The following is a 72,089-nucleotide window of genomic DNA, read 5'->3' as shown; positions in this document are numbered from 1 at the left end:
TGGTTAAGGTACAAAAAAGGGAGTCGGCTGAGGAGGACGACGCAGATGACATGTTTTTGGTTTTGGGGAGTGGGTGGGGGGTCAGGGGGTTTTAGGTTTTAGGGTGGGGTTGGGGGGGTGGGGCGTTTTTGGTGAATGGTGCCTATTGCTAATGATTTTATCAGGAATGCCTTTACAACGAAAAATCATTAGTAGTAAAGACGAGGTCGGTGTTCCTACCTCGTTGTTAAGGTTAGTAGTAGTTTAAAATTCGGTGTTCCATCATATAACCCATTGAACCTTATCCTTATCTCTGTAGTTGTTGGATCACAAGACATCTTGGAAATACAAAATACAAAATACAAATACACAGGTCCAATAGCTGACTTCAGGGGGATGTTCAGAAAGTAATTATCAAAGGCATGAACTCATACATTTACTTTGCCCAGGCAACATTTTTGTTACAGTAATGTAATTTGCTAAATTTCAGTAATTTTGTGTTACTTTTTTTGTCTGCACCTTTTGATAGAAAACAGCTAGACTATTCATCCAAATGCTAATATTTTCCAAAAATCCAATCAGTTAACGAAGTTAGATTTTGAATAAATATTAAAAAAACAACTTTTAGAAAGTTACTAATTTCCCTGCCGGACGCTCATGTAGTCTAATTTGCATTAGCAAGCCAGTTGCTGCCCAGCCACTGCTTGACCTTATTGATGTGTGAAAACTGCTGCCAGAGAAGGACAAGGGCTTAGATCTAGTGATAGGAATGGGTGTGTGTTGGACATATGATCCCTATTAGCTCAGGAAGGACAGATGAAGAGGTCCTGGGAACTTCTTTAACTTCAAAGGGAGAGAGGTAAAATCTGCCTGTTTACATCGTTCTTCTAAAGAGAGACCTGGAAGAAGGAAGCCTTTGTTACTGAGGCCAACAGTAGCTAGACTGGCTTCAAACCCAGTTGGAGGGACACTACCCCCCAGAACCAGTGTGAAGTTGGAACAGGGGAGGCAACTGCTCATTTTCTTGGCCAAACCTCTGAGTGGACAGAAGTGCTCTACACAAGTGAGGAAGCTTTCCCCATTTTGAATTTTAGGAATAAAGTGCACTGTGCACTGTGGGATCGTTTGTGGTTTGGCAAACAGGATCTGTTGAAAAAGTGGATACAGTTACACCTGGGAGCTTTTTCCCCATTGGTTGGGAGGCAGGAGTCTCCCCCACACACTGGCAAGTACAGACCATATATATGACTCTCCAAGGAACTCCCCCTCAGAACACTTACTCGATCTGAGGAAGATCAGAAGAAGACTAAACCTTGCATGCTGCAACCTGAGAGGGGCCCGGAAGGACTGGACTGACTCCCTCTTGTATCTAGGACAAAGAAGTGTGCTTCACATTTCAGCTGGCTTACCTCCTGTGTGACTACAGGGACACAAGAAGCTGCAATAGGCATTTTTCTGTAGTGATCAGCTGACCTGGACTGGACCTTGACTGTGCCCTACAGTTGGCCTCCTTTCTATTATGCCCTGGCCTCTAAGTGCTGTCACTGATGTCCTAGGTTCTCTAAAAGTGACCCTGAGGAGCTGGTTCAAAAATCCTGAAAAGTTGGAAATTAGCAAAATATTGAACTTCCAAGTCTTCCAGAGTGTCAGCCTGACCTCATGATAAATGTGTATAATTCTGATGCAACTTCATCAGATAGCTTCACGCTTTCCCCACTGGAGGATTTTGAGGTCCATGAAAAAGACTAAAGGACTGATTAAGAGTTTGGCAGACAAGTTACTCTGTCACAAATATCATATCCGCTGTATTATGATTTCCCTAGGATAACATGGAATTGTAATATGGCAGATGGGATATCCGTCACATTTGGGAATGAGTAATCCCATCCCCCAAACTCAAAATCAGGCCCTAAATCAGAATAGAACAGTTTTGACTAAGATTAACCCATTTAGCTTAGCTGACCCGCAGTCCATCACGGTCGACTAGAGAACGTGCCTAAGTCCTAGTCTACTGCTTCTATAGATTATCAGATGGCACTGTTGTGGGTCCATTTTAGTTAGTCGCTTGTACACAGTGATAGCTTACCTTAGGCTTTTGGCTTGTGCCCTTTTACCCATTATTCAAGCTCTGTATTTTATGTTTCATTTTATTCCTTGTTATTACTGTTTTTTTAGTGGCAATATTTTAATTCCATTATTGAATGGTATTCTGCGAAAGTGTCATTATTGCTGCTATGGATGCCATGCTTTGCATCATGTTCTTTCCTCAGAATTGCAAGAACAGAATGCAAGGCACACAGAATAATATTTTGTATTGCCGGCCTCAAGACTGCATGAACAGTCCAGCGCTTAGGTACATTCCTGTGTCAGGCTTCTGTACATGAACATAAACTTGTCCCCTATAAGAGCATCTTGTAGGACAAAGGGCATTAGAGGGGCTCCCAGACAGATTTTCCATCCATGCTGCATGCTGATTTTTTGGTAGACCTCAGCCTTTGTGTCTCCAAGCATCCTGATCTAGAGACTGGCAGCCTGACCTTGTACCAAGGTAACTGGGCTGGGGTGTGCTTCTCATAGACACTGTATGGATATGGACAGAATTGGCTTACATTACCATGCTATTGCTTAGGGGCTGGAGATTAGGCTTTTTAGGTAGGAATTGTGTATTCGTATTATTATAAATGTGTTGGGAGTGTTTATATTCACAGCTCTGATTTTCACAATCCTAATTTTGTTACTCCTCATTCTCCTAATCACCGCAGCTCATGTATTTTATCATAGATTGCAGTCCTTTCAATTAATGTATTGAAAACTGCTCTGCATCTGTTTTTAACTATGTGTGTGAAACAGACTTGTATTTTGAGAGAAAGGAGTAAGACTTGTTTCCAACTCGATTTCTCTGAGGGGTTTTCACGGTCCACGAAAGTCTGCCACAAATACCTGTTGGGTTTTGGTGAGGTACTGCTAGTAAGCTGGGAGGATTGGGCTGAGAGTTGCCATCTGGTGTAGGAGTGACTCAGTTGCTCAAAACACAGGGTACTGCGCTTGATGTTTTTTGGTGCTATTTTTACTTAGCAATTTAAAAATGCATATTTCCAGTTCCTCTCATTGGATTTTTCTCATTTTCAACACTATGGCCCTCATTACAACCCTGGTGGTAAATGCTGCTTACCGCCGTGCAGAAGACTGCCAACATACTGCTGTGCCCGCGGAATTCCGCTGCAGCTATTACGACCAACAGCTCGGAATCCGCCATAATACAGACACCCACACAAGTCTGCCGACACCGTCACGCCAACAGGAATACGCCCACACTATCACGACCCACGAATCCACGTGGCGGTCTTTCAACCACGGTATTCCATTGGAGGTACACACCGCCGCACTCAAAATACACACACATTTACAAAACACAACCATATTGGACAATTCGAAATACACACACCTGACACACATACACACACCACACCCACATACCCAATCCAATATAAAACACACACCCACATCACCCACAAACCCTTACTACCAGAGTTCTGAAACCACGCAAGAGAGAAACACCACCATAAACAACACCAGCATCCACAGACACCCAACACCATCACTTACCTCAAACAACACACAACAACACATCCCCTCACACATCACAACACACACCACCTCACTCATCACCCACAACACATCATGGCACCTCAACTACACCCCAGGTTCTCTGAGGAGGAGCTCAGGGTCATGGTGGAGGAAATCGTCCGGGTAGAACCACAGCTATTCGGATCACAGGTGCAGCACACCTCCATTGCAAGGAAGATGGAGCTATGGTGCAGAATCGTCGACAGGGTCAATGCAGTGGGACAGCACCGCAGAACACAGGATGACACCAGGAAGAGGTGGAATGACCTACGGGGGAAGGTGCGTTCCGTGGTCTCCAGACACCAGATTGCTGTACAGAGGACTGGCGGTGGGCCCCCACCTCCTCCCCCACAACTAACAACATGGGAGGAGCAGGTCTTGGCAATACTGCATCCTGAGGGCCTTGCAGGAGTAGCAGGAGGACTGGACTCTGGTAAGGCAAAGCTTTACTATTGTATCCCCCACCCCACCTGCATGCCATCACATACTCCCACCCTCACCCTCACCCCATCACTCCAAAACCTCACATATGCCCCACTATCACAAACCACCAATCCCAACACCAAGCCCTGCATGCAACACCAAAGCATGGACACCCATCACCAAAGCATGTCCACTACAGATACCCACACAGACCCCAAACCAAATATCACACAAGGACCAAGACAAGAATGCAAGCACTGGAGTACAGGGTCACTGACCCATTGCACATGATGGCACACACATGCAATAATAATGCCTTTACACCCCTGCAGGACCCCAACCCAACGTCACCAGACAGGAGGTACCAGACATATCCACCCCCCCACAGAAGAGACCCACAGTGATGACAGCAGCTCTGCACAACTGGATCAAGATGACCAGCCCTGCCCATCAGGGACCTCGGGACAGTCGGTTCCCCTGACACTGGCACAAGCCACCACAGACCCTCCCCCCTCAGGAAACACCAGCACAGCATCCACCCAGCAGGCCCATCCTTCTGTCCCCAGGACACGTCAAGCAGCAGTGTGTCCACCACTACAGGGATCCCAGGCAAACCCACCAACCCAAGAAAATCAGGGCCCTGGGGGCAGTGGCAGTGGGCACACGATTCAGGGGACAGAGGCTCAGGAAAACAGGAAAATTGGGAGGACTGCTGTGTGACAGGGGGAGGACAGACCCAGGGAACCCACTCTCCATGAGGCCCTCTCCAACATCATGGGAGCTTACCATCATTCCCAGGAGATGATGGTAACGGTACTGGCCAAGTTTCAGGAGACCCAGCGGCTGCAGGAGGAACACTATCTGGGGATCAGGGAGGACCTGAAGTCCATACACAACACCCTGGTCACCATTGCAGGGGTGCTGCAAGACCTTGTCAACACCAGGAGGGTCACTGTGGCACAACAAGGGGCCCCTGACACTAACTTGGACGATGAACAGCCCTCCACCTCCGCCAGCGCTAGTGGACAGGAGGCACCGCCACAGGAACACAACACCAGCACCCCTGCAGATGGAGAACCACCCCGCAAACGGTCCCTGAGATCCAGGAACAAGACAGAGAACATTGCCAAGACCCCCGCCAGGAAATGAGACCCCCCTGAATGTCAGCCTTCTGTCCCACTTTGTCATCCTGTCCATCCTTAAACTGCAATTGCTCCACTTCCTATGCCCCTTTGGACAATGCACCTGTGAAACAAATAGACTGGACTCTGCCATGGACATTCCTCCACCATCACCCCTGCCTATTTTAAACCCCCTCCACTTATTTGCACAGAAATAAACACACTTCAATCACAAAACAATCTGGAGTCAGTCTGTGCTTTCAAAAACGTGTAATTGCAATAACCATGGAATATAGCAATGTCAATTTAATTGTTCACATACCGATGTAACCCAGATGTAGGGCTGGAGGAAATATAGCAGAGGGCACAAAGTGGGACTCACATCTGTGAAATGGAAAGGCAAAGTGACAAGTCAGGGTCCATACACAGAGTGAAAATAACAGACTTATGCTAGCTCCAACAATAGTATGAGATGTGGGAGGCTGTGACATCTACTTACCTGTGTCTCACTGGAAGTATTGCATGATTATGTTGTTTCTGTTGTCGACATCCTCTTCTTCTGCCTCCTCTTCTTCACTGTCCACAGGCTCAACAGCTGCCACAAGATCACCAGCTGGACCATCCTCCAGCAGAAAAGGCAACTGCAGTCACAAAGCCCGGTTGTGCAGCATACAGCAGGCCACAAATGATCTGGCACACCTTCTTTGGTGAGTAGTAGAGAGAACCACCTGTCATATAGAGGCACCGGATCCTGGCCTTCAGGAGGCCGATGGTGCGTTCAATCACTCTCCTAGTTCCCCCATGTGCCTCATTGTAGCATTCCTCTGCCCTTGTCCTGGGATTTCTCACTGGGGTCAGTAGCCATGACAGGTTGGGGTAACCAGAGTCACCTGCAAATGTCGAGGGACAACTGTTAGACATACACTAACCCGTAGGGACAACCCCATACCCAGACAACTATTCACACTGTATAGGGTCCTTGTCCTCACCTATTAGCCACACACGGTGCCTCTGGAGTTGCCCCAGCACATAAGGGATGCTGCTATTTCTCAGAATGTATTCGTCATGCACAGAGCCAGGAAATTTGGCATTCACATGGGAGATGTACTGATCGGCCAAACACACCATCTGCACATTCATAGAATGGTAGCTTTTCAGGTTTCTGTACACCTGTTCACTCCTGTGGGGAGGTAATAAGGCCACATGTGTCCCATTAACGGCACCTATGATGTTGGGGATATGTCCCAGGGCATAGAAGTCACCTTTCACTGTCGGCAAATCCTCCACCTGAGGGAACACGATGTAGCTGCGCTTGTGTTTCAGCAGGGCAGACAACACTCTGGACAACACGTTAGAGAACATTGGCTGGGACATCCCTGATGCAATGGCCACTGATGTTTGAAAGGAACCACTTGCCAGGAAATGGAGTACTGACAGGACCTGCACTAGAGGGGGGATTCCTGTGGGATGGCGGATAGCTGACATCAAGTCTGGCTCCAACTGGGTACACAGTTCATGGATTGTTGCACGATCAAGTCTGTAGGTGACTCTTACGTGTCTCTCTTCCATTGTCGACAGTTCCACCACCAGTCTATACACCGGGGGAGGCCGCCATCTCATCACCTGCCCCAGCAGACATGCCCTATAGACGAGAACAGCGAGCAGAGAGTCAGCCAACACTGAGGTATTACAAAATGTCATTTGCACACATTTATTTATCCGCAATGTGCCTCTTACTGTTTGTATTCAAGGCCTACACTGGTGTGACACAGTTAATATTAATGCCATGTGGCCCCCTGAAATGGCGGCTGCCTGACCTGTAAGGTGGGACAAGGGGATATGAGGTAACTGTGCTGGCGTTGTACACCGTCGCAGTAGGTGGTCAAAGACCGCGGCGCAATCCTGCATTGGTTAACATTGGACCTATGGGTCCGAGGAGCCAATGACGATGTACGCCGGCGGTGACGGTACGCACCGCCAGGGACGTGACCGCCATTTTCTGTCTGTTCACTCACTTGATTCCTGAACTTCAACAGGAGAGGACCTACACTGCAAGTGCTCCTCTGACCTCAGTCTGGAAGCGACGATGGCTCATGTGTCTGAGGAAAGGGCCCCTGCCTTCACTTCGGAGGAGTTGGAGAAACTAGTGTATGGGGTCCTCCCCCAGTACACACAACTGTACGGTCCTCCAGACAAACAGATGAGTACACTGTGAGCATGCTGCATGGGCAATGCCTGTTTGGAGTGGTATGGATGGAAGATAAATGGGAGGGGGACTGAGGCCTACATGTGCGGACAGTGAGTGTATGTGCGTCAGGGCAAGGGTGGGAACGTGGGCCAATGAGTATGACGGTCCGGACGGGTAAAGATTTTTATTTTCCCCTGTACTATTCCTCTAGGTCAGCGCCCACCAGAAGAAGACTATTTGGCGTGCTATTGCCAAGGACGCCTGGACCCTGGGGGTCCACCACAGACGGAGCACCCACTGCGTAAAAGATGGGAGGACCTTCGCCGCTACAGCAAGAAGGTGGCGCATTACGAGGTGTCTGGGTGGGGGAGGTGGGCATTGGGTTCCCCTAGGCCAGGGCGATCTTGGTAGACAACGTCCCTTTTGAGGCAGGCTCTGTGGCACCCCAACCCCACTAGTGGTTAGTGCTATCTACACCTAGTCAGGCTCCTGTGACATCCATGTGTGCATTAATCGGGCTTAGGCCTTGTACCCCATGAGCATGTGATTAATCTAGGAACTATAAGTGCATGGTGTAGTGCAGAGGGCAGCTGTGTCTGTAGTGTCCGCCAACGGTAGTGGTGTTGCATGCACTGAACATGTCTTTCTTCTGTCTTTCCCCCCTCTTTTTGTGGTCTCCCTGCTCTTGTGTGCAATAGCATCATCAGGCAGAGGAGCACTGGCACCGGAGCAGGAAGGAGCTGCATCCCACTTGGCCCTGGAGGGCGAAACAATGGAGACTGAAGCCACCAGTGGGACTGAGGGCAAGGGGAGCTCCACGGCGGCGACAGGAGCTGACAGCAGTGGCAGTGGCTCCTCCTCTGATGGGAGCTCCCTTGCAGTGGCAGGCCCCTCTGTGCCCCCCGCATCAACAGGTACAACCACCACCCCCCCTACCAGCACCGCCCTTCCAGCAGCCCCTCAGGATGTGTCCTGTGCCCACTCACCCAGGAGGGTGGGCATCTCCTTCGCCCCAGGCACCTCAGGCCCTGCCCCAGTCAGCCCTGCTGCCCTCTGTGAGGAGGCCATTGACCTCCTGAGACCCCCCCCACTGTTGGGCAGTCTACCATTCTGAATGCCATCCAGGGTGTTGAGAGGCATTTGCAACAAACAAATGCTTACCTGAAGGGCATTCATTCTGGCCAGGCAGCCCAACAGAGAGCATTTCAGGCTCTGGCCTCAGCACTGATGGCAGCCATTGTCCCTGTATCCAGCCTCCCCCCTCCAACTTCCTCCACCCAGACACAATCCCCTGTACCTCAGCCTATCCCAAGCACACCATCAGACCAGCATGCACACACATCAACACACAAGGGTGGCTCAGGCAAACATAGGCACCACACACCCCACAGGCACTCACACAAGCATCACACCCATGCACACATACCAGCATCCACTGCCTCCACTCTGTCCCCTCCTCCCTCCCTGTCTCGTCTCCACTCACACCTGCATGCACTACATCCTCAGTCACTACCTCCATCACCAGCACGCCCATCACCACACACCGTTCACGTGCACTCACCACCCCCACTACCATTCACACATCCCCTGTGTCCTCTCCCAGTGTGTCTGTGAGCCCTCCTCCCAAAGTACACAAACGCAGGCCCACACCCACCCAACAGCCATCTACCTCACAACACCCTCCAACCCATGCACCTTCACCCACACCTCCTACAACCACTACCTCTACCTCCACTCCCAAACCCCTTCCATCTACCTGTCCCAGTGTGTCTAAAAAACTTTTCCTGGCTCATATTGTCCTCTTCCCTACACCCCCCCACCATCCTTCCCCTAGGGCCAGGCTTTCCAGGTCCCAGCCCAGCACCTCAGCCACCACATCCCCAGGCACAGTGGTGCCAGCAACTGCGGTGTCATGGAGTGTGCCTGCCATCAGGGCTTCCAGTGTGCCACGGAGCGAGGGCCAAGGACATTCCACCACCTGCAAAGGTGAAAAAGGTGCCCACATCCAAGGGATCAGGGAAAACGAAAAGGGATAGTGGCAAGACAGCTGCGCCACCATCAAAGGTGATGGGGAAGGGCCAAAAACTGAAGGGCAGGTCAGGAGAGGGCATGGTGGCACCGACTGAGGGACCAATGTCACACCTTCTGTCCACGTCGACGCCAACCTGTATGGTGGAGAACACCGCCACAGACCCCGCCACCAGGACCGCCGCCACAGACCCCGCAGCCAGCACCGCCGCCTCAGACCCCGCAGCCAGCACCGCCACCACAGACCCCGCCGCCAGGACCGCCGCCACAGACCCCGCAGCCAGCACCGCCGCCTCAGACCCCGCAGCCAGCACCGCCGCCACAGACCCTGCTGCCAGCACCGCTGCCACAGACCCCACCGCCAGCACCGCTGACTCAGACCCCGCAGCCAGCACCACCACCACAGGCCCCGCAGCCAGCACCGCCGCGACTGACACCGCGCAAGCACCTCCACGACTGACACTGCTGCAAGCACCGCCAGCGGCCCGCGACATTCTCAGACAGTGGCACCATCGCTGACATGGCTACCATCCCCAGTGGTCAGTCGTCCGAGGCTGGTGGTGAGTTCCAGGACCCTGGGCAGCTTCCATGAAGCATCACTGTCATCACAGTTGTCACCTGCATTTGGAATGCGAAGCCACAGCAGAGTGGGGTATGTCTCCACCTCCATGGCGTATCATTCTACCTGTACCTCGGCAATCTCGTTGCACACACACCCAGGTGAGTGTATTGTTCCGGCCACAATGCACATGGAGCACTCTGGGCACCAAGCCCCCTCCAGAACCAGTGGAGAAAGGCATCCACTAACACAGTCCTTGGCAGGATGAAGCACTCTGGGCACAAAGCCCCCTCCAGTACCAGTGGGGAAAGGCATCCCCTACCTCAGTCCTTGGCAGGATGAAGCACTCTGGGCACAAAGCCCCCTCCAGAACCAGTGGAGACTGTTATCCACTTGAGAGACTGTGGCTTTGCACTCCCCAGGATAAAGCAGTGGGCAAACAACCCACTGAAAAGACTTTAGAGACTGTGGCTTTGCACTCCCCAGGATAAAGTAGTGGGCAAACCACCCATTGAAAGGACTTGAGGGACTGTGGCTTTGCACTCCCCAGGATAAAGCAGTGGGCAAACCACGACTGAAAGGACTTGAGAGACTGTGGCTTTGCACTCCCCAAGATAAAGCAGTGAGCAAACCACCCACTGAAAGTACTTGAGAGACTGTAGCTTTGTACTCCCCAGGATACATCAATGGGCATGGAGCCCCCTCGTGGAGCAGTGGCGTCATGCATTTACCAGGCTGAGGTGCCCCCCTCCTTCTCCCCTTGAGCTGCCATTATATTTTCTATGTGATGCCCCTCCAGTGCTCTCTCCGTTTGGAGTCAGGTGTCATGTGTGGGCCTCGCCCATGCATTTTGGGCCCAGTGGTCCACGGACAATGATTGTTGCACTATCTGGACTTGTGTAGTTGGTGTACACAATTGTATATACTGGATTTTGACTTTTGACTAATGGATTTTTATTGATTACAATCGTGACAATCATTTCCTTTTGTCCTTGCGTTATTCAAGGGGGGGCGGGGTGTATATGTAATGTTGCCGCATGTATTTGTGTGTATGGTGTTGTGGGTGAGGTTGGGGATGGGGGTGTTGCGTGTGTGTGTCACTCTCTTTTCCCTCCCCCCTCCCCTGTGTTGTAGGTGCAGTACTTACCGTGGTCGTCGCCGCCGTGGTTGGAGCTCCTGATAGAGGAGCAGGAAGACCATCGCTGGCAGTATCTGCGATTCGGGCTCCATGGCGTCCTGGTTCCTCGTGTTGTGTGGAGAGGTGAGTGTTTTCTCTTATCTGTACTGTTTCCGCCGTGTTTTTATTTGTGTTGGTTCCGCCCCGGAAAAGGTGGCGGATAGCCGTGTTGTGATAGGGTGGGTGGTACATTGTCTCTCGCCTGTCTGTTGGCGGTGTCTGCCGTGCTGTTTGTTTGTACCGCCGTGGCGGTAGGAGTGTTAAAGTGGCTGTCTATGTTGGCGGTTTCCGCCACAGTCGTAATCCCATTTTTTTTCCGCCGGCTTGTTGGCGGTATTACCACCACTTTAACACCAACCACCAGGGTTGTAAGGAGGGCCTATGTGTCTATTTCAGTTTGAGGGTATTGTTGTTTGCTAGTTTGACTTTATTACTGTTTTGGTTTTGGTACTATTCAATTGCTTTACACATTACTTTAAGTTAAGCCTGTCTGCTCTATGGCAGAGCTACCGATTGGTTGAGTTCAGTAAAATTTTGTGATGTTTGGGGTCAGCTTGATAATTTAGTGTTATTATTCCTTGAGGATGGGTGGCTGCCCACCGTCACACTGTTTACCCCTCTTCACATTCTCCTACATACTGCTGCCACAAAGGTGCATCTCCAGTCTTCTCTCATTCATCTTAGGGAGAGAACATCCCTTCTGAGGAACAGGTATCCCCCCTTCATCATTCTCCTCTGCACAACAACCCATATGGCACCCTTCTCAGTACTGGATAACCTGTTGGCCATGCCAGACAGCCACAGCTGAGGGGTTTGGCATAGTCTAATGCTGCTCTCTAGGAGAATCATATTTTTCCATGAAAATCTAATGTGCGTGAGGATATCAATGCAATGTGAGCTACTATCCATGAGATAGCTGTCTTCTTTCAAGTACTCCCTTAGATTATTGATAAACTTACCTGTGCCTTGGATAGCGTTACAAAATATTGCTAAGTCATGACAAAGGTGCACTGAGAACATCTTCAACATTTTAACGAAGAGAGTGGAAGTCAACTTGCCTAGGAAGGACGCACGACTCACCTACATCACACCTCTGGTGCAACTACCTTTAACAACTTCAGATTCACCAGCTCAACCTCTACCTGTATCACCTCACCTTCCGTCACCACCAACTCAATTTCCACCACCTCAGTCACCCACACGACAAGCAAGTTCTCAAACAATTTCACCATCAGTATTGCATAGGCAGAGTGGTAGGATAAACTTCCAAAAATAACTTATGTTTGTTACAGTTTGTCAATCTATCTGTTGCTCGAAATGTGAAATGACTTTGAAGAAAACAAAAGACAAGATGCATTTGGCACAGCAGGATCAGTTTACTTAATTAAACATTATGGCGGGAGAAGAGTTACAGAACCGGGGTCTGAGGACTGTCTCAAAGTACAGTTGGTTTAAGTGGTGTTTTGTGCATTTCTCTGAGTACCATAAAACAATGACAGCTTTCCTTTTAGGGTAAAGAATGTGAGCAGTTGTCTTGAGGTAATAAATAAGGTCCTGATAGCAAATGCAGGTGGGCCTCGACGTTGCGTGGAAGCAATGACAGCCAGGGGATAACGTGTCCAGATGTCCAGCCTGAGTGGTGCATGATCATGATGTTTTACTGTGTGTGCTGTGCTCTGATTCGCTGAGTGTTCCTAACTACATGTGGCATCTGACTTTATGTTGTTTGGGAATGTGCACACTCCTCTGGCCATGTGTGCTTTTTTGAGGCCAATCTTTTGGGACTATTGTGGTGTTGCTGGGCCTATTTGTGGAACCGATCTTGAGTTTCCTGTTTACATGTTTGCTTTCTGACTACTTGCTGCCCACCTATGACCTGTCAGTCAGAAACCATGGGCGTAGGTCTGCCTGACTACATACTTTGGAGTAGTGGTTGATGGAGAGTTCATGACTGGTGAATTCACTAATAGAGATGCAATTATGTGAACATATCATTACACACATCAACCTCGACTTTTTTAATCTAACACACACACTGAAAATAATTTTGGCAAAATAATTATTCTATAGGTTTATATAAAACGTTTACCTATTTTCTATCTATATTTAATGTTTTATGTGGTATTCACAACATAGGATAGTGTTATTTATGTTCTGATCTTTGTTCAGCTTCCAAATGTATTGGATATATGAATTTGGATGCATCTTCTACATAACTAGAGCTTTCTTTGGCCTAACATACAATGAATGAATCTGCAAATATTGTAAAAATCAAGAAAGACATACATAACTCAAAATACATAACACAAAATAGATATTTTTTCAGAAAATCCGAATTTGGGGAAAAATATAAACTGTCCTTGGAAATGTGCATACTAAATAAAGTGGAGTCTTAATGCAGAGGAGAAATGTGAACTTGGAAGGGGGGTACGCTAAAAAAAACATGTCAGGAAATGGCAAGGAAAACAGTCTATATACAAAGGGGATGAATTAAAAAAACAAGTCCATAAAGAGTCCAAAAATCACAGTCCTGTATATGCAAAATACCCTAGCCATCCTCACTCTATGTTGTCACCACTGCAACACGGACATTAGATGGCAAGCCATAGCAGGACAAGACACCCCATGAAAAGAAGGTAACAGGGAAAAAGGGATGACAGAGACACCGGCAGACTGGACAGCAGGAGAAGTGGACATTTGGGGATGCAGACTCAACGTGAGACCTGCTATCAAAAAGGTAATGAGGTCACATTAAGTTTAGAGCTGTTCAGTAACCGTCACTCAGAGTATACAGACCTTTCCAGTAAGTCCCAAATATTATGAGAGATCACTCATTGAACATCTCCTATTGGCTTCAGGACCTTCTTGAGAACAGCCATGTCACATATTCTGGGGCAGTGAGTGGACTGCACAAGAGGGCTCCTAGGTGTCAGGGAATACAGTCTTCCATGTCTTCTGATAGTTTTCTCAGTCAGCACTGGAAGAAGGAGCTGATGCCTGTATAGGATATAGTATGAGAGCCACTAGGTTAAAAGGGGATGGGTGCAGGCCCAGGTGAAGAGAAGACATGCACCTTGGACACCACTAGATGGCCTTGGCTCTTCAGCCTCTGTCCAGAGACTTTTGGGGACAATTATGGTTAGTCTTCAGGCAGAATCACTCCTTCTGGAGGCAGCCTCCTTCTCCTCACTGGCGGTGCCAAATGACTTCACCTGCATCGCAGACAAAGATCTTCTTCCTTCCACCAGGTCTAGCCGGCATCATCATAGGCCACCTTATTTCAATGAAAAGGTATGTGAAAAAAGAGAAATTTTGATTTTTTTTCAAATGAATTTATTTAAAATGGGTAGTAAATCTATAAATACAAAAAAATGACATTTTGTATTATATACCAAACGTGTAACAATTCAATATTTATCAACTTATTTTTCCGAACTTCTAAATAGTATGAATTTTTATTTTGAAAAAAAATTGGAATTACGTATTTAACGTAGGGCAAATGGTTGTGCAAAGAGTTTTTTTCTTCGCATAACCCCGTACTTAAATTAGAAAAGTAGGTTTTTGCAATATGCAATGTTTTCCATACATTGTGCTTGATCCACAAAGGTGATTTACACTTCTGAATAATTTACATAGTTAAATGCATCTAGGAAAGTGCCCCTTTTTGCTATGGTCATCCCCCAATGTTTGCCACCGGTATCAAGGTTTTTCAACATAGTTGTGTACGGGTTCCTGCTAAACAGGTCCCCAGTGCCAGTGCTCTTTCCCAAAAAGAGGTAACAAGGTGTACAATTGGCAATTTCCTCCATCCTTGTAAGTCCCCAGTAAGTGGTACCACTGGTACCAAAGGCCTGGGAAGAGGAGAGGGTCCCTAGGGGCTGCAGCACAGATTGAGCCACCCTCAGGGATCCCCCTAAAAATGAGAAGCACACAGCCGGCATTGCAGTATGCATGTCCTGGTGCAAGGCAGGAGAAAAGACAACATGGCACACCCCTGGTGTGCCATGCCCCCGTCACTGCAGCTGAGTAGTTGTAAGTTACCCGTAAGGCAGTCCTAGGAGCCATAAGGCAGGATGCAGTGCACTTACTGGTTGTCATAGCTGCATGAGTGGATATGGCCCTGTGATGCTCATCCCCATTGCTGAGCATTGCAAGTGAACTGGGAAGCCATTTTAAGGTATGGTCTGGACACTTGTGAACACGAGTGACCCAATCACATAATGGCTTCACTGAACCCTATGAAGTTTGGTATGAAACACCTCATCTTGATAAATCTGGCCTGATGCCAGCCTCTGATTTATTCTGACATGCACCCAGTGGGCGCGTCAGAGGTGTTCCCTTAACCCTACTAGTCTCTTGGTGTGCTGACTGACTAGTTTGATCTAGTCTGCCACCACCACACATCTCTGACCACCTGGAGGTAGGTACCCATAGAAAATATATAAATACACTGTTCCAATAGGAAGGAAGAAAACACATGTGGGAGTCCTAAAATTTAGGAGCAAATAACCTCACACATCCAAAAGGATGTCATGCTTCATCATCGGTACAGCTCCTCGTCAGACCGGCGCTGCAATGTCTGACGGGCACCACCCCAAATGGGGGGGATCTTTGCCGGAGATCTTTTACAATGATGGTGCCGTGACCCCAGGATTGAGTAGGGAAAAGAAGGAGATCAAAATAGAAAATGATTAAAATTGGCTCTCAAAACCTCCAACGGGTAAATAATTTATTAAACCAGCTGGAAGGCAGGGACCAAGATTTAAAAAAAAGGGGTGTAGTCAAACGAGTGAAACAGAAATAATGATCAATCACTCTATAGAAAAATGAGTGGAAGGGAGGTCGGACAATTTTCAAACCAACCCTTTTCATGGGTCAACATGTTTCGCATCCTAGTGGCCCAAACGGGTCCGTTGATGCTTCGTCAGGACCTAGTTGACTATCTATAAATCCTAATCAAAAAGGACAAATGTGTCTTCTTAATCAAGGTACAGGGGTTACAGGTAACCAGAAAGTTATGAAACAAGTATCCAATCACTTACATCAGTCAGGGACATATGTTTCCTAACTAAAGCCCACCCCCATTAGGGGAATGCGCTCCATAGGACCACGTCAGGCGCAGTTTTAAGTTTCAAATGCTGCCGGGACCGACGAGGGAACCTACCCGGGTCTGTGCGTCCTGTATTCTTTGGGTAGGTACCCATGCCCTCAGAGGTCAGAAACAATGCCTGCTCTGGAGAGGGGTGTTTCCAACCACTCCAGCAGGCTGGCTAACAGATCTGCATATGAAGAATGTGATCTCCGAAGACACTGGCACCTTCAGTATACACAGTCTCAGCTTCCCCAGTCCTGGGTGTACCAACTCCTGCCCTTAGGCCCATTTGGTACCAGGACAGGTGGAGAAATGAGATAGTCAGTAGGCGTGTACCACCCCTGAGTGAACCAGACCCCTAATGTGGGCTGTCTGAGGTCGACACTCAAAGAAGTGTTCCACCATCTTGGTTTTGGCCGGAACTAGGCCTTCTGGGATGGGGATATTCCTGCTCCCCACAGAAGTGGTCTTAAAGGGGTATAGGCCTCCCAAAGAATCATAGCACATTGACTACTATCCTACAGTCCACTAAAACACCCCTGAAGTAAGTATTTAAGGGGCTCCCAACACCACAAGCCAGATTCATCTGACAACAAACAGAAGAGGATACAGAAGAATTACCCTGGCCTAGGTCCACGACTTCCAATTGTGTCCCTCTGCTCTCTAGATGCCCACCGACTGATCCCCCCTGTTGGGAGCTCCCAGACTTGCCCCCCTTGCATTCTTTTTCCATGTGGACTCTCTCGCCGCCAAGTGTTTGGTGAATAGGGACCCAATATGACAACACAACTGCACCCAGATGCTCCTGGGCAGGTAAACCTAAACTGCTGGTCTTGTCAATAATTTTGCACCCCTAGCACCTCACTACTTTCAGGGGACCCCTGAGAACTTCAATGCATTCATAGTACTTAGGTACTCATGCTGCGTAAAACACATTCATCCCCAAATACTGTTACTTACTTGCAAATCATTCTAAGAACTGCTACAGTATTTGTTCTTCCACAAATTTTCTGGTGTTTAGAAATAATATAACAAAGTAACTATTTTTCTAAACAATTGGTCTTGAGTTGCTTCTTGAGTGTGTGTCTCATTTCTTGACTCTGTGTGTTCAATACATGCTAAGCCTCACTGCTTGCCCACACTTCCACAAAATAGAGATTTTAGGATTGTCATTTTTACTTCTGTAAACAAATAAGGTTCACCCTGGACTATCTTCATAGTTCCCTCCTACATTGGCACACTGCATAGATAGCCAGCATCCCACAATACATTTAATACTTTTTGGGCAGTCTCAAAATCAAAGTGCAGATTTACTCCAAAAGTATAACTTACATGTCTCCCCTAAATTAAAGGGCGTGAAGGTTATACACAAATTGTCAGGGCTATTCACAAAGATATCTTACCCATTTGGGTACTTCACACATGTAATTTACTATAACACTTTTGAGTAAGTTGTCTCTCTGATATTGTAAATAGCCAAATGTAGTAGTTACCCAAAAGATTAAGAGTGAATTGCACATGTAAATTACTCAATAGATTAGGTTACAAAGTAGCTTGTAATTATGCGTGTGAATGAAAAGAGTTTGAATGTTGATATGCTATTTTTAAGAAGAACATAACATATTTGTTGGTGACATTATATTTATTGAACAGAGTTATCTCCGGAAGGTATACATGGAAGGTGTGGTAGTAGTCCACCATGCATTATGAACAAGAGACTGTTCAGTCATATAAATGCATCAGCCACACTAGTAGTTCAAGAAAAAAAGAGTTACTAGCTGATCTGATACTTGAATATGCTGTCTTCTATTCTGTACCTGATCCTGGGTACATTGATTTGGAGTCGACAAAACCTATATGTAAGTCTTTTGCCTGGCAATGTTGTGTACCATGCAACAGACTGCAACAGTCTTGCAACAGTCTTACTTCGGGGGACTACACTAGCAACTCCAACCACATGGTCAAGCCAAGACATCTGAATCACAACATAAGGATACAAAAAGTGCATTCAATGATGACTCATGCATGCATGTGTGCCTATTGAATCTTTATTCAGGTTGTATAGTTTGGCATTTCTAGCGTGAAAGAGATAAGGAGAGAGAACACATCTTGCATGAAATGCACCAGATAAGTGATTTCTTTTTATGCAGGCCGCCTATTCTAAATGTGCCACATCATTCCTACATATTTGCAGTAGCTGTGTGGGTAATGCATGTGTATTCTGTTGTAGCAAATAGTAAGTATGCTTGAGACTACCTTCCCGGTGAGATACCAACATTGTCAAAGGTGACCATCTGCAAAGATCCAGTGGCCCTGAAATGGATTGCAGACAGTATCTTGATGTAGGCATAGATAACCTGGGAGTGAGCTGAGGGTGAATCAGTCTCCTTCTCCAGTCTGCAACCACATCAAGAATCACATCAGGTGAGAGGTGCTATCAGGTAGTCGCTGCAATCCTGCAGAAGTTGATCCATTGCCTGCAAACCCTCCCTCTCCTTACTCTAAAATGAGGATCAAAGCAACAAGCACGTTCACTGACAGCAAAGGTAGAATTTATTTTGGTGTGTGAGGTTATTACTTAGTGGCCAAACTAGCTGTGATTGGTTGGTGTAGAAATGTGTTTCATCTTTGGATTTGTGTTGAAGTTCAAAACAATGTATCCTTGCATAACCACGTGTTTTGCAAACGTTTTAAGCCTTGTTATAAAATGCAACTAGATCTTAAAAACAAATAAGCCTTATTATACAAATAAGATTGGGTGATGAAAAATGAAATAATATTTCCCAAATTAGGATCTTCAAAAAGTCAAAAAAGTTATTTTATATTACAATATATTTTTATAGTTATTTGCATTATAATTTTATAGATATTTACCATTATTTTCTACATGGCTGTGTTGTTGTACCAGTGGTTGGCCTTGTGTGGTGTTGAACTTACTCCAGGGCTGAGCTGGAGTACATTTACTACTCTTTTGTGCTGTTTTTGGTGGTAGTAACTTTAGAAGTGCACTTTATAAATAGCAGTGGTGTTAGAAATGGGGTCTTTGGTTGGCAGTCCGATTACCCCCTGTAAAAGCAAGGACCCTCGCTCTAGTCAGGGAAAAGTAGAAACACACCCAGTTAACCCCCCTCACTCCCTTGGTAGCTTGGAATGAGCGAAAGGCTTAACTCAGAGACAATGTGTAAAGTATTTGTACCAACACACACATGTGATACAGTGGAAACACTACAAAGTGACTAAACACCATTTAAGAACAATAGCCAATATTTATCTAAACAAAACAAGACCAAAATGACAAAAATGCAACATACACAAGTCAAGTTATGAACTTGTAAAGATTAAACTTCAATACAGTGCTTAGAAACACAAATGCTTTGAATTGGTGATATCATGGCATTGTGACAGAGTTGTTCCCAACCATCTGACTCTAATGGTCACACGGATTCCCAGGTATATTGTGAAAATGAGGAAACAAGCTGGTGCACGGAGTCGGGGATCGTGGTGTCGCTGAATCTGATGCGGCGTCAATTCCGGTGCTCCAGAGCAGAGGTGTTACAAAGATGGGTGGGGTCCTTGCTGAAGAGCAGTGAAGCTGAAGCGGCGGCAGTGTGAAGCGCTGGATCTGAGCACTTCTGGCAGGGTCAGTATCTGGCGGTCACAGCGTGGTACGGTAAAGTCGGGTGTCACGGACGTCGGTAACATGGCACTTCGAGACTCACAGAGTTGTGGACTTCAGTGGGGCTGCTGTGGCATCAGGCCTGCGTGGTCGTCACACTCCAACAACAGGCGTTGCAGGGTCCGACAGCGGTGTCAGTCCGGGTTTGCCCAAAGTCGGTACACTTTAATTTTCTGATTTTCCACCAGCTTCTCCTTTTAAGGGCCCAAGGACTGGATTAGACACCACTTGGCAGGGGAGGAGTCTCAGCAGAGAGTCCAGGTGCTGGCAGAGAAAGTCTTTGATGGCCCTGAAGCTTCAGAACCGGGGGCAAGCTCAGTCCAAGCCTTTGGAGATTCTTCTCAAGCAGGAATATACCACAAAGTCCAGTCTTTGTCCCCTTTCACAGGCAGAAGCAGCAACTGCAGGATAGCCCACCAAAGCACAGTCACTCACAGGCAGGGGCAGCACTTCTCCTCAGCTCTTCAGCTCTTCTCCTTGCTGAAGGTTCCTCTTGATTCCAGAAGCAAATGTTGAAGAAATCAAAAGTCTGGGATTTTGGCTCCACTTCTTATACCCCTTTCTGCCTTTGAAGTTGCCAAAAGTTTCTGTTGTTTACAGGATCCTGCCTTGTCCAAGCCAGGCCCCAGACACACACCAGGGGGTTGGTGACTTTATTGTGTGAGGGCAGGCACAGCCGATTCAGGTGTAAGTGACCACTCCTCGATCCACTCTTGCGCAGATGACTCTTCAGGATATGCAGGCTACACCCCAGCTCCCTCTGTATCACTGCCTAGAGGAGATTCATAAACAGCCTAACTGTCAGTCTGACCCAGACATGGAATCCACAAACAGACAGAGTCACAGAATGGTTAAAGCGAGAAAATGCCTACTTTTTAAAAGTGGCATTTTCAAACTAACAATCTAAAAAACAACTTCACTAAAAGATGTGTTTTTAAATTGAGAGTTCAGAGACCTCAAACTCCATATTTCTATCTGCTCTCAAAGGGAAACTGCACTTTAAGAATATTTAAAGGCAGCTTCCATGTTATTCTATGAGAGAGACAGGCCTTGCAACAGTGAAAAACAAATTTGTGAGTCTTTCACTGCTAGGACATGTAAAGCACATCAGTACCTGCGCCACCTTTAACGTGCACTGCACCCTGCCCATGAGGCTACCTAGGGCCTGCTGGAGGGATGCCTTACATGTATTAAAATGGAAGGTTTCGGCCTGGCAAGCGGTGACATTTGCCAAATTGAATTGGCAGTTTAAAAACTGCACACACCAACACTTCATTGGCAGGTCTGAGCCATGTTTACAGGACTACTCATGTGAGTGGCACAATCAGTGCTTCAAGCCCACTAGTAGCTTTTGATTTACAGGCCCTAGGCCCCTTAGTGCACTTTACTAGGGACTTACTAGTAAATCAAATAAGACAATTGTGGAAAAGCCAATTACACATACAATTTCACATACGGTCGCACTTGCACTTTAGCACTGGTCAGCACTGGTAAAGTGCCCAGTGTAACAAAAACAGCAAAAAACAGAGTCCAGCACACAGCAACAACCTGGACAGCAAAGGCAAAAAGTTTGGGGAGACCACACCAAGGATGACAGGCCTAACAGTTTCTATGACAATGTAACGCAAAGCAGCATGAAATGGTGCTTTGCATTACTTTGCAACTAGGGGGCATTACATGGGTGGTACATGGGATTACCCATTCTGCCACCCATGCTTTTCGATGCTGAAGCCTATTCTCAAACATCAGTAGAAAGGGCTTTGTCCCAAACATCAACACTGCAGAAAAGCAGGCATTAAACTGAGAACTGTATTCATTTCTCTGTGCTTTTTTGACTTTGCATTGGACCTGGGCATGGAAATCTGCTCTGCCGGTGGAGTTTGCGGAATTGAGGCATTTCGTACTACGCAGAGTAGCGTGGAGTTCCTGAATTCCAAAATCTGGTGCCGAGAAAAGTTTGCTCACACATGCAAGGTTGCTTTTTGGCAAGTGCCACGATACTCCCGGGCCGCTAGTGAGCGCACGCAAGACTTTGCATTCGATTGCGCTGTTTCTGGCCTTGCCTACAAGACTTTGCGTTTACTCATGCTACTTCCAGCCAGGACAGCACCCAAAACTGTCTCGTTTGCGAGCGTGAATGCACCTGGAGTAGTTTTTCTACTCCAGATACATCTAAATCTAGTCAAAAAGTGTTTTTTTAGTGGATTTACTTCTCCAATGGGTACTTCAAGTTGTTTTTTAGATTGAGAAGCCCTTTTTTTGTTTTCAGACAAAAAGGAAGTGCCCCAGAGACTCCAACTTCCTATTCCTGTCCAGCAGGCTCCTCTCAGTGCTATGTCCATCTCCTGGTCACTTTTCACTTGGATTTCAAGGTGGAAGGACCACTCTCTCTTGGATTTGCCTTTGGATTTAAGGACTTTTGTTTTTGTGAAATCACACAAGTAAGTTAAAAAAATATCATATAAGGGGAGTTGTTTGTTTGCTTGGGCAAGCACTAGTATTGTTAGTACTTTCATTTCATTAAAACATTTTATAGTGGTGAGTGGCCTTGAGGTTCAGTATAGGCCTAGTTATTATTTATTTTGCATTTCATTGATTTTTCATGTTTTATAAAGGAAAATTGTTCATCTCCTTTTCTATATGTTTGTAACATTTGCAATATTATTTTGCTATGTGGCCTCGACTTCCAAAGGGCCATCTTGCCAGTAGGCCCATATTTCAGTGGTATATGTTTTTAAAACTTCATTTAGGGCAGGGATTGCATTGGGTTAAATTAAAAATGTTGGCAACTTTTTGAATTTCATTTTTCTGTAAAAAGTGTATATGTTATGTGGTAATATTTGGTGACATGGGAGTATGTGTGTACTGTTGTTGTGAATTTTGTATAGCTCAGTTCATTTTCATGTTTTGTATTGCTGAATTAATGTTAGTGTTTTCTTCAGTGTCACCACCCTGCCTCCTTATGGCTAGTGTGAGTATGTGTGTGTTTTTGTCATCAGCCACAATTTGTCTTGATTCTCCTACCATGTGGTCTAGGGACCATTTTGTGTAGTCTATGTCCGTAGGCTTGCATGTGTTCTTTGTTCTCCATACCTCCTTGTTCCCAGTTGTTGTTTGCCCATGTGGCTGGCGGCCATTTTCTTCATCCAACCAGAGTGTCTTTTTCATAGGTTTGCTTGTGTTCTTCTTTGTTCTCCTTGCTCCTTGTTGTTGTTGCTTGATCATGTGGCTGGTGGCCATTTTGTGCATGCAGCCAATGTTCCTTTGCCATAGGCTTTCATGTGTTCTTTGTTTGTTCACCATGCCTCCTTGTTGCTGTTGTTTGACCATGTGGCTGGTGGCCATGTTGTCTGTTCGGCCAGTGTCCTTTGCCATAGGCTTTCCTGTATTCTTTGTTTGCTGTGCCTCCTTGTTGATTGACCCTGTGGCTGGCAGCCATTTTGTGCATTAAGCCAGTGTTCCTTTGCCAAAGGCTTGCATTTGTACTTGCTTTGTTCTCCATGCCTCCTTGCTTCTTGTTGTTTGACCATGTTGCTGGCAGTCATTATGTGGATGCAGCCAGTGTTCCTTTGCCATAGGCTTTCATGTGTTCTTTCTTTGTTCCCCATGCCTCCTTGTTCCTTGTTGTCGTTTAACCATGGGGCTGATGGCCATGTTGTCCATCCAGCCAGTGTCCTTTTGCCATAGATTTGCATGTGTTCTTTATTTCCCATGCCTCTTTTCTCCTTGTTCTTCTTTGACAAAGTACCTGGTAGCCATTTTATGCATGCAGCCAGTGTTCCTTTGCCATAGGCTTGCATGTGTTCTTCCTTCTTTGTCCTCCATGTCTCCTTGCTCCTTGTAGTTACTGTTTGACCATGTGGCTGGCGGTTATTTTTTCCATCCAGCCAGTGTCCAGTGTCCATTTTCCATTTTCCATAGGCTTGCGTGTGTTATTTGTTTGCCATGCCTCCTTGTTCCTTCTTTTTGTTTGACCATGTAGCTGGCAGCCATTTTGTGCATCCTGCCACTGTGTCTTTGCGGTCATCTTGTATACAAACACCATTAATTATTGATCATTTGTTTATTTTAAGTTTCTCCTATTTTGTTTCATATTTTTATTTTCTCTTTTAATTTAAATTTAATTTTGTATTCTATTATTTTTAAGTCAATTGTTAATTTTATTTTTTAATTATAATTTTGATTTTTAATTTTGATTTTAATTTTTAATTTTTGTTTTTATTTAATTTTTTAATTGTCATTTTTTGATTTCTTGTTTTTTGTTTTAAGTTTTATTTTGTTTTTTTTATTGTTTTTATACTTTTTAATTTTTAATTTAAATTTTATTTAATTCTGCATTTTCTCTTGAACCATCCATCCACATCTATTCCTCCATACATCCACCAAAGACGCACAGCAGTACTACAGCATTCAGTTTCTTTAGGTATATAATAATTCCACTTCCTCCTGAATACCCTAGCTGCGGAGCCTGCACACAGCACCATCATTATTTTTTTAATGATTATTTCATTTCCCATGGCCCAGCTTGCTGACATAGGTTTTTTAAAGGATTATTCTGTTTACCCATGCCCCTCTCTTTGACTACCCCAGGTGTCCCCTTTAAATTAAAACTGATGAAGATAAAGCAAAGAGCTATATCTGCATGTTGTGCAGCCTGATTCGATGTGAGGTTTTATGGTATGGTGGTGTGGTTTGTTTTTACAATGTTTGATTAAATTGGTATTTATTACATAAGTAACCAACCACACTAAAATTGCATTTGTTTTTACTATTTCAACCTGCAACAGTGCCAGGTTTCACTATCTAAATGTTTTTCTTGCTTGGTTGCTTTTAGGTGCACAAGAGAAGAGACCTCACATCACCTGCAGTACTGCCAAAGAAAAGACCTTACAGTTACTTTGGTCCTCTAAACTCTTCCGCTTGTTCATCTTAGTGCCAGTGCCAGCTTAGAACCTAAGATGGCCCCAAAGAAAGTTGCTCCCAAGGAATTGGCCAGTGAGAAGAAGCAGCCTTCCACCAGTGGTATGCTAACCGCAACCTTTTTTGGAGACTTGTGTCTGCCACACCGGCCTCCAGGGAGGTACTGGGAGCAGCACTCCTACATCAACAGCACCACCCCAACCTAAGCCCAAGACAATGTCTGTCAGTGAGGCAACCACTGCAATCATGGTGACACCGATGAGCAGTGACATTGAATTGGATTTGTCCCTTTCGCAAAGTAGTACCCAATTGTTTCAGGAAACAGAGCAAAGTGGACAGCAGCAACAGCCAGCAATAGTAGATCTTAATGAAGTTGGAGCAGAACAGGAGGTCGAGCTTCCTGCTGAGCAACCTCCACTTTCAGAATCAATGGCTCCCAGGTCTTCAGCAAGAATAAGGAAGGGTACTACTCCATGATCTTCTTCAAGCACCACTTCTGAGGAGGATGACAAGGGTATGGAGTGGCCCCAGCAAAGTCCGGGAGATGCCAGGAGAGGAAAGGGAAAATAAAAGTTCCAGAGAGCCTAGGAATCATGGAAGGGGATGATGATGAACCAGTTATTGCGGAAGCTGCACAGAGGAGTACAACATTACTATCCAACCTGCTTTGAGGGATTTTGCACAGGCAGCACTACCAGCTCCCATATTTGTAAGATCCCAGCAAAGACCTGTACCATCCTGTATCTCATCAGAAGTATGCACTGCAGAAAGGCAATTAATACACCCACCTACCTCCAGTTCTTCTTCAGGCATTGGCAGTAGCCCAATAAGAAAGGACTTCCCCCAGTTTGGGACTTTTTTATGATTAGCAAGTGTTTGTCAAGGAAAACTTGGTTCACATTATGGTACTGGAGTCCAGGCGACCCACATGGAAAAACATCACACAATCCGGTGGGAGAAGCACCTTAGAAACAATTCTGAACGTGGTTGTGGTGGTGAAGGTGAGGAGAGCCAGGAAACATCAGCTACACCTGGTCGAATCCTGGTGGAAAGTGAGGAAGAAGAGGGTGAAATCCTCACTCATAGTAGCCCTGCATCCTGCAGTACGCTAGAATCACCCGCCTCAGCAACCTCACAGTGGTGCAGGAAGACTTAGAATCAGACAGAGACTCCAGGGTATATAGCAACTGCACCACGATACACATTCAGCCTACCAACATCTACATCTTAAAAGTCACCTGGGTCAATGGGCCCACAAAAGAAGAAAATCCAAGCTGCAATTGCAGGCATGTTTAGGTAGGAGGGGCCCTACAACTGTAACTACCCAATAGCACATTTGTACAATGGGAAGCTGGCAAAAATGTTAGTGCTGGACCTCCTCCATTTTTCTTTTGTTGAAGGAGGGGGATTCTTAGCATTTGTGGCAGCCATCTGCCCGAAATGGAAGGTTTCAAGTAGGACCTATTTGCCAGAGTAGCTGTTCCAACGCTACATCAGAAAGTGCTGCAATTGAAACTTTGCAGCAAAGTGTTGTCCACACTATCCACCTGACGAAAGACATGTGGACCATCTGTCATGCAATGGATTACATGTGCATCACTGCACACTGACTCCCTTTTGGGGAGTAAAGCAAAAGCTATCTACGGGTCTTGGCTCTGAAGAAAGTTTTAAGAGAGTCCGGCCGCATGCAACAGTAGCCATGCTCTCCAAGGAGAAATCACACACAGGTGCAAACATCTTGGATGAACTTAATAGCAAGGTGTCTGAATGGCTGTGTCAGAGAGGTCTCCAAATTGGATTTGTTGCCACGGACAACAGCAGTGGCATAATCAAGGTCATGGCAGGCAGTGGCTATTTTAGGGTCCTGTGTTTGGACGACAGCATCAACCTGGTTGTGCAAGACTTTCTGAAAAAGAAGACAGTCAGCAACATACTGAGCACCTGCAGGTGAATCTCCAGTCATTTCAGACATTCTTTTAAAGCCTGGAAACATTTGCAGATTATTCAGCATAGTAACAGAGTCCCAGTTAACGCCCTGACAAGGGAGGTGCGAACCTATTATATGTTGCAATGTCTGTTTAAGCAGTACAAGCAAATCAATGACTACGGCATTCTAAGAGGAGGGGATGGAGCTGGGAAATCTATGACCATGCATGTGGACAAATGGGGCCTAGTCAAATGCCTGACACAGATGCTGCTCCCTTTTGAGGTTTGCACTCTGGAACTTAGCAAGGAGGACAGTGTGATGGCCAATCTATCCCATTGTTGCATCTTCTACAGGACCATCTAAAGAAGGAGTCTGAAAGGTTTGCACTCGGAGGTGTGAACGAAAACCCAGAAGAGCATGTCTTGGTTGAGAGCCTAAGCTATTGTTTGACTTGCAATGCTAGGCTGCAAAATGACATTATCTCAACCAAAGGCCAAAGACTACATCTGAGCCACCCTACTTGATCTATACTACAAACAAACTTTTCCTCATGGATTCCTTATTCTGAAGGGGATGTTTCAAAATACAAGAGGTGGATTGTTGAGCAATCCGGAGGACTGGAAGAACAATAGCTGGAACTTAAAGTCCCACTCCGCAGTTCTGGGGTGCCACCTTTACCTTCCAGGGAGGGTTAGTCTTGTCTCACAATAGCCAACACCAGCAACAAGAACACCAGCAACAATAGCATCAGAAGAATCACACCCAACTTCTGCATTGGCTTGGCTTCAAGTGGCAGGTCTTAAGTCCAGTGCAGAGACGAAGGCAAAAGAGGTTGAGCATGTGGCAGCACCAATGACACTTTGGAGGATGTTCAATGAGTATCTGCATGACCCAAAAGAGGTGTATGTAGATCAAAACCCATTGGTGCATTGGTACAGGAAGATCCCCGATGGTCAGAGCTCAGCAGGCTAGCAATAAACTATCTTGCTTGTCTTGTAGCTAGTGTGTCTGCTGAACATGTGCTCAGTGCAGCTGGTGCAGTTGCTACAGTGAGAAGGACCAGTCTCTCGCCTAAAATCATGGAGAGATTAACCATGATCAAAATGAACCGGCATTTTATAAGACCTGATTACACTGTTCCCGAAACACCACAAGAGGAGGAAGAGAATGATTGGTCAGAATCAAATGTTTTTTTTAACCAACGTCTGGGGGAACCATCTTAGTTTGAGGACGAACTTGACTTCCTCAATAGTGCCACTGTAGAACTTTTTAATTATTTCCCATTGAACTAATTTCTTTTGTTCAATCACATGCTTGGATTGGAAAAGGTAACTACTGAATATTGCCCCAATGAGTGGTGATATATTGAGTGATTGTGAGTGTTGATTGATGATGCATGTGGTTGCTGAAAGCGAGGAAGGGAGTTCAACAAATCTGCAAACTTGAATCTGATGATTAGCAATGTTTGGTGGGTGATATTTTTTCCTGAAAGTGATTGCTCTTTCAAACTTAGTAAACTTTGCCTGCAGGGTCTACTTCTTTTTTTCTAGTTCCTTAGACCAGACCAGTCCCTTCAGTTACCAAACACAAATCTGCACAAAATACTTCAGTTCTGTTTCTCTATTTGTTCGTAAACCGTGGTACACTTGACTACACAAGTCTACCTTGCTCGACAGAATTAGGAGGATGAGGATGAAAAGACTCAGGGCGGTACTACCTCAACAGCTAGAAGGAGAAAGTTATTGACTTCAAAGAGAAACCATGATGAGGGGAAAGACTTTTAGGCCTAGTACTCAGTCAGCTCTGTGGACTGGAGAAAGGTGCATTGATTTTGGAAATGCTACTGAGTGTGTGCTTGCTGCATTGCTCGCTCAAATGTGAAACTCCTCTTTACATTCTTGCTCTGCCTCTGAGGAGACTCCTGACTCCTCATGAAGCTTACATTGCTTCCTTTTGTTCTTTTTGTTTACTCTAAAATACAGTTAATATTTGTTTCCATACACAGGCCTTCTACTAGTCCTCTCCTGCATGAAGAAAACTTAGTGAAAGCTCAAGTGTACAGCTTACCTACCGGGCAGGTTCTACCAGGCACAAAAGAGTGACAGACATTCCAAGAAGAATGAGAAGCACCACCCAGTTAGGCAATGCAGTATCATTTTCCTTTCAACAATCAGATTTTTTAGAACTGGGTGGATTAACTTTAATCGTCCATAATTTGTAATTTTCAAAGACATAACATTTAGAGATATATTATCTTGGGTCTCTCTGGGACAAAACAACTGTTTGCAATGCATTTAACTGAACTGTGTCATACTTATCCCTTTATCGTTTCCTTCTTCAACATATTGATGACGGTGTGCTGCTCAGCACCCCGATAAATGTTGTCACAGTTTCTTTTGTGTAGTGCTTGTCTTTGTCACACCTTTCCCAAATCCCCTTTCCCATCTATTCGTTGAGCGCCCTATCTCTCTTCCCCTGGGCTGTGTGATTTATTTAGGTGTGATTTAATTTTATACATAAATGGATCAAACACTTGCTGGAGCAGATGTGGTGAAAGTGACACCAACTCACTGCATGACCTTCTATTACCTGAGCAATATTCCACACCGGCCCCATCAACATCATCATTATGGTCTGTGGAGTTGTGTGTTGTGTAATCGCTTAACCTTGTTCAACCACTCTTGACTCTGAGCAAACGTCTCTTGACTCCATGATTTCATATTCTAAGTTCAGTTTTTAAATACTAGTTCCCCACCATTGCTCAGAAGAAGTTGACATTGTTAGTTTTTATTATCAAAGAAGGTCTTCTTTGTTGTGTGTTAAATATTGTCATTGAGATAGTTTAGTCTTAGGCTTCTTAAAGTTATGAGAGTTAAACTCTCTGTTTTCTTTCAATCTAATTTACAGTAATGGATAACCCTTTGATTAATCCTGCAGTTGGAGTTCACCTAGGTGAGAGTCATGCCTTCTTTCTTTACTGTTAGTGCACTAGCCTGCTACCACTACTACCTACCACCCCCTTAAGATGCCGCCTTGGGAAAAACCCTGCAGTAAGAAGACTCCCTCGCTTAATCCATTCAGGTAAGAGAAGAACTATGGATTTAAGTTAATTACCTTGTTTAGTTAGTAATTAACTCCTACTGAAGATGTCAATCTATGTTTTTATAGGCAAAATACGCAATGAAAATCATCCCCTAGTGGGCAATATAGTTGCAGAGGGCAGTAGTACAAAGGTAAAAGTAAATGACATACTCATTTTTTTAGCAGATTTCGAAAACAGGCTGCACTAAAAGACAAAAGTGCAAACTGAAACACCTAAATAAACTTTTGAGTCATAAATCAAGTAAAATAATGTATCCCCTTTTTATTTTTAACAAATACAAAGACCCACACTTTCTACCCACAAGAGGTCTACCACTCTCCTCAAACAAATAGCCCCATCCCCGAAAAGTCAAACTAAAGTCCAAAGTGAAGCCTGGTCCGAACTCCCTCCCCACCCTCTAAACCCACAACAAGTCCCTCCCACCAAAACAAAAATTTAAAAAAGGGCTTAGAAGAGGGCAATGTCTACACAGGTCTGGACCCGGGCCCAGGCTCTGCTCTATGCTCCCTATCTGGCTTTCAATGCAGTGGAAATGCTGCAGGACATGAACTGTGAATATTTTCTCTTAGCGGGAGGGGTGGCAGCAATGGCAGTCAGGGACCCTCACAGCTGAGAACGTCACCAGAGATGTTGCGGTCAGGAGACTGGAGGCTGGCACTAGCATGCTGCTGAGCTGGGTCATGGGTCCGAGGCAGCTATTTCACCCTCTTCCTCCTCCAGGACCACCGGCTGCCAGTATTCAGCCTGGATGTTCTCCAGCCTCTGCCACTACAGATGAACGGCTATCTCATGCCAGGTTGTAGGTCATCCAGCAGGAGTAGCTATATTGAGAAAAACAAAAATAAAAAAGAGAAATTGTAAACAATGCTCTAAACAAACACTTCTTCAAAAGTAGGTAGTGGGTGGCACAGTAGCACTACATTGCTGGTGCCTTAGGGCCACTTTTCTTTACCCACACATGCTCCACATAAAAAGAACTGGCTGTCTGGCAGAAAGGAATTAGGGCAGAATACCACCAGATTAAAAAAAAACACAGTGATTTCTTTTTTTCTTTTAAAGGCTTTTCTACTAACTAAACAGACACGTATAGTGGAAAAATCAAAATCAATTACCTTTCATTTATGAGTAAGGCATTGTACACTATGGAGTGCAGGTTGTTGTGCCAAATTAATAGAGGCATGCTAGCCAACACCTCGAGAAGAGGCAGATGAATACATCACTTATGTCATGTATGAAATGCGTATATATTATTTATCCTATCTGTCATAGGTAGACAGTGGGGAAAATGATGCACTGCACTACAGAGAAAGGAACAGGTTGTGTGGATTGTATTTGGCACATTCGTCACAGAGTATTTCCTACAACAAACTTCAAATCAAATTGGGCACCTGCTAGTCCCACTCTACTCACTGGCCTTACCCTCCATCACAAAATCTTTCCAACAAGTTAATTCACTGGGCACTAAGGAAAGGAAACTTTACTGCAGTGTAATGCAGGGGGATTAGGTGGGTAGGTAGAGCTTTTGCTATAGAATTGAGGGGTGTTAACGATCACCAGTTCATCATGTGCCTAAGCCTTTGCTTATTCAGGCACTTTGCAGATGAAAGTCTAAAGGGAAAAATCTGAAAATGCGTAAAATAAATCTGTAATGGGAAACCATAAAATATATTTTGGAAACACTTCAAACAGCCATAAAAATGTGGCACTTGCCAAGAACGGATTTTTCAATTTGTTTGGTAGGCTGGACAGAAGAACTTAGGAAAGAATAAAGGAGTGAAGGACTAAGAGGTAACTGACTGAGCAAAGGGAAAACAAGACACCTTGTGTGTTTGGTTTTAAATGCATTGAAAACTTTGTAAATGGCTCATTAACTGAAGCAGACACACACTACACAGCCAACACTTCAGCTCCCTTGTTTATTCATCCAACCACTTATTCAATCATCCTTTCATTCTTCCCACTTCATTATTCACCCAAACCCACCATGATGTAAGCTTTACTGTCTCTCATCCAGTCTTTCACCAAAATTCACGATCCATTATCCATTCATTTAGTAGCCACTATCCACCCATTCTTTTAATCATCCTTTGACCCACCAATCCATTTACCCAAGACTCACCCACGCATCCTTTCACCCACCCATGCATCCTTTTCTGTCGCTCATTTCGCTCATTCTTTCTTTTATCCTTCTGTTCTTTCCTATTTCCATCAAGCCATCATTTTAAGCGTACATTATGGGCCTGATTACAACTTTGGAGGAGGTGTTAATCCGTCCCAAATGTGACGGATATACCACCAGCCGTATTACGAGTTCCACAGGATATAATGGACTCGTAATACGGCTGGTGGTATATCCGTCACTTTACCGTCAGGTTTGGGATGGATTACCACCTCCTCCAAAGTTGTAATCAGGCCCTTTGTGTGCTTTTGCTGATTTGCAGACAGAAGAGGCCATAAGTAGCCCAACCACTGCTGTAGCTATAATGTGGGGGGTTCCCAATCACAAGGGCACCCTTGTAGCTAGTGAGTAACAGTAATTGTTAATAAGCAAGCAATGCAACTTACCACCACACATCCCTGCTGCCGCTTTGCCCCCTGCTGCATTTGGTCCTGCAGAAGAACTTGAGCCAGCTCCACTGGTGGTCGGTGTAGCTAGAAAAAAACATTATACAGTTTTTAAATGCAAGGTACACCTCCTCTTAATTATTTAAATTAAAAAAATGCATCCGCACTACATCATTACAGTTCAGTTGGCACTGCAGTATCTTCTATCAAAAATTTCACCCTGGGCATTTTGTTGGTTCACAATGTCAGGAAATTCAGGTAGTCAAGCCAACCAAAAACATTGCCTGATGGAAGGGCAGAGCTATAGCCTATGATGATGATGACTCGGAATCATTGAAGTGCAATAAAGGGGTTGAAAAAAAAATGGTCAATGAAAGACAGAAAAAAAGAGAATGCTGGGATAACAGGAATTAAGCAAATAGTGGACAGTCGTACAGGTTAGGGAAATAATAATAATATTAAATTATAGGACTTACTGGGATGGGCAGAGCCCACAACATTGGCATTGGTGATCAGCGCCTCCCTAGCTCCTGCTGGACTTGCCTCTGTGGTGCCCCTCTTCTTGCCCTTGGGTGCTAATGTAAGAAATAAAGAAGATAAAAAATAGATAAGTGGCACACAAAATTAATATAACAGGCAAAAACAGAAACATTGAACTTATCTAAATCATATCACGTATTGTACTAGCATGAACGACTATCATTAATTTGGCTATACTCTTAAAATCCCTATTCCAAATTTCCTTAACAAAACTACATTTGGAACTAATGCACTGCAATAAATGATCTTTGATTCTATTCTAATTTCTCAACCCCCTTGATGGACCAACTCAGTCTCCATTTTTTGCAATGCATAGATGTATACTAATACTACACATCACTGTGAAATTGCTTGGGACTGTACGAACTAGCTCAAGAAAGTCACGGAGAATGCTAACTCACTGATATCACTAATTCAGTAGGGTGACCAAAGGACAGATGAGTATGCATTGCAAAGGTAATTGCAAGACACCGATGAGTATGATTAGGTTGCGCTGAGCACTTACCTAGCTTAACCTGGATCACATAATAATATTCATAACATAAACTAAAGGTAATTTACCTCTGAGTGTGAGCAGCATGCTGTTCAGAAAAGAAAGCTAGCATTGTAGAACAGAAACACAACAAATAATATAATTAATAATACTCACTGAGCCCTGTAATCTCAATGCCTAGCAGGTCGAGCAGATCCTATTCACGGTCAACGATATCCGCCTAGCCGTGCATCAGCTGCTGGGTGGTGCGGTGCGCTGGACCTGGGTGGTGTGGCAAACACACCTGCACACCCTAGCTCAATGCAGCTGATGCTCATGCCTGCTGCCCGCATGGAGGGGAGGTGGCACTGCATGTAATAAAACAGTGCTGCCACCTCCTCCTCCCAAAGGTTGGGCCAAGGCCCACAAGTTATGTGGCTGCTGCTGGGTGTCTGAGGGGGCCTGGCGCTGTGGCTCCCCTGATCACCAGTGCCGCCCTGCCCTGCTGCTGGGTGGTGTGGTGAAGAAGAAAAGAAACAGGAGGACAAAGAAGGAAGAAATAAGGATAAAATAAACAAAAATATAAAAAGTCACAAAAAGCATGAAACAAATGTATAAATAGTGGGGCACAAAAAAAAACACACTAATACAATAAATACAGATAATGGATAGATAACTAGGAGGGTGGAGGATTGAAAAGATTAATGAGGAATGAAAAAACAGGCCCAGCACCATAAATAGAGTGAAAATCAAGATTGCCAGGCCCATCTTAACTGCGTGGTGCCATTTGCATGCAATTTTGAACGTGAGAACATACTTCATGTTGCATGTGGCCTAAAATGCAATGTGAACTGGCGCAATGGGGAACAGCCCCCACCCATGGAACTCTGCAAAGTAGCAAAATAACTGCTGCGCTACGTGGAGCTCCGCAGGCAGGCGGAGTTCCCCATTGTGCCTGTTCCGTTGTATTTTATGTTGAATGCAATGCAAACAGATGTAAAAGGAAACTCTGCCCACCCGTGGAACTCCATGTAACGCAGCAGAGTTTTTTCCTACTTCACGGAGTTCCGCTTAGCATGACTCACTGCACTCCGCCCACCTCTACTTTGCATGTGTGCTGCACTGTACAACACACATATAAAGTAGGAAAAGCTTTTTCAATGGTCTAGTCATAGTATTTTTGTACAGGAAGGATACCCTTCCAGTCCAAAACCTATGCTAGACTCACACACACTCCTTAGCACTGTACATGGGATACAGCAGCTGAAATCTGCGACGACGCTAGGCAGAGGGGAGGAGAGTGCCATATCTATGTGAATATGACACCCTTCTGCTCTCTCTACCTGTCATGCAGCACAGCATTTTTGGCTGCTGCGCTGCGTTGGTGACAGGTTTCAGAATCTGGGCCCTAATGTCGGCAATTTTTTTTGTAGTCATCTGCACATTGAATCAAGAAAAACTAGGAGCCAATAATTTTGCACTTGAAGGAGGACAAGATAGCCACATCCGCACTCAGGCCCGTATTTATACATTTTTAGCGCCGCAGCGGCGCTTTTTGATGCAAAAGCAGCGCAAACTGACAAAATACAATTGTATTTTGTCAGTTTGCGACGCTTTTGTGTCGAAAACCAGCGCAAATGCGGCGCTAAAAAAGTATAAATACGGGCCTCAGTTTTAAGGATTATTCCATTGTATGCAGTATGCAATATGAAGTGAGGTTATTAGACAATAAACAATTTGTGTGGTGTTTTAATAAATGTTTTTTTTAAACTGAATTAAACGCTAAAAGCTAAAATAAATACGTTTTATACAATCAATTTCTCCTGCTTCCTATTGCTATTCCTGAGGGGAATGTTAACTCCTCCATAACAATTTGATGGTAAAATAACTGGTTTGAAACTCTGTGTGTACCATCTCATAACTGTGTGCACTTTAGCACTAGAAGATATTATAAATAACAAAACGGCACAGGGTAGCAAATATAAAGTGTACTTTACAACAAACAATTATTTTTGATGCAACAATATAACGCTCACTGCTCAAAAGGAAAAACTCAAAAAACACGCCTGTTCAATTTCCGATATGATGCTGCAAGGTAGCACCATGCAAATTAGCACTACCTCAGTAATGTATATAAACAGGCTCACTAACTGTGATAAGAAACAACAATACATACTTTAACTATGCTGTTCACCTCATTGCAAAAAAAAACAAACATTGGAAGCAACCCGTGACCTTACAGCTCACCAGAATGGAAACAATAAAATAAAATCTTCCGCAAGATATTTCTTTTCAAATCATTAGATAGCCCGTCAAAGTAATTGGTTAGGCTTACGGTTTTTTACCTTTCACATTCCAAACTTACTTTCCCATGTCACTCTTCGCCGTTCCATCTGTGATAATTACTTCCGTAAATTAAACATAGACATTCAAATCTGGCAGGAAAATGTTGTGACGAGATGGCTTTGTATTCCATAAGGCGGTCAGTCTATATAATGCTTAAGTCTATATACAGTGAATTGTTAAAATGCCTCAATTGACCTGCCTGTAAATGTCTCAATTTCCTTTCAAAGCTCACCTTCAGGCAGATTGTGAAGGCTTCCCAAAGGCTAGAATAGTGCATGTTTGTCAAGAATGCTGTGGGACCTCCTGGAGAACAGACTGCGATGGAATGATTTCAGGCCCAGGAGTGCTTGCTCTCATTTGTCTTCCTGGCAGGTCCTCTTTCAGCGAGCAAACATTACAGCCAGCATAATTTCAGCCGCAGGTGGAAGAGCTAAAGGATGATGGCTTCAATACGTCTGGTCCCGATGATAGTGCCTCAACGTGACTTAGTATCAGACACGTTGTCCATTATATTTGCACTCTTTAAACCCTGTCAAGCAGCACACGAAAGAAATCATTTAAAAACAACGAACCGGGAGGAAAACCTCACAAAAAGCATTCGATTTTCATGCGGGCCTTTGAAAATACCTTTGTGCCGCAAGCTTTGCCAATTATCCACTGCAAATTGTAGCAGCTGGAAAACCTAAAACTGTAACTCTGCGGGAGCAGCCTTGTTCACCTGACAGCCAACAAACCCTGTGAAATAAGATTTCATGGTCTGCGTCACACCTGAGGGATGATATGTTATGGGTTGCGGATCTTTGAGAAAGAAAAACTGCCTGACTGCATGGATTCCAGGGTGCCCCTAGTCTACTGGCACTGAAGCCTCTCCCTGCAGATTTATAATAGACCTCGTCTCCACTATCTCACAAAAATACATAGGCTTTGGGTTGAATGGGGTCCTGTGAGGAGTTGGGGATCCCTGAAGGCCTAGAGGCCCCTCTGTGCCACAGGGCTGCATTGGAAAGTGTTACATCCCTGCCTTCGTCCGTTTGCACTCTCTTGGCTCCAAGGACACATCAGGCATGTGTGACTCCCTAGCATATTCACTGTATCATCCCCATACCTTTAAGCACTTGCATCCCTTTATACTCACTACAGCCTGTAAATGAAGCGATTCAACGATGCCTGGTGGTTTTTGTTGGCACAAGAGCACCTTCAATCATTTTCCCTTACCCAATACCCCAACCTGTTCTTTATGTAGCCATTAAAGTAGCCAAACTGTGAATTGTTGGAGATATACAAAACCTCAAAAACAAATCGATTAATAATGGACCCACGGCTTAGGCCCTCATTACGAGGCTGGCGGTCAGCAGACCGCCAGCCTTGATGTGGTTTTACCGCCGCGGACCCTGCGGTAAAGACGGCTGCATTACAAGTTTTGGTGTTTGGCAGAAGCCAAACTGCCACATTGCCACCTGGCTTACCGACTAGGCCGGCGGTGAGCTCCTCCAGCCCGGCAGCAGGCCTCTGCCTGCTGGCTGGATTATGGGGATAAAGATCGCCACGAAAACCCTGGTGGTAATGCACCTGGTGACAGGAATCCCCATTCCTGTCACAGTCACACGCACCCCCACACATCCACACACATGAAGACACCATCCACACACTTACAAACACCCCCCACCCATCCACACACTTACAAACCCAGACCCCACTCTGCACATCCATTCTAACACCCCCACCTGCTCTCACAGTGACACACATACACCCCCACTCACACATATGCACCCCCTCCGCAAACATTCACATCCCCATCCCCCTTCACAATCATCCACACCCCATCCCTTTCACTAAGCATACATTCGCATACACACCCCTTGGCATATGCATGCACACACACAGACCCCTCCCCATATGCATATATTCACACACACACATCCCTCCACATATGCATACATTCACACACACACCCCCACTCTCTTGCAGACTTGCACACATGCACCCCCACTCACTTGCGGACTTGCACACATGCACCCCCACTCATATGCATCCCAATACACACACCTACTCACTCATACCCTGACATCCCCGTCCCCTCCGCATACATACAGGCACCCCCCCAACGCACACATGCATTCAGACACCCCCACTCACTCGCTCACAAACACGCACTCAGACACCTCATTTGGACACAAACATGCATTCGGACACCCCCATTCAGACACATACACACACACTACACACATGCACCCATTGCTCCCCCCCAGATTCGGACGATCAACTTACTTTTTCCTGGCGTGCTGGTCGTTCGGGAGGAGATGGGTCCTGGCGGTTTTGCACAGCCAGCACCACCACACCAGCAAGACTCCACCAAGCCATATTACGGCTCGTAGTAGGGCAGGCAGAGTCTTGCTGGCCTGGTGGTGCTGGTGATGCAACCGCCTTTTCAACTCCATCGACCAGGCCGAAAGTCATATTTCCGTCCATAAATTGGCAGAAGTCAAAGCACAACTCCTAAAATGGAGGTCAGCAGATCACTAGCACTGGCGGTCTGTTGGCTGCAGCGGCTTCGGCGGTCTTTGGAAAAGACCGCAACAGTCATGATGAGGCCCTTAATGTTTAGTAATTCCCAGATTACTCAGAGGTAATCTTTATGTCCCACCTCCGAGACAGGCCCTTTTAAAAGCACTATTTTTCCATTTAGCTGACAAAAAATGTTTAAAATTCCCACCCCCTTACAAGAAGTATATTTTCACCTCCCCAACAGGAATTCCTGTAAAAATACCAAGGACAAACTTGAAGAGTATCAATGCCACAACCACTAGGGATGGAATATAGTGAAAAGACTGGGACACGGATTTGCAGGCATTACCACTTAGTCCCTCTTCCCCTCCCTGTCCTTAACAGTTGAGGACACAACAAGCAGATTGGATGGTGTTAATGAGCACCAATTGAAAATAATACATAACTGACAAAAGTATAATAATTGAGAAATGTAATAATAACTGAAGAAATTACTCACTACAAGAACTTCAGTCAGTTACAGAACTCAAAAATGTAGAACCAAAAGTACTACACCACAAATCAGTAGAACCAAAATGACACACCACTACATTTTACCCCCTGTCATCTGTAGAGTTCAATGTATGTGCTTGTAGAAAGCTAAGTAAACACTTTGAACAACAGCGCATATATCAGAGATTCCCTAAGTAGAATGACCTAGACTTGGTGTGGGGAATAAAATCTCCCCTAGACCATAAGCCACAGATATTGCAAGGTGAATCCACCAGCTAAGTGTTTCAACTGAAGGCTTACGACCTTGACTTCTAGGGCCATAAATTATAAACAAAGACATAGGCCCTCATTATGAACTCAGTGGGAAAACCCGCAGAGTTTGGCGCTGACGGTCAACAGAAGACCGCCAGCACGCAAAAACCCCCGCCTGCCACATAAAGAACATTCAGCTTGGCCGAATGCAAGGCCTGAACATTGACGCCAGCTCCAAATGGAGCCGGTGGCAATGTAGCAGTGCGGCGGGTGCAGCAGCACCTGTTGCGCATTTCACTGCCTATAAATTGGGCAGTGAAATGCGCAACAGGGCTCTGCATGGGGGCCCTAAGTCACCGATTCCATTAGCCTTTCCCTGGCGGTGTAAACCGCTAGGGAAAGGCTGGTGGAACCTGGCTCATTATCCGGCGGGCAGCACTGCTTGCAGCACTGCCCTGTTGGATATGATACTCCGCCACCGCCAGGCTACCTGGTGGCAGAAGCCTGGCGGTGGCGGAGTTTAAAAAGTGGCTGTTCTGCCATGTTTATTATGGTCTGGTCTGGACCGCCATGCCGGTGGCTGTAATTACCGCCACTGCCGGCATGCCGGTACAGACCCCCATGTTCATAATGACCACCATAATTTGTAAATCAGAGGTGCATTATAAATTTCTCTAGTGTCCTACCAGCATTCAGCATATATACAAAATGTTCTTCTTTAGAAGAGAGAGAAGTACAAGGATAGGGAAGGACAACCACCTAATCGAGATGTAAATCAAACAAAACTTTAGGAAAAAAGAAACAGTAAAGATGAAGAACAAGACCTTCAAGTAGAAAATGGAGAAAAGATTCAGAGTAAAGAAGAGTCCCACTTCTACCCAACCTACATGCAAAGGTAATATGTACTAGAAAAACAACACTAGCCAAAAGATATGTTATGAAATATTTCTTTAGAGGCTTTAAGGGAGAAGACTGGAGAGATCCTAAGAATATCAAGGTAGTTCCCAAGGATGAATGGGAGAACACAATTTAGGTTGAGCTAGATAAAAGCTTCTCAAAAGGAGTAATGCAAATTCAAGAAAAGCCCCAATATTTTTGCATGTATTCCAGGGGGAGCAAAAAGCCATGAAATCCACTATTCTTAAACAAGGAAGAGGGAGGGAAGGCAAAAAGGAAATACAATAGTCACAAGGACGAAAAGGCGTTCACTGTCAAGGATTTGAGACCCTACTAGAAAAGTATCGTAGAAGTTGAGGGTTGACTGAATCTGGAAACAAGTTCATTAGAGTACTGCTAAATCTGTGACAAATCTCCTGAAGTTGTCTACTCTGAAGAAATTGTTGAGATAGGAATCACTGTGCCCAGGCTACCTTTCTTTACTGTACAACCCTTGTAACTCAGGAACTAAGCAGCTTATCTTTTCTTACCTCACTTATTCCAGCTCATCCAAGCTTTGTGAGTATGAATGAAGGCAGTACAGGTCTCTGTGAATAATTATGCTACCACAATCTCCCTACACTAGGTTTAAGGTGGAGGAAATCGCAGTCGCTTTTTACTTACGGTGGCAGAATGGACTTAGATTGGTAACTGATATGTTTAGACAAATTATTGTGATTATTCAATAATGGTTTTAGATTCCAGTCCATTACAGTTAGAAAATTGCAATATTTTGTCTTGGTTAGGCTTCTAAATTTACTGTATGGATGCAGTCTAGCCTGCTATCAGTTATCTTCCAATTCCAATACTATCACACAAATTAGCCCAAGGCATATTTCGAGCTCTCTTTTATCAGAACCTTTTCTGTAAAGCCCCATATTTTTATTTCTACCCAACAAATATTTAAATTTATTGACAGGCCAGAGTTTGTTGCTACTGCAAATAAAGAATCACATCTATTACTTTGAGAGTAATAGGCCTGTCGTCCCGTTTACTTGTTAAGCTACTGTTCAGACTAGTTATGCCATACTCCTCATAGAACATTCCTGAAAAGTGATGTGCACTTTTAGTTAACCATTTTGGGGCTCATTCATAGAAAACTGCTTAAAATTCTATGACTCAAGCTGAATATCATTTTACACTTGTTGCCATTCACAAAACAGTTGTAATAGTATGCCAGGAATGCCATGGAATCATATCTTTTCAGACATACTAGTGCAAAGGAGGCTTTTTAAAGGCTGTCTACTCCCCCCTCTATAGAATTGTATACTGTATTCAGCTCTGCATGGTGGGAGTCACAGGAGAAACATATTTTTCATTTTTTTTACCATGAAGAAAGCCTTTCCCTTAAACCATTACAAAATTTAAGGATGATCTGTTCCCTTTGCCTTTACTCCGGCCATTGGCTGTGGAAGATTTACAATCGTTTACAGGGTAGGAAAGGATCAGATTTCAGTTTGTGAATCCTCTCCAGCATGCTAGTTTTTCAAATTCTCGAACTTAATGACCAAGGGCCTGATTTATATGTTGGCGGTGTTACCGGCAAACCTCGTCTGCAGCGGACTCGTCAAGCTCATCAAGTCAACAGTGTCCCATCCGCCATATTTAGATGTTACAGCTCAGCAAGTGGAGGACTGGCCATGGACTGCTGACAGAGGGAGACAGCGGCAAGACCCAATGGTCTTCGTACAATATCAGTGGCTGTGGAATAGAGGTAAGTTACACACACTGTACTTCAGCCATATGTGTCCCTCTGCACTACACACTACAAAACACAGTACATAAACAACATCATCCATTACAATTCTAACACAACACAACCCATACATGCTCAAAACACTTATTGACATACATCCATGACACAACACACACACTTGACACTGCACCCACACACAACACAACTACAACAAACACAGCTACACAAACACATGCACACCAGCACAACTAAACACATCATGACAATGTCCACCACACAACACTCACCTGAATGTGTCACACGTCAACACAACATATACAATCTCAGTTTCACATGCAAGTGACACAGATGCAGACACAACCACATCACCCACTCTAGCTCCCTCCACGTGGACCAGCCAATTTATCCACACACCCACACATACATGTAATGACTCACATATACAACAGATAGCACAAACCTACCTGTGCATGTCCCCTTCCAATGCGCACACATGGACACTGTTGCCCAGTGCAATGAATAATTGCACCACAATGCCAGTTGTGTATGTGTGCGATATGTGTGTTGTGCCAGTGTGTCCCCAGCCATGTGTGACACAATTGTCTCCCCAACATATGCATGTCACAGTGATTTTAAACAATTACTGTGACATGTATATGCCTGCAGTGGTACCAACCTCCTGTGCAGTGCCCACCCAATGTACCCTGGCAATGCAAGTTCCCTACCTTTGAGTCCGGCGAAGGGGGGGGTCATGTTTTTTCTGTGGGTCAGTGGTAGCAGTGACAGAAGGTGTTGTCTAGTCATGTTCAGTCAAAGACAGGGCTAGATTGGGGAGAAAGGTGAGTTTTCACCCCTTTGCCCTCAATTCACCCACTCAGAAGGGGAGGTTGGACTGACACTTTTTGCTTGGTGGTAAGGCATATGTAAATCTGCACTGTGGGAATGGTGGCTGGGGGTCCGCTGGCATACATTTTTCTCTTCCCTGCCATTGACGAGGGCGGTGTTTCTTGGCAGAGATGCCAGTTTGAATGTGGGCTTTCGTCTATAGGACCTCCAAGATCTAATTATGGTGGGCAGACCATCACGGCGGCGGACAGGTTTTCAGTCTAAATGTTGACTGTGGGACCAATATTGCCAACATCTAAATCAGGCTATAAGTTTTGTTCCACCCACTTTCCACTTCTGGTGCAGGATTCACTTCTGCAGATTTCTACACACTCGTTTTTCAAGAACTCAACAGTAGTTAGCCATGTCACGCCTGCCAGAGTACCTCTCCTGAATTCCAGACATGTATAAACAAAGGCATTTTGGCCGCAAATGTATGTGCACAGCTGAAATTACCCACATAGTTTCCACATATTAAAAAGTACTCTAGTGATTTCATTTGCAATATTGCCCATCTAGCAAGAACCAAAATGACACAGAAGGAAAAAATGTAGAACTTTGCTCGCTTTCAGGTATTTCCGTATGATAGGCACTTCTACATGGCTGATCCAAGACACATCAGGTTGAGTAACATATGAAAATATTTTGCCTGCCATATATAGAAAGTGAAGAGTAATACTCAAGAAAGCACTAATTCTTAAGTCACATTATCTATTGCACGTCAAAGCCCATCTTTGTGGTGTGATGATTAATTATAAATTCTTTCATTTGTAATAGTAATCGCCTTTTTTGATTCAGTGGTTAAGGAGGTTCTCCCATTGTTTCAAATGACTAGATTTACCCTGCAAGCTGGCTGAATGAATAAAACTGTTGTTTACACGTGTAGTGATCTGAAGGTCGCAGTATTGAATCATAGCAAGGAAGGAAGCCTCCAGCATGAAGGAAATATTTCTCCATTGAATCCTTGAGAGCTTCGTACATCATGGCTACAAAAAGCAGGACTTTTGAGATCACCTGATAACTGAAAGTGTCCATGTTTGTCCCTTTTACTCAGATACACTATTAACTATGTCTGTCATTCACATCATCACAATAACTTGTATCCCTCCCATTATTTAACGTCCCGATCATAAACTTTAACCACCCTTTCATTTCCTCACTGTTTAGTTATTGAACAGAACTTTCTAGAAAAGGTTGTTCCTTTGCCAGTGCTCATCTCACGGTATCTCTTTAACGGTGCATAAAACTCAGTATTCCATCAGCGTGTGTTGTTAGCATGCAGAATGCTCCGTTCGTTCGTTTCTAATTGCCAAAATCATAAATAGCATACAAATTATGTTTCTATTTGAGATAGAAAAAAAAGGGTACGTTTAAAATGTGAACACTGACAGTGTCATCTATTTTCTGTGTTGCGCACAGACCTCCTCTTGGGGCATGATGCACCATTTGCATGTTTCATGAATTTATTCACAGTAACATTCTATGTTCCGCTCATTTATCTTTTTCTACTATAGAATCCCTCTGGTGGTGTCTTGAGAATATAAATTCAGGCAGCCTTTGAGTGCTAACTTAAAATGAGAAAACATTCTTGGACCTGAGTTACCAGTGCCTCGTTAATTAACAGTCACTGAACAAATACCTCTGTGAACAGGGATTGCAATTGCAAATGGTGCTATGTTTATGTGACCTGCTAATAATTAAATTTAGATCCCCCCGAGATTAACCCCACCCCCCATAAACTTCATCAGGTCAAACCTCCTGAGCTGGAGGGAAGTCCGGGTAAATACTTGGACATGTTTATTTTGAAGTAGGAAGCATTTTTATGATCAACATATATTTGGCAGTGTGGGTTTTTAAAGGGTGGAATAACTGCTAATTTTGAGCCAGTGGTTATTGGTAGGGCCTACCGGCACTTGCTTGTCGTACTGGCATTCTCCATCATACTACTTAAACAAGAAATGGAAAACACTCAAAGCAGAAAGATGGCAAAACCGTCACAAAGGAAGAATCCAGGAATATGCAAAAGTGAGATGATTTGGCAGGGAGTGTCTGTTGGTGGATTAAAGAGGCATGAGGCGGATTTAAGACTATTCAGCCTTATTTAGCGCCATAACCTTTGATAACATGGACTTCTGAATAGTGATTTGGGCACCTGTCAAATTGTAATTCTTGCACAACTGAAGCACTGGATGCAATAAATCATACACCATCCTCTGAGGAACTTAGCTCGTAATCAAAGCTTAAAGTTCAAGAGCCTCATCTAAGCGTTAGGCAAAGTGAGAGATGTCTGCATTTTCTTATGGCAATGTTGCTCTTGTCTCCATTGTGAAACTAGCTCGGGCAAAAAAAGGAAATATAGTGACAGCCTGTCTGTCCACCGTGCCGTGATACCGCAAAGCAGGGTTCTTTTTTTTTAAAAAGGGGCAATTATCCAGTGGTAGTTTTTTACACAGTGTAAGGACCAATTGAGCATTTCTCTTGTCTAGAATCACCATGGTGTACATCATAGTCCTGGAAAGTAAAAAAAAACTGAAAAGCTGGCTGCTATAGCATTGGAACGGTGTCGTAGAAATGGATGGTCTTCTAACACCATGTCCACTAGTGGATATTCTTAAAATATGTGTGCAAAATGTTGAAATCTGATGACATAATTTTAGTTATAAGTGGATGTCCCTGGCTGTAATGCATCATGCGGTCGCCAGTAGGTAGTTATAGTTAGGACTTAGGGCCAGATGTATGAAACTTTTTTGCACTTGCAAATGGTGCGAATCGCAAAAATGGGCCGTTTGCGAGTGCAAAAAAGTGGTCTGCGATGCATGAAAGGCATTCGCAGACTAAAAATAAGAAATTGCTAAATCTGTGATTTTTTTGCGTTGCGACCTGGTTTTGCGAGTCGCAATTTGCGATTCAGTATTTCGGGGAGGGAATTGCGAGGCACAAATTGCGAGTCGCAAAATCCAAGTTGCAAAGAGATGCATCAAAAAATCGCAAATTGCGATTTTTCGAAGAATGGCATTTTGCACATGCAAAATACCATGAACTGAAACCAGGTGGTAACCAGGTACAACCTATATAAAGAGGCCCAGAATACCTCAAACTCTTTTCAACAGTGGCTGCACTCCACGTCATGGCGAGGAGAATGAGGATCTTGGCAGGTTTGAGGAGAGGGAGGAGGAGACAGGAGGGCATTTTCAGAGTGCGTATTACACTTTTTAACCTGACAGAGGAGGAAATATATGAGAGGTATAGGTTGAACTCAGCCATGATACTTGATCTGATAGCCGAGCTACAACCCATACTGCAACGCAGAACACTAAGGACTCACAGCATACCCACCCATGTGCAGGTATTATGCTCCCTACACCTACTCGCCTCAGGGAGCTATCAAGGGGTCATAGCAGCAGCTGGAGCGGTATCACAGAGTACCCTCTCTAGATTTTTCAATCCATTCATCAACGCCATGCTGAGCAAACTACAACAGTACATCAGATTCCCCCACGCCCCACAGGAATTACAGCAGACAAAAATAGAGTTTTACCTGATAGCACAGTTCCCCCACGTCCTAGGCGCCATAGATGGCACACATGTGGCATCAGCCACAGAGTATGTGTACCGCAACCAGAAATACTAACATTCCACAAATATACAGGTGATATGCAATGCCTCCTACATCATTACTGATCTCGAGGCCAGGTCCCCAGGAGCACACATGATTCTTACATCTTTCGCCACAGCAGGATTCTCACAAGACTGCTAGCTGGGGAGTTTGGAGAAGGATATCTTGTCCCCTGTACACTGGCACATTGATGCCGTACCGATGTCAGATGGCTCAGTTACACATCATACCCTCTGTCGCTTCCAGGAGACAGTGCCTACGCAGTGCGCACCTACATGATGACGCCCTACCTCAATCCTACAACACCTGCTGAACGGAGATACAATTCAGCACACAGGGCGACCCGCAACGTGGTGGAGCGCACATTTGGACTGCTGAAGAGTCGCTTCCGGTGCCTCCACAAAAGTGTAGGGGCACTACAGTACAGTCCAGAGACTACATGTAGAATAGTGGCTACTTGTGCAATCTTGCACAATATAGCTACCACCAGGGGCATACCTGTAGAAATATGTGAATCTGAATCAGATGAGGATGATGATCCCATACCACCTCTACAGCCAGCAGACAGGACCAGTGCAGCAGAGGGACGGCAAAGGCGTGCCGACATCACACACAACGATTTCAGACGTGAGTATTAATGACACAAATCCTCTGACAACTGTACCTGTAGTGAAAAAAATGTGTTACCTTATGTCAAGTAATGTACGTGTGAGTAATAACAAAAAACAGGTAATGAATGTGAGAAATGCAAAAAAATGAAGGACCAGAGTTATGCACTATTACTTCATAGTGTCAACAGCAGTCCAATGGCAGCTAGAGTCATGTTTTGCGCCCAAGCACACCACTCAGGTCCCAGTTACATCACTGGCACCTCTATTGTCACCCTCAGTGGCAGTGCTGTGCCTGGCACTGTGCCGTCTGGTGTCTGCTGCAGGTACGGCAACACTGCTGAGGCTGGAACTGTCCTCAGTGCCCCCCAGTGCTAGCTCACTCGGAGTGGCTGACCTCGGTCCCATAATGTGTTCGATCACATTGGTGATCTGCACAAGTCCATTTACAATGTCCCTGCTGCTGTGTGCTGCCTCCAACTTGCGCAGCCACTGCACGATGGGCAATCAGTGCTGTAGAATTTGCCATCCTGTTAGAGGAACAACAGAAGCTGCCAAACATGGTAAGGAATCTGTGCTCCTGTCTGCGCTGGCTCACCCTCTCATGGCGCAGCACTTGTGAGGTCCCTGGTGTCCTGTGATGCCTGCACCTGTCCCTCACGCAGCTGTACAATGTTATTATTGAGGGAGTCAAGTTGGCGATGCAGGCCCATCATGTTGCAGTTATGTTTGCGCAAGTTTTTATCTAATGCAAGGATCCGCTTATTTTGTAGACGCTGCTGCTGCAACATAGCGGCTTCCAGGCCACCAAATAAGGAGGGACACTCACCTGCCTCATGCTGCTGTGCCCAGGAATCTGTCGCCATCCTGTGTGGTGCTGTGGTTGGATGACACCTGACCTCCTGAATCTGGCTGCACCTGTCTGTTGCTGAAGGGGTACTTGGCCCTTCCTGCTGCTCATCGGAGTCATTGCTGAACTCTGGCAGTGTCAGTGCCCTGGGCCTGCGTCGTACAGTCGAAATGTTGAGGGACCCACTGGTGTTAGAATCTGAGGCCAGATGGGTATCTGTCTCGCCAACCAGTGCAGATGCTGTGGCTGCTGGGCCTGGCCCACCTGCAACAACAATATGCAGCATGTCAGTTATGTATGTTACATTTACGATCAGACAATGGTAATAAAGGTACAGGTACTTCTCTACACGGTGTTGTGTGTGTTGTGTTCCTCTGGGTGTCACTCTACTTAAATACATTGTTTGTGCTACTTTTAGTTCTGGGTTGTGGACTGCCACTACCATAATGCATTGTTGTGCTGCTTCTAAGATGTAGACTGGACTACTTCTCACACTGTTTAACATTACTTGCTAATTCCGGGCTTTTGTGCATACACATATGGAGTTACAAATCAATATTGCACTTACCTTGGCTGGTACTTGGTGTGCCGGAGGTGTTGATCTCTGTAACCCCAGTCACAGCTTCAGGGAAGAGTGTGGACTCTACTAGGTCCTCCAATGGTATGGATGGTGACTCTGTGGGTGGAGCGCCTCCTGTGCCCCTGGCCTCCGCAAGTCTCCTTGCCACCCTCTCCTTTGCACGGGACCGCAGGTCATACCACCTTTTTTTGATCTCTTCAATGGAGCGCTGTGCCACTCCAATTGCACAGATTTTTGACTGTATGTCCAACCATAGTCTCCTCTTCTCACTCTCAGGCACCTGGAGTGAGCTTTTTCCAAAAAGGCGGTCATGGCTCCTGACCACCTCCTCAGTTACCACCTCAAGCTCCTGCTCGCTGAATCTCAGCTTGCGCTTCCTTTCACCCTTCTCCTGTGCTTGGCCTGGGGTATCCATCCTTGCTCAGGTGTTCTGGCTCCTCCTGAGTGCTGCTCTGTGTGGCTGGGCTGCTCTCTCTCAGGATGCTGGTTTGGGTGTGGCACCTGAAACTGCCTGGGATGACTCATTTCCTGCTTATGATGTCATCAGGCTCCTCCAGGTGTGCTTTCTCGAACTTTCTCGCAATTTGCGATTCTTTACCGTATCGCAAAAAAATCGCAATTTGCGAAAATGCAAATTGTGATTCTGTAAATGGGCCTCGCAAATAGCGATTTTTAATAAATCGCTATTTCCGAATCGCAATATTGTTACATGGCCAATTGCAACTCGGAAATAGCGATTTCTTAAAAATCGCTATTTGCGATTCGCAAGCTCCTGTTTTCATACATATGGCCCATAGTTTCCATAGGAAAAGGTTTTTTGTTTTGCTAATAACTTTGGTGCTTTTTGACGAATCTTCATTAAACTTTCAGAACTAGTTTGCAACTCACTTCAGCTGATGTCTGAAAGGTTTTGGGGTGATTTATTAAGCTGGGGCTGAGAAAGGGGGGATGTCTCAAAACAAGTTTTCCCCATGCAATTTCCATTGCGATTTGAGTCTTCACCCCTTAGCGGAATACACCAAATTTGGCAGAAAGTGAAATCTTGGTCCAGAAAGATCTCTTTTTGTAATCTGGTGTAAATCTGTTCAGTAGTTTTGAAACGATGGAAGAAAAAAGATTTAGGTATATCTAGAGACCCGGATCCACACACCAAAGCAATGCTGTGATTGGCTAGGGAATAAAACCCCAAATTGATAGAATGGGTCAGAGTAGATGTACCATGACCCCATAGGACTGATAAAATTGGTCTGTGAGGGACTCCTCATTGGCATGAAGCTACCCAAAAATGTTTGTTTGGAGGATGCAATAAAATGAAGGTCCACCACCGCAACCAGTGCAGACCCCCTGTGTAAATCCAGGACAGATCTGTGGATTCAGACCTCAATATTACAAAAAACATACACCCACCCACAGACCCACTCACAATCATTCACACATCCATTCACTAGGACTAGGACTAGGTGAGCACGTTTCTGTCCGTGTACACATTTATTTTTAACTTGCACATTTTTTACTTTTAATACTCTGTTAACTCTGCTAATTTAAAGTTTTACTTACTTTGTGCACAGGCACTTTTCTCCATTCTCGCCGACTGTGAATTGGCTTTTTGTGCTACTTGTGGGGGCTGCTTGGGGGCTGTTCATTTTTTTTTAGGGCTTTAAAACCGGAGGGTTCCAGTTTTTGGCCTCGGACCCAGCAGGAAGTTTGGGCCTGTTAGAGACCACTTCCGGTTTCCGGTAGTTCACTTCCGGTTGGGGGCATCGCTCTAGTTGTTGCTGGCTGAGGGGATTTAATACCACTTCCGGTTTCTGGTAGTTCACTTCCGGTTGGGGGCAGCGCTCTAGTTGTTGCTGGCTGAGGGGATTTAATGCCAGCTAGAACACGGCCGCACAGCGGGTGCACCAAAGGCGCGCCAAAGGCAAGCCCGTCTGCGCCCATCCGCGCCAGTATGGGCCAGAGGGCCAGGAACCTTAAATTTTTGATCAAAAAAGGCCAGCTTACCCCATTTTACAGAGGTAAAGTCCCTGACAGGTAGTCCCTGTCCTCATAAGTTTACCCCGGGGATTTCGAACCCCTGGAAATGCACATGTTGCAACTGGTCTGTGCCGAAATCCCTAACAGTGGAGGAGCATAGGGCTCTGAGGGAGGCGGGGAACAAGACCAATCAGACGAAGTACGGGGGTACTAGGGACGACAGGGCGAGGGGATCTTTTGTACTTATTAATGCCAGATCCCTGCCCAAGCATAAGTTGGAAATTAGTGAAATTATTATTTCCACTGATATTGATTGCCTTTTTATTACGGAAAAATGGGCTAGACCTGACTCGGACCCTGACTTCATTGAGGCCTCCCCTGAGGGCTACTCGTACTACAGAACTGATAGAACTATGGGTAGAGGGGGGGGATTGGCCATCATTTGTAGGTTGGATCTCACCTGTATTTTGACTGGTGGGAGCACACTCTCGGAGGTATGTGAAATGATGGCCTTTAAACTTTTTGATGGCTATTCTTTAGTCACAGAAGGGCTCTTAGTATATCGCCCTCCTGGTCCTCTCTCTAATTTCCTCGCCGAGTGCACAGACCTGCTGGAACCGCTGGTCATGGCACCAAAGGCAATTATATTGGGGGATTTTAACATTCATTTCGATGACAGTAGCAACTGGCTGGTTACGGAATTCCTCAATCTGATGGTTTCCTTAGATTGTATTCTAAAGGAAGGCTCGGCCACTCATGTAGCTGGCCACACCCTCAATGGTATTTTTACTCGCCCTGAGGTGGATATACAACTTACTACGACCCCGGTTGCGTGGTCGGATCACTCTCTTTTGACTTTTCACTTCGCATATACACGTTTTTTTCTGACACTTACACCCGTGAATAAACTTATTAGACAATGGAAAAGTATTAAGGCAAAGCCCCTGGAAACAGCACTAAACAACAGCTGGAACGATCCTAAGTTGTCCGTATTACCGCCATTGGCCCATTTTAATCAGGGAATCTCGGCGGCGATGAACTCTTTAGCCCCTCAGAAGGTACATGCACCACGACTGGGGAAAAACCTAGTCAACCTTGGTTTTCCCAGGATCTTAAAACACTTCAGAGGAAATACAGGCAACAGGAGCGGCGCTGGAGGCTTAAGCCGGACCCCAGCGAGAAATCTGATTTAAAAACGTCCTTAAATTGTTAAAAGGAGGCTTGTCGTAAAGCTAAATCGGAATATTTTACGAGTAAAATTAGGAACGCAGCTAATTCCTCTGGAGAGTTGTTTAGAGTTATCAATGTCCTGATCACCCCGCCTTGTGCGCCTAAGCTGGACAACTCACAAGAATTCTGCAACAAAGTTGCAGATTTTTTTGAAAGTAAAATTCTAAACATCCATTCTAGCTTTACCTTAGCTAAGACTCAGGGGTCCTCCTCTCCGCCCAACACCGTGGCCGGGGTCTCTCCTGGTCTATGCTCAGCCGCATTTAACAACCGGAGGCTACTGTCCAAGTTCAACATGCCATCTCAAGATATGCTCGGAAAGCTGCTCCGCGAATGCAAATCGGGGTCGCCACTGGACCCATGCCCGCCGGCCATTTTGCATCTGGTCCCGGAACTGACAGGATCTGCGCTAATCCTCGTTTTCCAAGAAGTTCTTACTTCCTGCATTTATCCATCTGTATGGAAGAAAACTACTATTATTCCTTTAAAAAAGAAGGAAACGGGGAAACATGATGATCTTACCAATCTTCGTCCTATAGCTTTGCTTCCCTTGCTGGCTAAAATATTTGAGAAATTAACAACAAAGAACTGGTCAATTTTCTGTCAGTTTCAGAGGGTTTTGATACGTCTCAACGTGGATTTCGGAAATTCCATAGCACGGAATCGGCCCTCATCTCCTCATCTCATAATATTCAGAGGTTGGTTGATGAGGGACAGGGTGTTGTGCTGGTTCTACTAGACCTTTCTGCGGCGTTTGACACCATTGCCCCCAACATCCTGTTAGAACGCCTACATTATATGGGGATTAGGGACCAGGCTCTGAAGCTGCTCGAGTCCTTCCTCACGGACAGGTGGTCTACTGTAAGTTGCCGAGACTTTAGGTCCCCGGCCTACCTTCTGCCCTGTGGGGTCCCTCAGGGATCCTCACTTAGCCCCACTTTGTTTAATGTTTATGTGGCCCCTCTGGCAGAACTTATACGTTCTTTTGGTTTTACCCCCACCTTATATGCAGACGACACTCAGATTATTATTCCTATCAACAATGATGGGGAGATAGTCGCAGCTCGGTTTAACACCTGTATTTCAGCGGTAAGCAGTTGGATGAAGGCCAACTGGCTGAAATTGAACTGTGAGAAGACAGAAGTTCTCTGTTTTGGGACAAGTAAGGCACTATGGTCCCCTAGTTGGTGGCCGAAAGAGTGCGGCACTCTGCCCCTACCGGGTTCCACATCCAGAAACCAAGGATTTCTTTTCGACGATCATTTGTCTTTCCAACCGCAAGTTAATCTGACTATAAAAACCTGATTGTGGACGTTGAGGAAGCTGAAGAAAATTTTCCCTTTTCTAACTAAAGAATGGAGAGTGACGGCTATTTTGGCGTTGGTCGGATCCAGATTGGACTATGGTAATGCCCTTCTGCTTAACTTGGATAAAAAAATCTCTTAAAAGACTGTAGCTGATACAGAACACAGCTGCTAGACTAATTCTGAATCTGCCACGATCTGCCTCTGCTAAGGAAAGCCTTAAAAATCTTCTTTGGCTTCAATAGCCCAACGGATATCCTTTATGCGCACTGTATTTCCCATAAAGCTGTGCACGGGATTGGGCCCAAGTATCTTACTACTAAACTTCATTGGCACCGGCCCACACAGTTGCTGCGGTCGGCCAATACCTTTCTTATCCAGGTGCCCGCACTAAGAAGGTGAAGTGGGGGGATAAAGCCTTCCCTATAGCGGCTGCGAGGACTTGGAATTCTCTTCCGCTGGAGCTGAGGAAAGAGCATAACTATCTAAGCTTTAGGAAACGGGTCAAGACTTGGCTGTTTCCTCAATAATTATCTGATTTCTTTCTTTGACATTGCCGCTCTCCCTTAGTCAGCGCTTCGAAGCCCCTGGGCCAGAATGCGCTCTACAAATACCTCCATACATACATACATACATACATTCACACACACACACATATTCTCACAGACCCAGAAAAACACTACCACACCAAGTCACATACCACACAGATACTCCCACACCCTCCCACATGCACGCACACACCCCCACTTACATACCCACACACCCACACACCCACTCACACACCTATACAACCATTCACACACCCACTCACAGACCGATAAAACCCCTTTTACACCCACTCACAGACCCACAAAGCCACTCATACACCCATTCACGTACCCAGTCACAGACTCACAAAACCACTACCACACCCAGTCACAGTCCCACACAACCACTCTCAGACCCACTTACACACCCATACAATCAGTCACACACCCAGAGTCACTCACACACCCTCTCACAGACCCACAACACCATTACCACCCTTACTCACAGACCAACACAGCCACTCAAACACACCCATTCACACACCCATTAACACACTCACATACCCACTCATTCACACACATACACACACTCACAGACCCAGAACACTACATCCACACCCATCACAGACCCATACAGACACTCAAATACTCACTTAAACTAACATACAGTCACTGACTCATCCACTTAGAGAACCAGAGAACCACTCACACATCCACTCACAGATTCACACAGGCACTCACACACCTACTCACACAACCATGTAGACACTCACACCACAACCTACACACCCACCCCACTCACAGATCAAACAGGCACTTATACAATCACTCACACACCCATACAACAAAATCAGATCCACAGATCTGTCGCAGATCCTCCCACATCACTGACAATGTGAAACAGATACATTTATGAATTGTACACCAACTACATAATTGTTTGTCTTCTATTTCAGAGGACCCGGCTAGCCAAGGGACATCCTCCCAGGCCAAGGCCATGGAGCTTAGAAACTAAGCCAGTCAGCAGGTATGACCTATTGATACCACCAGTGAGGAGGACAGAGATAGAGACCAAGGCAGGGGTAATGCACCCATCCAGACCAAACCTACACCACCAACATCATCAGCCTGAGTTGAAGCTGCAAACATTGTAGGGGGTATTGAGAGGGACACCACCAGCTGGGGGGAAGAAGGTGGGTCTCCCCCAGCCCAGAAGGATTTTGAAGTGGTCCCCGGGGCAGGCTCCATAACCATATGTGCCTGCCACTGACCCCTCCCTAACTCCTGAGGCCCTCATTCCATCGGGGTCTCCAGCTGCACCCCCTGCCACCACTCCTCCTCCATGTGCCTGGACAGAAAAGCTGAGTGAAGTGTCTGCCCCCAACACCCTACATCTCCATAGTTTTACCCCTACACCTCCATTTAGTGTCATTCCCGGAGCTGCATCCCAGGAGATGGTGCTGGCATCTGAGGTTAATATTAACAGGAGATCCGTGATTAACTCTATAATTTCCAAGAGTCTCAGTCATGAGATATGGATAACCTCAGTGACTCCATCACTTCCTTGGGTGCAGCAATATTGTCTGAGGTGGCCGACTGCCCCCTCCACACCACTGTAGTTGTGTCTCCCAGTTTGTGTTCTCTCTCTGTTTCCCCTGTTACCCCTTGTGCCCCTCATGTTGCCTACTCCAGTGGAGCGTCAGGTCCTGCACTGGCCAGCCAAGAAGAATCCACAGCAGCAGAGGACTTGAACATTATTGCCAAGGAAAATCAGAATGGGCAGTGGCTGGACTTTGTTTGAATTGGAGACTTTTTTTAACCCCTTGTACATAGCCTGGTTCCTGTGACGCTTCCTGGCATGTTATATTTATTTTGCCCACCACCCTCCAGGGCCCCTTGCCCAATCTGATTTGAGATTCTAATTGAATTCCTGTCTTCCTATCAAATGGACAGTTTTTTTCACTTTGATTACTATGTCAGATAACATTTTAAAAATCTACATCTCTGTGGTGTGTGTTTCATTATATTTTCTGTATTCAATCTATCGAAGTTACATTAGTAGGTGGTTAGCTAGGGTCTCAACATGATACCTTGGTACACATAGTTCTACAAATATACATATCTTACATACATTTATCAACACATATATGGCCTACAACCGGAGCATTTGAGTAACCAATTGACCATCATCAACTATTGCTCAACTCAATTGCACGGTGGACGATATCTTTTTATTTGCAAAGTATAGTGAAAACATATATTACAGTGATCATTGGGATCTCTCTTGTGACTTCGCAATAGTGATAGTGATGGTCTCTGTGAGCAAGTACCTTTACTGTGTCAGTGCTTATGTGTGGGTGGGTGTAGTGCATCGCCCTGTATAGGTGGTCTAGGTGGCTTTGCAGGTGGTGTAGGTGCCTGTACAGGCGGTGAGGATGGATGTACAGGTGGTAAAGGTGCCTGTACAGGGGGTGATGGTGCCGGTACAGGTGATGAAGGTGGCTCTATAGGGGTGATCGTGCCTGTACCAGTGGGGGATGTGACTGGGTGGGGGGCATTTGCAAGTGGGGTTGGTACCTGTGGACACGGGAGGTACCTGTGCAGTTTGTGGTGTAGGTAGGTGGGTGTAACATGGTGCAGGTAGGTGTTTTCGGTTACCTCCATACATTGACCATGAAGGAAGACTATGGAACAGTTTCAACATGCCCGTCACTATCCTCATGGCTAAGGTATAGTATCTTGCACTCTCTTCCCAATAGATAGCTAAGAGGTCATTTTGCCTCCTTGCTATGTTTTGGCAAGTTTTCTCAGTGTTGTCCAAGACATTGGTTTGGCTGTCAAGCATCTGAGGGATTTGTTGTATTTCCTGCAGTGAGTCTGACATGTCAGACAATGTAACCCCTATAGGACAAAGGTCCTATCTCACATCAGCCTGCTGTTGGAAAAACTCATCCTCCCACTGGCCACCAAGACCATCTGCGAACCTCCTCTGCATGGGACTGATTTGTTTCCAACCGTTAGGTCTACCAGCATGGGGAAGGGAGACACTTGGGAGGCTGAGGGGAGGAAATTGGTGCCTAGGGGATACCTGCTCCTCACCAAGAGTGTTAGGTCCCTCAGATGCTTGAGGGAAGTCCTGGTGGGAGGAGTGTGTTGGGAAACCAATATGTCTAGCTTGGACATGAGGGCTGTGAGGAGGTGATGTTTGTGTTGGGGTAGGTGAATGCTGGGCTGGCTGTCTGACTGCTGGGAATGGGAAATCATCAGAGTTAAAGTAGGAGGTACAATGCTGGCTGGACCTGGTGTTGGCTTTGGTCTTTTGCCCTGTGGGTCCACCGTACGCTCCTGAGACGACTCCTCCTTGACCAGCACAGATTCTCTTCTTTCTCTTCTACTTCCTCTTCATCCTGCTCTTCTATTGGGGTGGTAGTTACATACATAGTTGCTTTGAGGAAGATTGGGGTCTAACCTCGGATTACCTGCTGCCCTCCACTGGTGGATGATTTCATTTCTTCAAATGTCTCATCATTCCCAGAACCTGAAATACAGAAGTTCCAACAGGATAAGTATTTGTCAAGGACTGGGTAAAACAATCTGCATTAATCTGATGTTCCAAATTTGACCTTGTTTGTGTAAAACTACAGCTCACACTGCAGCACTGAGGTGCTCAATGCAGATGTGCAATGCAAAATTAAACTCACGAGCTTCAGCCATAGCTCTGTGTGATCTTGAGACCCCCTGTAATGTCGGCTGCTGAATGTGGCTCCTTGAGTGTGTTGCAGAGGTTGTGGCCCCAATCCTTCAACACGAGGAAGAAGTGACACCAAAATGAATGTTCAGCATGATTGATATTTGTACATCAAAGTATAACACAGACATTACTGATTATGTTGATAACATATTACACACCAACTTCAGATGCTATAAAAACTAGCAAAGTTTGCTAATATTCTTTTCAGAAAGAATTGGTTTATGGACACCATTTAAGAATGAATAGTGTACAACATTATCTGGCACACTTACTGAGGGACGGATGGTAGTGGGCCGGACTGCTGCAGCCAGGATATCTCCCAACCCCCTGGATAATTTGTCTGGATCACAGAGGAGATCCTGAAAGGAGCTGTAATGTGGTAAACATATCCATATTTCAATACAATTAAAGATGGTAAACATTTTACATTTATATATCATAGGAACAGACCAGTAGGAACTCTAAGTTACAGCCCAGTGCCACATGCAGCCATCCTGACCTCTATATGCAGCAACCACAGACAACAGCAGCACTGGTCTGCTGTTAACATAGCATTGATATTGAATAAAATGTGAAATACACAGGGAACTATGTATGTGAAGGGAAATGTAGGTAAAAAAAGGAAGTTACTGGGGTGTCCTGCATCGCTTAATGTTGGAAACACTTCCAATTGTAAAGAAATCTTAAAGCATTTGTGAAAAAGTATGGAAAAGTATCTTCAATATCCCAACAAGGAATTCATTGACATGCACAACTGTTTTACCTTAGCACATCAGATTATATTGGTGCATTGTAGAGTAGTTTTTAAATGTATTGTTTTCTGAGATACATTTAGTAACATTCATTCTTCAACTCCTCCCAAACCCCATGACAACATTGCCAATAGTGAATTAAGAGGTTAATCAGTTGTAATGTACAGGGTTGCCTGTGTTCCTATTAAACAAAAACAACATCATTGTTTTTTATGTGCAACACTAGAGAAGGTTTTGTACAGCACACATCCTGAAGCCATGCATTTCATAGTTCCTGATATGTAATCATGATGAAAGAGGAGGGATGTTGTTTTGTTTTCCTTCTCTTATCTTATGACCGAGCTGACAAAGCTTCTCTGGAATGCACTTCTTAGTTTAAAGAAGACATTTATTATCATTATTTCACCATGAGGTTCCTGAAAGACGAGATTAGTAGGTTGGAAGCACACGTTTGCAAGTAGTAACAGCAATGAAAGCAAAATATATCAAAGTACTTCTCAATTGAAATGTACACAGCAAATACATGTGATTATATTATATCATAACTTCAATGCAAAGAATAAAAGTCAAAATGTCATCACTGTAGGGCCTATCACTGCTCGTCATCCTTCTCATGCCTGCAAGTTGATGACTCCTGTTCAATTGTGAGGAAGAGATTGTCCACCTAAACGGGAGGCCAGGCAGCTGATGTCCGCTCCTAACTGAAGTCCTGGAAAATGTCCTCTTGCTGCTGCCCAGGGCCACCGTAAAAAATCTGCTAACAGGCCCGTCAGTCTAAACATGCTGGCTCAGTGGGGGGAATCGAACAAGTTTGGAGAGTGGCCAAGTCTCCAAACTTCACTCATTCCCAGGCTGGATTGACAGGTAAACACAAAATATACGCTCTCTTATCACGTTAAGGTTTGTGTGAATTTAATTTGAAAAACACAGCTTGGTCTACCATGTGGAAAAACACAGCTCATCTGCAATGTCTCAACTGCAATGTCTAACTCCACATTAAAGCCAATAGGCAGCTAAACTGAATCCAGAATGTAATGTCTAATGCCATGTTAAAACCGATAGGCAGCTAACCTACATACCAAATGTAATGTCTAATGCCACGTTAAAGCCAATAGGCAGCTAAACTGAATACAGAATGTAATGTGCTCCTGATGAACATTGAACAACTAATATGCGCAGTGGTGAAATACAAAGTCATTGGTCAAACACAATTAATATCATAACAGATGAGAAAAGAAACAATTGTATAGGATCATAAATTTTGATATGTGGGGAAACAGGGATGAATCACAGATCTTCAGGTTTCACGTTGTGCATTTTAGCCACCAGATTTATATGCTTTGCTTCACCTGCACCCACTGCCAAAACTCTCCACCCCCAAACACTAACTACCACTCTGATGGCATCAGTGTGACCCTTGGCCACATCACTGACCATATATAATTGACTCTGGGAAAATGTTTGAGAGCATCCAAGGTATAGACTTTTAAGCCAGTTGTGGCTACTCCTCTTTTGATGAGACAATATAGGCAATTTGGTGCATACTATATGAATCTGGTTTAAATATAGAGTCATCATTTCATTAACCAACATGTTATAAAGTAGAATACTCTTATGAGCCATATCTGAGCATAAGGAGATGAGCGATAACAGGGATATGAGACATGCACCATGTACTACTGACATCCAACATTTAAGAGTATGACCTTTTTTTTACATTCCTTATCAAGTGTACTTAACAATGTCTGCCATCCACCCACTGTGTGTTGCGACTGACCAGATGTCACACACTTCAGTGGAGCAGAGAGCATTGGAGTTGATGTTTTTCTGGCCAACCTCACAGGGCCTAAAATGATGTGAGTGTATTTAGTTCACATTGAAGTTGACACTTATAATGTGGCACGTTTCCTCGTTCAGTTCACATGTTTGAGACTATTGATGGAATCTATGTAAAATATCTAAGGGTTGATGGATCATAATGTAGTCGAAGGGACCCTTTTCAGGACATATGTATGCACCACTTTGTGCTAGAGGAATGGGTTTATGTGCCCCGTGGCATTGCCCCCTTGCAAGAGTAGGGATCTCGCACCAGCGGATGAATCTCTTCTGGCTGTATGTGGGCATGAAAATGAGAAGCCAACAGATAATACCGACAAATTATGATTATGTACAACAATTCACATATTTACTCAATTGCATTTACAAAACAACAGTGATGCTTACTAACTAAGGCACAGGTTCTAGTGCCATTTACCAGTGTGAAATGAATTCACCAGCATCGACGGGCCACTGTTAGTGAATGAGAATCTGGATGTTACTATTTTAATCACAAAGGATTCTGGAATTTGGATTGCAATAGGCAAATGAGACACATGTGAGTCTAACTCACTATGTATATTTGCTTAAACTAGGACTGACTTCCATAACCATATTTACAGTGTATCATACAAATTTAGTATTTTACATCATTGTTTAATTCTTCACATATTACCTGGCACCACATTCTCTTCATCAGTTTTAGACAACACATGTAGCAATTGGGGGTGCATGGTGGAGAGGATGTCCCTCTCAAGTGGGGTGAGTCGGAGAATGGGTCCAGTTGGTCCACCAGGGAGCGCTCTGGCCACCTTTAACCTGATGTATGTATTCTTCACCTGCCTCTTCTCCTCCTGCCACTGCTTCTTTATGTCAGTGACAGTGTGGAAATCCTTCCCCAATGCAGTTAATGCAGTCACCAACTGATGCCATAAGGCTCCCGTTTGTGTTGCACTGGTATAGTGGGGTGGAAGGTCATACAGACTCTTGTAGTTTCTCGCTACAAAAATGACAATCATTTTTATCTCCTCCTCTGTATAGTTCCTCTTCCGTCTCAAAGGTAGCATGGCAAAAGATTGCAAGGTGCAGAGCAGGCAAGGGCAGTGTCGGCGTGGAAAGACCAGAGCCTTGAATGTGTGCTGTGATTTGTAGTGCAGGATTAAAGGTGGTATTAATTGTCTGCAGATTGTAATTACAATTACTCTGTCTCAAGTGCAGAATCTCTGCCCTGAGTCCTGAGATTCTGCCAAAGTGTGGAGATTCTGCTCCAAGTGAGGAGCCTTCCCCCCTAGTGCAGAAACTCCATCCAAATGTGGATGTAAAGATACTACACATAACTGATCTTTGTGAATATCAAGTCGTAAACGTAGACTTTTGGTCTAAGTTTACCTTTGTGAATGGGGCTCTCAATTCGGTTGACAATTTCCACTTCTGTCTTTGGCAAATGTTGGAGAACATCAAGGAGTATGTGGAAAAAATGACAAAGGTATCTTTGATGAGGATTTTCAGTCCTGCCCCAGTAAATGTGCCTAGGTCATTGCCACCACAGTGCACAATCATGAGACGGGATGCTGGCAATCCTAATGTCATTATTAGGTAAACCTAGACCACCATGATGGAGTGCTCTTCCTAGTCATCAGGCAGGTGGGTTCCCACCGGCAATACTTAGATGTTGCATTTGGACAGGAGGTGTACTGGTGGCAGTTTTCTGATGGAGTGGGGAAATTGCTGGACCCAATGGACATCAGACAATGCTAGTGGCCATGGAAAAGAGGTAAGTCACACACTGTACCCTTGACATATGCATCCCCTTGTGTCACACACGACACAACACACCACATACACACCATTATCCATTGCCATTACACCACAACACAACACGTACATGCTGCAAACACATATACATGCACATCCATCACACAACGTATACACATGGGTGGCTCTCGGCGACTCAGCGACAGCGACAGCGCTCTCCCAGGTGCCTCAGCGGCGGTTTCCGCTCACTGAAGGGGACAGACGGTGAACGCGAGCTTCAGTGGAGAAAAGAAGGGAATAACTTCGGGGTCGGCCGAAGGCGGAAAACACAACCAGCAGTAGCCGCCGTTCGGAGCTGCGCTACACAGCGAGGAGCAGGGAGGACCGAGCTTCGTAACACAGCGAGGAGCAGGGAGGGCTGAGCTGTAAAACACAGAGAGGAGCAGCGAGGACCGAGAATTGAGCGTCACAGCACAGTAAGGAGCAGTATAACGAAGTATAACCGGCAAGGCCCTGGCTGCATCTCACGATAAACTGCACCATTTATAACACACCATACCGTAGCAGTGTAGATTTTTGGTGTTTTACCACTGGATGATACTTAGTAATCTGCATCCGAAGATAAGGCTTGTTCGCTCCTTCTAGTATTCTAGTATTCAGACATATGCCCTGTAGGTTACAGGAAAACCCCTTCACCATACGCAACATCTTCTTGAAAAGGGCAGTTCCTGTGTAAGGGACTAAGAAAGAAGCGGAGACACCTACTTCCTGCCAGACCTTCTGCTGAGGTCCCCGCTTAATTGGTCAGTATTGTAGAGTTCTTTCAGATGTCGTAGAAACGCCAAAAGAAGGTTCTCGGGCACTTGGTCAAAGGAGAGGAAAGCAAAATTATTCCACGGGAACCCGGAAAGGCCGTGGCTGCGCAGGATTCCAGGACACTATAATCAGAACCCACACATTTCTGAGGACCTTAGTCCACAAGAGAGGTCATTAAATTCAATTCAAAATCTCTTAAAGGACAGGATACAGGGCTGCCGGCTCGGACCACCGCAACTTCGCGGACGCCGCCGTTGTAGGCTGCCTGCTAAAAACACGCTGGGTGGACTACAATACCCAGAATTCCCTGGGTTCCTGTGCGCCAAGTGGCGCGAAAGTGCTGTTACGCCCCCCGGGCCCTTAAATTGCAACAAGGTTCACCGCACCGCGGGACGCGTGCGGGCGGCGGCGGGCTAAGCCCGGGCAAAGGGCGGGCCCTCTGTGGCCTGAAGAGACTGGACTGGGCACGGGACTCCGCCTAAACTGTAAATTAGCTGTATTAGCTGTATTACTTCTTGATTACACGGTTTTGTGTTTTGTTTTGCTGAATTATAGCTGGTGGTACTTACTGCAACCAACCTATGATGGCTAACTGTAATAACTCCGCCAAAAATCTAGGGGCTACTATGCTTGATAACTACCTGGTTAAGGTGGTTAAAAATATCAATAGCGATCGCAGAGTTTCCCTAGGGAAAGGAGGTTCCCCCGTACAGACACTCCCTAGTTCCTCCCCACATATAGTGTCTACTTTTGAGGATATGGGCGCCAACATTGATAAGGATATGATACTAACCGAGGCACAGATACATTCTAATCCCTTAGACTCAACGGGTATAATTGGCGAGAGCCCATCTAGCCCCGTGGTTATGGCAGAGACTCCCCCCCAACCAGCAAGAGCAGTTAGGGCTTGTAGAAAGTCGTTGGGCAAAAGAGGAGTGGGGAAGGTCAGCAATTCTCGAAAGCCCCTCGAAGCAAAAACCCATACTATTAAAACAAAAGGATTAGACGGGGGATCTGATAAGCCAGTGGGTTGCTGTCATAACAGGCAGTATATAGAAAATATACTGGCAATAGTAGAGGATAAGTTAGCGACAAAAATGGCTGAAATTTTTAGCACATTATTGCTGAAAATTGAAGTACTTACCCAAGAGGTTCATAGTCTGAGGGTACAAGCAACATCGATACCAGCAGATGTACTAACGGTACCTCTAGATTTACCATCTGGAAATTGTGTTGAGCAGGCAATACTCGCGGGCAGCAGTTCAAGACATAAAGCCCCATGTAACGAAACAAGTTTGGAGGCGGAGCCCACTATACCTAGGGATCCCGAAGTGATTCGAGGGTCCCTAGAGGGTAGGCCTCAACCAACTCGAGTTCATAAGGAAGCAAGTGAGCACAACAATAATTATAATGTTAGGATTGATCTCCCACCGGAGGCCGCTCCATTTGTATGTATATTGTCAGGAGTCCCAGAACTTAGCACAGATAAAAAAGAAGGTTACAATGACTTAAAAAACAAAGTAGCCTTCTGGCTTACTAAAAATAGACCCCTCCCCCCTACCATTGATGGTAAAATCTTAAATGTGGGAAGGGTGGGTTGGCTTGGCCACATGATTAAAGATAGACCAGGTGATCTGGTAATAGTAAACTTTAGGAGTACTAATGTGGTCCCATTTTTGAGAGGCTGGTGCCCGCAACTTGCAGATGGACCAATAGTCACGTGGGAACTACCAGATTTTTATCCTACGGTGTATCACGAGGTGAAGGTGCCTTCCCAGATTAACAAAAATGTCATTAACCCTCCCAGGGGTTGGTTCGCACCAGAAAGCATTGAACCCTTGATTACTGCCGGGAGATATGGGCCGTTATCCTGCCTAGATGAGAATGATTGACTCATCGGTAGAGAAGAAATAGTTAATTTAACTTCATTGAAATCCCCCCACATAGAAGATATAAGTTGGAAGGCTATTGCCACAGATCAAAGTAATAATCCTATCACTACCCCTGTTGGTACATTGTCTGCATTACCCAATTTTAGTACGGACTCACCCTCTGCTTTAGCTGAGCCTGTTGATATGTTATCAAGGTATATATCCTGGAATATAGCCGGTCTGGAGTCCAGCCAGTGTATTCCTGATTGGAGGGACTTCATAGATCAGGGCGACATAATTGCATTCCAGGAAACATGGGCTATCACACTGATATTTCGGGTGGGGTATCTGAACTTTAGCAAGCCAGCAATTAGAGGCCAGAAAGGGCGTCCTGTTGGAGGTCTTACAATTTGGGTCCGCCAAAGTGCGGGTGTAAGAGTTGAAGAAGTGACAATTGATAGTCCAGACATAATTGCCTTAAAGATAAAGTCCTGTTGGTTAATATTTATGTCAGGGGCCTCCAGGGAGGAAGGGTTTCTCCGACCCTCCTCCTGTTGGATGACATTCTATCAGGAACAACGACCGATGGCCACAAGATTGTGATGGGGGATTTTAATACTTGTTTTGAGCCTTTGGGTATTGAGGACGGCCCGCTCACTGAGGATGAGGATCTATCCTGGGGTATTCCCCAACTCGAGATACCCCTGATTGCTAAGTGGTCGTGCTCAGCCACATACATCAAGGGGCTATGCCTGGATATGGGTCTAAGAGCTGTTAATGGAAGGGTCAAGTCAGATAGGAAGGGCAGGCATACGTTCAACAACGGCAGACACAGTAGTCGTATCGACTATATTTTGGTCGATGTGAGGCAGTGGTTTGCAGTTGTTGATATGCTAGTTATGGAACGCCCAGAGAGCGATCATGACCCGCTGGTTTTGACCTTAAGGGATTCCAGCTTTCAGAGGTCTGAGGGCAGTGGTCCTAATATAACTGAAAAAGAGGTCATTGTGAGCAATGATACGCGCAGGGTACGCTGGCCCAAAATAGCTGTGGACGCTGGGGCCCGCAGGGCGATAAGAACCTTAGTGTCTAGTTCTGTGGAGCTTTTAAACAATTGTGGCTCACAGGACGAGATTAACAGCGCACTTATACGTACCCATTCTGACTTGTTTCAGGAACTTAAAAAGTTGTTCATCAAATTTATCCCTAAACAACCTAGGACCAAGAAATACTAATCCCCTACCTGGTTTGATAAAGAGTGTAGCAAGACAAAAATAGTTCTCTTTGAGGCTATTAAAAACAAAATTCATAGCCAGATTAGATCTTGTAGAAAACTCTATAATGAGGCAAAACGCAAAGCAAAACAAAAGTGGGACAAGGAACGCTGGCTTATGCTGTCAGAAGCCTGTGGTAAACGCAATATGCAACAGTTTTGGTTCCTCATAAAATGGGGTATCTCACAGGACGCCCACTATAGCCCAGCATCTGTCTCTAATCATCAGTGGGTAAAAAATTTTGAGGATCAGTTTAAGTGTCATACAGTAGAAGTGACTATACCCTACTGTCTTGAGCCCATCGAGCCGTTAATATTCTCAGTTACTGAAGTTATCAATTGCCTGCAAAACATTCCCAAAGGGAGGGCCCCTGGCCCAGATGGTATTCCAGCTGACATTTTTTTGGAAGACCAGGACCTGTGGGTACCTTATATACTCCACCTGGTGAATGCAGTTGCAGCAGGCGCTAAAATTCCTGACTCATGGTTTGGGGCAGAAATCCTTCCTATATACAAGAAAGGCGATCGCTCTGTTCCTTCAAATTACCGGCCTATCAGCCTTATTGATGCGATCCAAAAAATCATAGCGCGCCTCATTTTAGGGAGGATACAGGAATGGATAACAGACTCAGATATTTTGACTCCGTTGCAGGCGGGTTTTAGACCTCATGTAAGCACCCTTGATCAAGCCTTTCGTTTTGCCCTTTTATATTGGAAAACAGTTTTTTTGGGTAAGGACAAGTTGTATGCAGCTTTTGTGGATCTAAGATCTGCATTCGACTTGGTCCCTAGGACTAAATTATGGGATTGCATACTGGAACAGGGAATGCCCAGGGCTCTAGTGCGACTCTTAATGAATCTTCATGCATACACCTATGCCCAAGTCCGCTGGGGTAAGCCTGGCGAGGTTACGGACAGGTTCCATGTTTTGAAAGGTGTTAGACAAGGATGTGTTCTGGCTCCCACTTTGTTTTCCCTGTTTATTAACGGGGTTACCAAATATTTTGCAACACATCCCACGGATGCCCCCCAGATAGCGGGAATGAAAGTACCATTGCTCATGTTCGCGGATGATACCTTGTTATTATCAAAGACAAGGCAAGGCAAGGGCTCCAGCAGGCCCTACTCAGATTTGAGTTATTTTGTGACAAGCATGAGCTAGAAGTAAATGTTTCTAAAACAAAATTCATGGTACTAAGAGGTCGAACACAAACTGTGGCAAGGGTTAAAATGGGTGGTGCTATTCTTGAGCAAACTAATGAATTTACATATCTGGGTGTGCATTTTAGTGATAATTTTAGTTGGAAACCCCAGATTCATATCCAAGCACTTAAACATGTTCAACTAGGCGGTGCCCTTCTTAAGGAATATAAAAGATCATTTACCCGCCCGATGTCCCCACTTATGGAAATCTATGGGTCAAAAATTCTTCCCTCAGTCTTGTATGGGGCAGAGCTTTGGGGTTATAGCAATCTGGACCGACTGATGCTGGCCCAAAACAGATTTACAAGAGGGGCGGTTGGTCTTCCGAGGTCATCCCCACGCATCCCGCTTCTTTATGACCTTGGGCTCCAACCGGTGGAAGATCAAGCCAGATTTCGGCCCTTGGCCTTCTGGCGGAGGTTGTGGTCTACCCCAGAGCTGTTATTATATGCGGAAGCATGCCTCGAGGTAAGGGACACCCTAGGATCCGATAAGATTGGTTGGTTTAAGGGTGTTAGAACCACCCTTTGTGCCATGGGTCTAGGTGCACTTTGGCACAACCCAGACTCAGCTACTTTTCCTTCTAAAAAAGAGCTGAAGCAACTATATTGGGAATGGGTGGTAGGCATAAGACACTCATCCCTTATAGGTAGTTCCCTCACAACATCATTTGTACACGTGAAAGATGTCTCTGCAATTGAAAAGTACTGGGATGTTATTACAAAACCTATGGACCGCAAATTATATCACCAAGTTAGAGTGGGCTCAATACCATTAAGGTGTTTAACCTCAACCTGGGGCACTGGAGACCCAGATAAATGCCCATTGTGTACTGAAATGCGGGGAAAATGTGAACCATTTGTTCTTTGTCTGTCCATTATATGCTGCCCCAAGGAAGAAGTGGTTGGTACCCCTATGCAAAAGTCTGGGCACTCAATCTGCCGAGACTGCTTGTAGGATTCTTAAAACTGATCTTTCACCTACTATAGCAATAGGGGTGGCCAAATTCCTGGGGTGGGCATGGATAATTCGTTCTGAACTATTAAAACAGCTACATGTTTTTGATAAGTAAATTATCTTGAATTTTTGAACTGAGTTTTTAAAAGTAATGTACTTCTTTTTTTAATATGTTAAAATATTTAACAAATGAAGCATTAGATAGATTTAATACGTTCTTAGTAGCTTTTATGAAATATTGTATTTATTGTTATAATCGTTAGCACTGATAATTTTATAAGTATTATGACGTGTAGCATGTCTTTTATGATTAAATATCGAATAAAGACTTCATTGACTTGACTTGACTTGATGTATACACATTGGTGACACTGCACCCACACACCATGCAACCACAACATACACATGTACTGACTCATACACACAACTCAAGCACAACATGACAGGTGCGTGTCCCCTTGCAACGTGCACATATCGGCACAGTTGACAAGTGTGAATGTACCGTCATTGTGGTGCCAGCATTAATTTGGCCTTGAATACTGATGCCATAATGACAGTTGTGTATGTGCTCTCTATGTGTTGCGTACCAGTGTGTCCCCCACCCATGTCATGCCCACTTGTGTCCCCAACATATGCATGTCACAGTAATTAAAAAAAATTACTGTGGCATGTACATGTCTGATGGTCCCATGCCCACGTGCTTTGACCCCCCCAAACGTGTACAGTCAATGCGGGTTGCCTAACTTTGTGTCCAGTGATGGGGGGTCGTTTTTTCACTGTGGTCCCATGGCAGCAGCTACACAGGGTCCTGTCCATTTGTGTCCATCTGGAACCAGAAGTTGAATTGGCAGAAGAGGTGAGTTTTCACCTCTTCTCCCCCAAGCCGCCGAGTAAGATGCGGAAGTCGAACTGACACTTTTTTCTTGGCTCTATGACACATCCAAATCTGCTCGGAGGTAAGTGTGGCTGAAATATGGCCAGCATTCACTCTTTCCTTTGGTGCCATGGCAGTGGTTGGAACTCCTTGGCAGAGTGGGCAGGACTCAGGCGGGTTAAAGTCTATGGGACTGCCAACATCTAAATACAGCGGGTGGACCGTTATGGCTGCAGGTGGGGTTTCAGTTGGAAAACCAATGGCGGGAACGTTACAGCCAACGTCTAAATCAGGCCTGATATCTTGTAATTGACAACATTTTGCAAATAATAATATAAATGACAGGCATTGACAGCAGATTGTGGAAGGCTTTTAAGGGCTATCATGTGGATCTGTGAATCCACCCTGGACCACATGGAGGGGCCATTCTGAACCCCGCAGTAGATCCAAAGCTCCTTTACAGGAAACATTGAAAGAGTTAAAAAATAGTGCCATTTATAAGTGGCATTCAGATGCAAGATGAAAGGAGGTTTGTGATTTGTTACGTACAGTAGTATGAGTGAGAGCAAAGTGGGAAGGATAGCCATTGTTAGTACTTTTCTACTGAGAGTAGAAGATTGTCATATTTCTGACTTGAGATTTGCAAAAGAAAACAGAGAGTAACAGATATTAACATGAAAGTTGGAGAACAGCAAAGAGATTTTGCAAGTACGTGAAATAGGTTGTAATATAAACAACTATGGGGGTTATTCTAACTTTGGAGGAGTGTTAATCCGTCCCAAAAGTGACGGTAAAGTGACGGATATACCACCAGCCGTATTATGAGTTCCATAGGATATAATGGACTTGTAATACGGCTGGTGGTAAATCCGTCACTTTTCCGTCACTTTTGGGACGGATTAACACCTCCTCCAAAGTTAGAATAACCCCCTATGTGTATATTAGCTGAGAGCAAATGTGTAGTTTCTAGACACTGCAGTAAAAGGCAAAAAAGAAGAGATGTTAGATGAGAATATTAAATAAAAAGATAGTGAGCAGGAAAGGAGGAAGATGATTTGCTATACTGAAAACAATAGTTGTTTATCATCCAGCTTGAATGAATGTGTTTGAAATTAGATGTGGGTGCTTGCTTATAGTATGTAATTTATTAGTACGTAATTTGCATCCACTCACAGTGTCAGGCAGGCATTTCAGACCCAGTTACACTCCTACAAAGTCACTTATGTACTGACTAGTCATCTAGACAGTCACACTCAGTCATCTACACATAAAACCATCCACACACCCATTCACTCACCTAAACATCCCTTACATACTAATTCACACACCCATGCAGGCACTGCCATACCTGTTTACCACCTATACAACCAGTCATGGATCCAGCACTCAGACAGTCAGTTACATGTGCACTTACAAACCCATACACCCAGCTATATGCCCAGTCACCTACCCATACAACTACTCACCTATTTACAAAACCATACAGCAACTCGCACGCCTAGTCAGACAACAACAGAGGCACTTGCACATCCACTCACAGACCCACACAGCACTTATGTATCCACCACTAACAGAGCCACTTGCACACACGGTTACATATCCAAACAAACACTAACACAGCCAGTTACCAATCTATACAGCCACTTACATACATATTTATACACCCATACAGTTATTAACACACCCAGTTACTCACTCACTCAGCTACCTAAACATTATGTGACACATCCATAGAGGCACTGATACAGTCACTCACATATCCACTCAACTACTGACACACTCAGTCCCCCACCCATACAACCACTCCTATACTCATTTATACACCCATACTCAGGTACTCACATAGGCCCTCATTCTGACCTTGGCGGTCTTTTCGCAAGACCGCTGAGTTACCGCCGCGGTGAAGACCGCCGACCGCGGCGGTATGCCGCTGTGCGCATTCCGACCGCTGGGAGCGTTCCGCCGGAAAACCGCCAGCAGCCACACTGGCGGTCGGCGGGAAAGTGGAGACTGGTCAACCTCCACCGCCACGCCAGCAGAACACCGCCCACAGAATTACGACCCACATTTCTGTGTGGCGGTCTTCTGTTGGCGGTCTTCTGTTGGCGGTCACATCCCCATGGCTCCTGTCGCCTCCCGGAGGACCAACGCACAAGGTAAGTTGATCGTCCGTGAGGGGAGGGGGTGGGGGGGTGTTGTGTGATGTGTGCGTGCATGGGGGTGTGCGTGTGAGTGTGTAGAGGGGGTGTGTGAGTGCGTGCATGCGGGCGGGGGGTGCTGCTGTGCCTATGGGCAATGTGTGTAGTTCGGCGGGTGCGCATGTCGGCATGTATGTGTGCGGGTATGTGTCCCCGTTGTGTATGTGTGTGTGTAGGGGGTGTGTATATGTGCATGTTGGGGGTGTGTGCATGTCGGGATGCGTGTCTGTGCATGTCGGGGTGGGGGTGGGGAGGGGGTTCGTACCACCTCTGGGGGGTGGCAGGGGGGTGGACGGTGTGGGGGGAGGACTCGGGGGGGCAGTGGGGGGTGGGGGAGACCCCTATCAGTGCCAGGGAAGGAATTCCCTGGCCCCGATAGTGCCTACCGCCATGGTTCGCATGGCGGTTCCCGACCACCAGAAACCGTGGCGGTAAGCAGGGTCATGATACCGTTGGCGGTCTTGGGTCGACCGCCGGGCCGGAGTGCGCAAACTCCAGCCCGTCGGTCATGACCGCCGTGGCGGTCGGAGTGGGGAAGTGGCGGTCGATTGCGGCGGTGACCGCCGCGGTCAGAATGCCATTTTTTTGACCGCCGGTCTGTTCGCGGTCCGACCGCCGCCTCTCCGCCGACCGCCAAGGTCAGAATGAGGGCCATAGTCTGTTACACACTGACATAACCACTTATGTAGCTACTAATTTGCTTATAACATGCAATGTAATAGTATGTCATGAAAAGGTAAATGCATTCGACATTTACTTTTCAGATACCTACTTGTTTTTAAAGAGGAATGGAAGATTGAATGGTGGAGTGAAAAAACATAAGAATTATGCTATTTGACAGCATTCATAAACTGGGCAACAGATTAAATTTTTAGTGCAACTTGCATGTGGCATTTGCAGCAATGAGTGACCATGTCTTCCAGTTTTGGAGAAAGAGCGGAGATCGTAACCACCTGGTCAAGAGGTAAGGGTCCCACAGATAGTCCAGCTGCTGCTGATGATGCACCACTTTCCCCCTGTTAGAAATGGGGTCTTTGGTTGGCAGTCAGGTTACCCCCTGTCCAAGCAAGGGCCACACAGGGACATCTGTGCATCGATTTACGGCGCTTAGTTGTGGATCCTCTTTGGGTTGTGGGGTTTTCAGACACCCCAGGGTCTGTGCGTGGAATCCTGAGCTTGCGGAGCGAAGTTATAATCGCTGCGTTGATCCAGTGGGCGTTGCATGGAATTTTCTCCCGCACAGCAGGCACTGCATCAATTTCCCTCTGGAAGTCGGACTATATCATCACAGGTCAGCTGTGAGTCGATCCGGTGGGCTGTGCGTCGAAGATCCGGTTACAACGCAGGCGCTGCTTCGATCTTCTCCTTGCGAAGTCACGCTGCGTTGTGCTGGTTCAGCATGCAGTGAATTGCTCACCGCGGGGCAGGCTGTACATCGGTTTTAGCAAGCTCTGCATCAAATTTTTGCCACACAAGGAGTCCAGTTGCAAGAGTGAAGTCTTTTTAGTCCTGAGACTTCAGGGAACAGGAGGCAAGCGCTATCCAAGCCCTTCGAGAGCGCTTCTTCACCACAGCCAGAGAGCAGCAAGCCAGCAGGGCAACAGCAAGGCAGCAGTCCTCCACAGA

This window comes from Pleurodeles waltl, chromosome 1_1, assembly GCF_031143425.1.
Source record: "Pleurodeles waltl isolate 20211129_DDA chromosome 1_1, aPleWal1.hap1.20221129, whole genome shotgun sequence".
In the NCBI taxonomy this organism is placed as follows: domain Eukaryota; kingdom Metazoa; phylum Chordata; class Amphibia; order Caudata; family Salamandridae; genus Pleurodeles; species Pleurodeles waltl.
Note: the sequence above shows the minus strand (reverse complement) of the source record.